At 39.1% G+C, this 71,603-nt stretch overlaps 4 protein-coding genes and 1 long non-coding RNA gene across 14 annotated transcripts in view; 1 reads left to right on the top strand and 4 right to left on the bottom strand.

Moving 5' to 3' along the window:
* The window catches only part of LOC143853111 (S-adenosyl-L-methionine-dependent methyltransferases superfamily protein), a 23,671-nt gene extending 14,956 nt beyond the window's left edge, over positions 1 to 8,715 (bottom strand). The window contains exons 1-5 of one of the 2 annotated variants that reach the window (XM_077362846.1): positions 8,529 to 8,715; positions 8,349 to 8,405; positions 8,138 to 8,235; positions 7,919 to 7,988; positions 7,615 to 7,663 (exon numbers count right to left, since the gene is read on the bottom strand). In XM_077362846.1, the coding sequence (XP_077218961.1) occupies positions 7,615 to 7,663; positions 7,919 to 7,988; positions 8,138 to 8,235; positions 8,349 to 8,405; positions 8,529 to 8,588 (334 nt within the window). In that variant the 5' untranslated portion in view covers positions 8,589 to 8,715. The remainder of the gene's footprint in view (positions 1 to 7,614; positions 7,664 to 7,918; positions 7,989 to 8,137; positions 8,236 to 8,348; positions 8,406 to 8,528) is intronic. The other variant, XM_077362837.1, reaches the window with a different exon arrangement.
* Positions 8,716 to 11,942: 3,227 nt separating this feature from the next.
* LOC143853128 (uncharacterized) lies at positions 11,943 to 19,578 on the top strand. Its single transcript, XM_077362858.1, has 4 exons — positions 11,943 to 12,265; positions 13,102 to 13,546; positions 17,270 to 17,385; positions 19,110 to 19,578. Exons 1-4 carry the CDS (start codon positions 11,968 to 11,970, stop codon positions 19,529 to 19,531), a joined length of 1,281 nt encoding a protein of 426 aa, XP_077218973.1. The 5' UTR covers positions 11,943 to 11,967; the 3' UTR covers positions 19,532 to 19,578.
* A 1,932-nt stretch (positions 19,579 to 21,510) lies between these two features.
* Positions 21,511 to 28,543, bottom strand: GULLO3 (D-arabinono-1,4-lactone oxidase family protein). Its single transcript, XM_077362870.1, has 3 exons — positions 27,691 to 28,543; positions 22,620 to 22,875; positions 21,511 to 22,526 (listed from the first exon to the last, which is right to left on the bottom strand). The coding sequence occupies exons 1-3, from the start codon at positions 28,342 to 28,344 to the stop codon at positions 21,703 to 21,705; spliced, it is 1,734 nt and encodes a 577-aa protein (XP_077218985.1). The 5' UTR covers positions 28,345 to 28,543; the 3' UTR covers positions 21,511 to 21,702.
* Positions 28,544 to 38,447: 9,904 nt separating this feature from the next.
* LOC143853142 (auxin-responsive protein IAA27-like) lies at positions 38,448 to 43,572 on the bottom strand. Its single transcript, XM_077362880.1, has 5 exons — positions 42,883 to 43,572; positions 41,333 to 41,637; positions 40,320 to 40,461; positions 39,369 to 39,430; positions 38,448 to 38,741 (listed from the first exon to the last, which is right to left on the bottom strand). The coding sequence occupies exons 1-5, from the start codon at positions 43,329 to 43,331 to the stop codon at positions 38,704 to 38,706; spliced, it is 996 nt and encodes a 331-aa protein (XP_077218995.1). The 5' UTR covers positions 43,332 to 43,572; the 3' UTR covers positions 38,448 to 38,703.
* Positions 43,573 to 56,011: 12,439 nt separating this feature from the next.
* On the bottom strand, positions 56,012 to 63,448 carry LOC143853150 (uncharacterized). 9 transcript variants are annotated; one of them, XR_013237040.1, is made up of 3 exons: positions 63,166 to 63,448; positions 61,604 to 62,345; positions 56,012 to 56,326 (listed from the first exon to the last, which is right to left on the bottom strand). It is a non-coding gene; the product is annotated as an uncharacterized LOC143853150 (long non-coding RNA). The 9 variants fall into 9 exon arrangements; XR_013237033.1 differs by having other exon boundaries at positions 61,604 to 62,797; XR_013237035.1 differs by lacking the exon at positions 63,166 to 63,448 and having other exon boundaries at positions 61,604 to 61,708; positions 61,865 to 63,158.
* Between the last annotated feature and the right edge of the window lie 8,155 nt (positions 63,449 to 71,603).

A 71,603-nucleotide genomic window follows, 5' to 3' on the forward strand; every position in this document is an offset into this window, starting at 1 on the left:
AAACTTTAGAAATGGGGACACGGCTAAAATAGAAAGTAAATGTAATCATGATTTGTGGATATGGATTCGTGTGTCCAATTTCGACATGGATACGAGTTGCCCAAATGAGGTAAACACAATATTCAATAAAAAATAGAATGTCACACTTGACAAGGAACAAAAACATGTTCACACACCCACATTAAATCTAACACTTCCAGCAATACAAGTAAAAGTGTCCAAAGGAGTGTCGACATGTGTGGACACGCGTGTCGTGTAGGACACGGCAGGACACATGAGTCGGCAATATATTCGAAGTGTCAGCCAAATCGTAGCCAAGGATATTGTGTTTCTGCAAACTTTCTATTTTTCGAACTGCCATTTCTCCTTTTTTTCTTTTTTTTTTATTGGTGTTCGAACTGCCATTTGTCAATGAAGCTTTAGTCATTACATGTACAAGATTCAGATTTTTTCCCCTCTTTGCTGGTTCTTTACCAAAATTGGTAAAGTTCTCATTTAAGGGTAACCCAGTTTTTTTTTTCATAATTGTGGGAACTTCATCCAGAAATTTTAATTCTCCGAATCATTCACCATTTTAATCCATTGGTTTTCCTAAGATCGGAAACACTAACCCAGAATTTTCTGTGATTTCTTATCAAACTCAAGTGTCTTGCCAGAGCAAACTTGGGCACTGATCTGTAGAAATCAACGACTGTATAAGCTACTAATACGACTCCATAGGATTATCTACATATTCCTTGATGCCTCAACATACAAAATAACTGGCACCAAGCATCATTCTTCTTTCCTTTTGGGGATAAACAGTAAGCAGCTCCTAGAGGCATTGCAAACGCAAAAGCTTAATGTTATCACTTGTAAGCGTGCAGATATGGGTTCATACAGGTTACAAGTTACAACTAATATGGTTAGCTATTTTCTCTTGCAAAAGTTAAAAAAACATAACCGAATATAGTCAACAGATTCCCCTAACAAGTTAATTAAGCTCCATTATCATCATCATCATCATCATTATTATTATTATTACTACTACTACTACAGATTAGGGGACAGGAATTAAATAATAATAACAACTAAAAAATGCATAAATTGGAGCATCCAGAAGTAAGCATGCCCCATGTCGCTAGACAATACACATTCAATGCAGAGAAACAAATCCAGTCAATGTAACTAACCATAACACGTCAACACCAACATTCAGTGTTAGACTTTGAATCCCAACGAGAAAAATGGATAACACATTCAGTGTTGGGTCCAGCTGAAGTGGTGATCATCAAAAAGCTTTGATATGTGAAAAACAAGATCAAGGAATGGAACAAGGGCAATCCGGTGGAAGTGGCTGAAAGAAAGCCTTGGTTGCTATCTCGGATCCAGCAAATCAGTCGAGCGGAAAAGGAGGGAGTAGCTGGAGCAGATTAGGCAGGGGAGATGGGTGCTTTCAAGGAAGAGTACTGGAAGATATTTAATAGAGGCAAAGGTCCACAGCTAAATGGCTGAAAGATGGAGACAAGAATACGACTTATTTCACGGGATTGCTAGCACTAGAAGAAGAGGGAATTGTATTAGTGCCATTCATATTGATGGAATCAGGAGTGAGGACAAGGAAACCATTGACAAGGAGATTGTGAATTTTCACCATGATCTTTATTAATCTGACTGAAAGGGTTGATTTCAGTTCGATCGATAAGGCAAATAGTGCTGCTTTAGAAAAGACTTTTAATGAAAAAGAAATTCAAGCCGGCCTATTTTCACTGAGTAGAGACCGTGCCCCTAGGTCGGATGGATTCTGCTTAGCCTTCTTCTAGTGTTGTTGTGGTATCGTCAAAGGTCACATATGCACTTTCTTTAAGAAGTTCTATGAGGGATTGGCGTTTGACAAGAGCACGCGAGCGACATTTATTGTGTTGATTCCCAAAATCAAGGGGGCTGACAAAATTAGGGACTTCAGCCGATTAGCTTGGTCGGGAGCTTATATAAAGTCCTAGCGAAAATGTTGTTGATAAATTGAAGGTTCTTATTAAGGTCACCTCAAATAATTAATCAGCTTTTATTCTCGGGCACCAGGTTCAGCTTTTATTCACGGGCGCCAGGTTCTCGACAGTGCTATGGTAGCAAATAAGGTGCTGCTCCTCCAAGTCAGCGAGGAAAGGTGATATTTGAAAATTGGATATGGAGAAGGCTTACAATCGAATGTCTAGACTGTCTATTGGGGAGAATGGGGTTTGGCATTTGATAGTGTGCTTGGATAATGAGACATGATTCTTTAGCTCGGTTTTCTGTTCTAGCAAACGGTTCTCTGAAGGGTTTTTTCAAATCCGCTCGAGATTTCAGGCCGAGGGACCCTCTTTCCCTCTTTCTTTTTGTGATTGTAGCAGAAATTTCCGATAGAATATTGGATTAAGGAACACGATGTGGTCTAATTGATGGGTTCAATATTGGGGATGTCGGACTAGAAGTATCCAACCTTCAGTTCGCAAATCACACTCTGGTCGTCAGTAAGGCTGACAATGACAAGATTTTGAAATTAAAAGTTGTGCTCCAATGCAATGAGGCAGTGACTGGACAAAGGTCTAATTTCCGAAAATCTAAGGCTAAGCTCCTTGGCATCCATTTAGCAGATGAAGAAAAAGACAGGTTGGCTGGAGTTCTAGGGTGTTCTGTGGAAGAGTTTCCTACCACTTATTTAGGCCTGCCTCTTTATGAAGGCCTTTCTTAAAACAAGGCCTGGGAGCCTGCGATCCGATTGCAGAAAGGGTGAAAAGGAGACTGTTAATGTGGAAGCAGAACCTAACCTCGTAGAGGGAAAAATCACTCTAAATAAGGCGATGCTTGCTAATATCTCTATTCATCAACTATCTCTTTTCAAATGCCCAATTGGAGAAATCAAGCGTATCAAGTAGATCTAAAGGAACTTCTTGTGGGGTAGCTCGAAGGATAAGAAGAAGATGCACCTCATTTGTTGGGAGAAGGTGTGCAAATCCATCAAAGCTGGTGATCTTGGGATTCATAGATTGAGAAGCATTAATAAAGCCTTTTTGGATAAGTGATTGTAGAGGTTTGGAGAGAAAAAGGGCCAGGTCTGGACCAAGATAATTGAAACTAAATATTGTACTTGTACTGGAAATTTGATTTTAGATGGTGAGTATAGAAGTCTGATAGAGAGTACACACAAGGGACAAAGTTAAGTTTTGGCTTGACAAGTCATGCTCGAGGGAGGCACTTAAGGACTCTTTCCCTAATCTATTTAGAGGGGCCTCAAACCAAGAAGCTTCCGTTCACGATTGCTTTCAGGCCACAGTTATAAATTTCATTTCGTTTTGTCCGAAATGGACGAAACATTTCGGTTTCGGCCGAAAACCGGAACGAAATGACGAAAATTTCGTTTCGTTCCGGATTTCAGCCGAAATCGACCGGAATTGACTGAAATTTAAAGAAATTTGACGAAATTTACCGAAAAGTTTCGAACGAAATTGTCCGAAATTTTCCGAAATTTCGTTTCGGTGGCCAAAACGAAATGGCCACCGAAACTAAATTTACAACTATGTTTCAGGCAGAAGGCAATTCGGTCTCTTGGAAGATAAACATCAGGTAAAGGTTTTTTGATTGGGAAGTAGATAGGACTACTTAGCTTTTTTTTGAAATGACTGCTTAGCATATTGCCATCACATCACAGAAGCTTACTATATTGGGAGTTTTGGCAGAGATAAAAGGGTTTGGATCTAGAACTCCTCTAGGTCGTTCAGCATAAAGTTCTTCTATAACCTCTTGCTCCCAAACCTCACAGCTATCCAGGGTTCGGAGTATTCCGGCTTCACCATGAGTTTGCGTGTTTGGATGGGTCACTTTCTAGAGTAAGATTCAGATGATTGATCATCTACAAAGTTACCAACTTCTCATTATTGACCATTGCATTCTTTGCTCGAAAGCAGGTAAGATAGTAGATCATTTGCCCATTCACCATTGGTTCTCTAGAGATGCATGGACTTGAATCCTTAAGAGGTTCGGGATTTAGTGGATCTCCCCCTCTCAGTTCTCTGATCTCCTCAACAATTAGTCTTTTGCCCCTTGGCTCAAAAGAAGGATGATTATTTTGTAGTTAACATTACTAGCTACTAGGGGTGTTCATTATTCGGTTTTAAGTTTTAACCGAATAACCGAACCGAACAGAATTGATTCGGTCGGTTCGGTCGGTTCGGTTCGGTTTTGGTTTTTTTTTTTTTGGTTAATTTGGTTCGGTTATATCGGGAAAAAAATTCGGTTAACCGAATAACCTAAATTAACCAAAACTAAACATTATTTTTTCAAAATATGGTGTATGGGCACTCCGTAGGATGATCCAAACCGTCCATTTGATTGATCACAACTTCAATAGGTTGTGCCTAAAAAACCGTTTCGATAGATTGATCGTAGCCCTCCGATCAAACCGTCCAAATAGATTTTTTTTTGTCTTTTTTATCACTATTCGGTTATTCGGTTATAACCAAATAACCGAATTTTTAATTCGGTTCGGTTTCGGTATGGTTTTCCTAAAATTTGGTTCGGTTTCGGTTTCCGAAATTTGATAACCGAAATTATTTCGATTATCAAATTTCGGTTATTTCGGTTCAGTTATAACCGATTGAACACCCCTACTAGCTACCTTGGGTCCTAAAGAAAGAAAGAAAGGCCCTCATTTTTAAAAGTACTACCAAAGGATTTATATTCACCTACTCGTGGATAATATCGCTCATTGTATATTGTGCCAAGATTCTACCTGGCTTTAGGATACTCTACCATGGATATAAGCCAGGGTTGGAGAGAGAGAGAGAGAGAGAGAGAGAGAGAGAGAGAGAGTTCCTATTCTAAAAACAGACAAGAGATTTTAGCCCCCAAACATACTCTCCCTGATCATGGATGGCCAAAGCTAAATTTTGACGGCTCAAGCATCGGCAATATGGGTCCAGTTCAGATAAGAGGTCTTCTTAGAGATGAGACTAGAATGATCAGATAGACTTACTCGAGTCCTATTATGATCAAAGAGTCTAATAGGGCGGACGTGAGGGTCGTTTTTAAAGGTATCAGAATCACAAATAGCATCGAGTTTGATACTCTCATTATGGAGGGGGCTCCTTCAATATCATTAGATGGATGGATGATCCTCACCCTTGAAAATTCTCTATACTAATTGACAAGATTTTGGATCGTGTGGAGAGTCAAGCAGTTTGCTTCCATCATGTCTGGAGGTCGGCTAACGAAGAGGCGGACCACCTTGCTAGAGCTAGGATTGATAGGCCTTCTCTAGAGATCTCTGATTTTTTGCATCCTTGATCATTTCACCTTTTGTTGTATTCTTCTTCAGTATCTGGCTTTGTAGCCAATACCATCTCAGTTGCGGTCCTTTTTTCTTTTGCTTTAATAAAATATCTATCATTTTAAAAAATAAATGATAGAATTTTTAAATAGAAGAAAAGAGGGCCGGTGACAAAGGTGGTTGAGGCTACAAGAACAAAACTAAAAGAAAACAAAGAACTACAACAGGGATAATCAAGTAGTAAGTAGTCAGAAATCTCCAAAGTCGACCTATCAACACTAGCTCGAGCGAGACGAACTACCTCTCCGTTAGCCAACCTCTGAACATGCTGGAAGCGGAACGGGTGACCCTCCACAGGTCCATAATCTTATCAATCATCTATGTAAATCCCCATGGACAAGAGCGGCTCCTATCCATCCATCTAATAACATTGAGAGAATCTCCCTCTACTATAAGGCTATCAAAATCTCTGCCATCTATGATCCTTATAGTTGTGTAGATGTTTTGTATTCTAACAGTGATCGATCACCATGTCTTGCATTCCAATTTTTAGTTTTGCGCTAAATGTAATCAACAGTTTCTTGGTGTGGTGACATTAATATCTAAAGCACTTATTAGGTTTACAAGAAGCAAGGGTTTTGTGAGTTTTCTTGGAGAGGAAATAAGGAGAGTTAGGACTTGAAAAAGCACATCTGATCGATCCAGTTTCGCCTCCAAGGAGACCTACAATACCAGAAGGCCCAGGATAGCCCATGCTAGAGCCATCGAGATTTAACTTCAGCCGGCCGGGGCGGGAGGGGTCCATCTAAGGGCAATAATCTCCGCCTTGTCCCTACTAGCGTAAATCTCCCTCCAGTAGTGTCCGACAGAATAGATCTTGAAGCAAGGTAGAATCCTAGCCCAAAATAAAGTCATCGATATAATCCTCGTGTAAGTAAATAAAGCACCTTTGATGGCATTTATAAAAATGCGAGTGTTTCTCTCTATAGCACCCAGATAGTAGCCAACAACACTAACTTCTAGATAATCATCCCTTTCTTAGACCAAGACACATAGAGCCAGCTATCAAGAAGATCAGACAACAGGGAAAGAAAGACCCATGACATCTCAAACCTCTTGAGGATCTGAGTTCGCACATCTCTAAAGAACCTGTAGTGAAGGAAGTTGTGGTCGAAAAATTCTTTTGCTTCCACACAAAGAGCATAGTGATCAATAATGAGAAAATAATGAGAATCTGATGATGCCGAAGGTGATCGACTGTCTGAATCTTATACTAAAATGTTGTCCACCCAAATCCGCAAACTCTAGGTGGAGCTAGAACACTCCAACTCTAGGCAATTGAGAGGAAAGAGAGCAAAAATAATATAGTGATAGAATGACTTTATGCTGAAAGACCAAGAGGAGATCAAGATCCAAACCCTTTTGCCTCTACAAAACTTTCAAATATAATGAGCTTCAAATATCAATGAGATGGGCAATCATATCTACTTCCCAACAATGAAGTTTCATCTTAACTTTATCTTTCAAGAGACCCGATCTTTCCCTCAAAGCAATCTTGCACAAAGACTTCTTTGTTCGAGGCCACACCAAACAAATCAGGGAATAAGTCCATAAGCACCACACACCATTTGTCTGGTCATTTCGTCTCCAGATTTTTTATACCATCTAGGAACTGCTACTTTTGTCTCATGATATCCCTCCACAATATCAAAGCTCTATATCTGGAATTATCATCAAAAATCCAATTACCAAGGCAAACCTCATACTTCTATTATCCTAGTCCAAAGTTGGGTCATTTCCTCTCCAAATTTCCAGAGTCACTTGACGATTCTCAATATGTGAATCTCAAGCCCACCTACTTTGGTAGCTTTGCACACCTCCCCCCAACTAGCTAAGTGCATCTTCTTCTTGTCCTCTGAGCCACTCTGTAGGAAATTCCTCTGAATCAGTTAACTCAGTTAACTGACCACAACTTCTCACTTGGCAAGTAGACAAATTCAACTGAATACTGACCAGGAGGACCAAGTTGTGTGCATAGCCCAAGTTGACTGATTTGAGAAGAGATCAAAGAGGGAGGAAGCGGACTTTGCATTTTGTAACGGAAGTTTTGTGGCCTGCCAAGGAGAAACTTGCTTGAACTACAATAAAAATAATCTATTAGAGCGAATTAATGCAAGTTGTAAGCAACTTAATAGAGACAAGTTCATGGACACGGCATCAGTAGATGTGGAAACAAATCAGCTCATTGAAGAAATAAGAGGGGCTCAACATATGGCAGAAAAATAATCCCCAAGCTCATCAAAAATGAAAAATAGATAAAATATTACCTCTCAATTTTAAATTCTTGATGTCGCACCAAATAAGATTCATGTCCAACTGCCCATATGAATTTTTAACCAAGAAGCAATACATCAGTAAAATATTTCTATTGTCCATAATGCCCTTTACACAAATCTATAATCGCTAAGCAATTAGATGCCTTCAATACGGGAAGCGTAAAACACAAACAAAATCTTCATGTGCCATTCTTGTAACAGCTCAGTAATCAAAGCTATAATCTAATACATGATCAAAGCTAATCAAAATTATGAATTTATAACAAAACTGAAAGATGTAGCAAAATCCAAATACCTCCAGATCCTCGGCATTTAATGAAGCAATTTCAAGTGATTGAGAATCAATGTCGATGCCAATCACATTACTGTTCCATCATATAAGGATGTCATATAAGGTTCGAAAGGTGGATCAAAACGAAACTTCATCAAGAATTGCATACTAAATCATGATTTAGTTCAGAACTCAGACAAATTAAGTTAAAATTCGCAGAAATACAAAAGCGAATCTACTCACTCAGCACCCAAAAGAGCACCTGCTAAACCTAATGTACCACAACCACAACCAAAGTCTGCCACTACCTTGCCATTTACATCTCCAAATGTATTCTCAGCCTGGAAATGTTACACACAATGAAAATTAAACAAAATGGAATTTAAATAGAGAGAGAGAGAGAGAGAGAGAGACAGAGACAGAGACAGAGACAGAGACAGACAGAGAGAGAGACCGTAAATAACAAGCGAGATGCGATGTGAGGTCCTGTTGGATACTGTTCAAGATCCACCTACACCACCAAAAGCATCGATTCGAATCATTTTCTTGATTATTTTTTTCTTGGAATCCTTTTCAGAAAGCTCGGAAAATCCATGAAATTTCACTGAGAGATAGAGAAGAAGAAAAAAGTTACCTTAGGATTGGAAAATTGCTGAAGATTTCCGAGTAGGCTTTCTAATTGTTTCAGTTTCATCTTCGTATCCAGATGAAAAAGGAGGCAAGATACGGATTCGAATCCAAAAATGGATCCCAAGAACCCTAAATTCTTTTATTACTTTGTTTTTGGGCATGACACATACGGTCCTATCAAGGGGTGCGAATTATCCTATTGAGGGCGTTAAATTATCATTGCCCATAATAAAGCTAGAAAGTAATCGGTGCAAAAATCTCCACAAATAAAGGATTTATTATGCACCGTTCATTGGTGAATTTGAGATTTAAGGGCTGAGATGACTTTTGAAATACGGCCTATCCAATGCTAACATTAAATATTGTGTTTTGAGGAATGATAGATTGAAGGGCGCCCTTGCAAAAAATGAGTTTCAAGGGCACCCACGTTGGTCCATCTCGAGAAAGTGAGCACAGAGAAAAACTAGAAATTGGGTTTACAGCTATTAAATTAAAGGACCAATAGGATTGCCCTTGTAACTCATTGTTTGCAATGGCGCCCTTCAGTCTACCATTCCTCATTTTTTTAGGGAAATGATATCAACACAACCATATTTTGATATTTTAACTAACCCATCTTGTCTTTTAGTATTTAAAACACTGTTAAAAGGTTATTATTACATTTCCCAAAAGGTGTGAAACCACTGGTTACTCCAAAAGCTTAAGCTGTTAGAAAAAGCGTATTACCCTTACGTCTGGCCGGCCCCTCTTTCTTTGGGCTGGCCTGCACTTGGCACATGTGGCTTCACTTTTGGATTTACTATTGCATGTGGATTTTTGTCATCAAGGAGGTTTGAACTAAGGACCTTTGCCCCTGATGCCATGTGAAACCACCGTTACTAAGCTGTTGGAAAAGGCGTTATTTATTCTTTTATACTTCAACAAAAAGCGCTCACAAGTCACGAGCCAATAAAAGACAGCTGATGTTTGTACAGATATCAAAATAAGGTTGTGCTAATAACATTCACTTTTTTATTGTTAAACTTTTGGGGAATCATCAGCCTTTCACATTTTTGTAGCTGGGACATTTTTAGTGAGAAAAATCTCAGCCCTCTAGACGTGAAAGGCTGATTTTAGGCCGCGGCAGAGGAGAAAAATCCCTCAAAAATTATATACAGCCAACTGTTTTGCATTTACCAAGGTACAAGGTGTTGGGACTTAGGATTTATGGCCAATACTTCCAAGCAAGAAAATTCTAAAGGAAATAAAATTCCAATGTCTAGTGGGTTTTGTAGTTTTCCTGAATAATAAGGAAATCTGTTTGATTTTCAATAGAAAATGAGTTTTGCAAAATACCAAAAAATTATTTTCCATTGAAAAAAATTCTGAAAAAATAATATCCCGGCATTCAAACAGCGGCTTTGGGCATTCTAGGCAGCCATAAAAAAATTTTATGGAATATTGAATATTGTTTGCCTAGTTGTGAGAGCAGTAGTAAGATCATGGATTTTACAAGCTAAGACCTGGATTTTATAATCTAAAAACCGAATTTTCGTTTGTAATCCTAGATTATAAAATTCGGGTTTTAGCTTTTAAAATCTAAGTCTTAGCTTGTAAAATGCAAGATTTTACAGTTAGATTATAAAATCCACGTATCCAAAATGGCCTCTTAGTTTATCAAGTGGTTCATGAGGGGGATAGGAGTGTGGGAGAGGGAGAGAGTTGAGAGGGCATCAATGAAAAGAGTATAAGAAGTAGTTGAAAAGCAGGAAAAGGATAAACTCCACTCAAAATTGAGTTTTTGTCTTCCTTGCTTTTCAGCAACTCTGCATGACCTCATTCATTCCTTTGCATGACCTCATTCATTCTCGATCAATTCTTTCCCCTCTCTGAGTCTCTAGTGAACTAATATTCTGTGAAAAATAATGACATTGTTTCCAAAAATTCCCCCAACCAAAATAAAAAGGAAGATGATATTTTCACTCCCCCTACATTACGCGCACTCCACTTATAACGTGATTTGACGTGAAAAAGTGGGCAAATTTAAAGCTTTTTGACGTCAAATCAAGTTATAATGGGGCGCATGCATTTCATGAAAATATCATTGCCCAAATAAATATTTTATTGTTTTAGATTAACTTTCATTATGACCCATTTGATGGCAAAGAGGGCTGCTCATGGTTCCACTCAGCATTATTTAGCCAATCCACTATATAAATTCCTCCAACGAATATGATATAAGGCTCTGTTCACTTGTGTTCTTGGGAAAGCAAATCTCTGAAAAACAGCCTCTTTTTTCCTTGACAAGACAGAATTCTGGTGTTCACTTACTTTCCTGAGAAAGTAACAACCCTAGGTGGAAAATGTCAAATAATGACATGGAAATTGCCAAAAATGATGTGGAAATGTCTCTTTTCTCACAAGTGTGGGAAACCAAATCCCACTATTTTGGTCGGATTTGCTTTCCCGAGAAAACTAGTGAAAAAAGGTGGGCAAGCAGTTTCTCGGGAAGCCTTTTCCTGCACAGTTCCTGCGTACGTGAACAGGCGCAGGAAACTTTTTTCTACACAGTTTACCTGGATTTCTTTTCCTAATGCCACGTCAGATTCCCAGAAAACCTTTTTCTTTTCATTTCCTGGGAAAACAAGTGAACAGAGCCTAAAGGAAGGGAAAACGATATCAGCATTCCATTCTTTGATAATTGCACTAACTCATCTTGCATTTTATTATTTAAAGAGCGGCTGAAAGTTATTACAGTTCCCAAAAAGCTCTCACAGTAGTAGGAGTGCAACTTGGGTCGAGCTCAACCCGGGCCCGACGGGTTCAACCTGATCTTGGCTCACATTGGGTTGGCATTTCGTCGGGTTGGGTTGGGAAAAGCCAACCCGATTTAATTTTAGGTTGGGTTAGGGTTGAGGCCTTGGCAACCCGACCTCCGCCCTTTAATTTTATCTTGATTTTCTATTAGTTATTGCATTTTTCTATTTGGCCCAAGGTGAACCTGAACCAACACGAACTCAACCTGACCTGATTTTGGTTAGATGGGTTGGGTTAGGATTGAGAAATTTAGAGGCAGGTTGAGTTATGTTTGACCATCCTTGACCAGAGGCCCAGAGGCTCAGGCTGGGTTGGGTTAGAGTTGAGGGAATGCTATCTCGGGTTGGGTTAGGGTTGGCCACAAAAATCCAACCCGACCCGAGTTGCATCCCTACTCACAAGCAAATTAAAACTGAAAAACAACCTGACTTTGTGCAAGTATTAAAACATGCTAGTGCCAATATCAGTACCCAAAATCCTTCTTTTAAATAATAACAAACTCTAAAAGACAACCCGACTTTGTGCAAGTATTAAAACATGGTAGTGCCAATATCAGGACCCAAAAATCCCTCCTTTAAATAACAGCAAAGTCATTCTCAATACCTACCAAAAAAAATCTCAATGCCACTCTAAACTGATTTTTGAAGATGCAAGAGAACGTACTTTCTGCTCGCAGAGTCCCTCCAAATCCAGAAGAAGAAGACGAAGACGATGAATCTAAGACCAGAAAATCCACATCCTTCGCTTTCAAACTCACCAATCAAATTACAAAGATAGGTTTACTACCCCAATTCCTCCTTCTCTTCCTCTTCCTTCTCATCGCCTCTCTCTTATTCCGTTCTCGCAATCTCGTCTGTATTTCTCCCTCCAAACCCTATTCTCCGATCAACTTCTTCCCCGTCGAAGGTCTCGATTCTGATTTCGGATCCCTCGGCGTGCCTTCCTGTAAGTTTTTCTTCTCTTATCCCGAAATTCTAGGGTTGAAATTCGATCATCTTTCTGTTCTGATAGATGAATTCTAGGGTTGGATTTCGTATATTTTAGGGAATTTGGTACATCTGATAGAATTTCGATCATTTTTATTCCTAATATGCTTATCTTTTCACCCACCGATGAGATTTGTTGGAGTTTTTTGTATTTTTTGCTTCTTTGGAAATATATATATTTTTTGGAAAAATTTCTGTGATTTGAGATTTCACATTCTTTTCTTTTTGTTATTATACCATTTTGTCATGGCTTTAATAATTAGGTAATGAAGAAAGCTTTGTTTCTTGGGTTTTTTTTTCCCATTCAGGGGGGTTTTATAAGGTCTTTTTGGGGATTTTTCCTTTTTCTTCAACTTCACTCAATGAATTGTCCTATTGGTTCTCAGTCTATTTAACTAGGTCCTGTGGATATTTCTATTTCTTTCTTCTTCTTCTTCTTTTTTTAATAATATCGACACTTTGGAACTTTCTAATGAGATTTATGGTCGACGGAAATGGATTTGTGTGCCATTTCATTCCTATTTTATGCTACTTGGATAATTTAATTTTGCAACTGGATTTTCCATCCCTCAGTTTTATAGTTCTTAAACTCATTTTGTTGGTTTCTGACTGAGGCAAGGTCTGCAAACAACATTGTCCTGACTAGAGCTTAATGAGCTTGATCTCTATAATGATCAGAGATAACAAAAAAAAAAAAAAAGTTATTCAACTTGTAGCTCAGCTTAGCTTTGAGATCATTGAGTGAGCACTGGGTTCTTACACTCTACTCCCCTTAATTCTTGTTCTTGGCAAAAGGCAGATCGAAACAAGGACAAACAGTAGAGTGGACATCAAAGGATCTACTCAAGGGTTTGGAAGAGTTTGTCCCGATCTATGAAACTCGTCCGATAAAGAACAACATGTACGGAATGGGTTTCGACCACAGCTTTGGTCTCTGGTTCATTGCTCGCTGGCTCAAACCAGTTTTGATGGTCGAGAGCGGTGCTTTCAAGGGGCACTCCACATGGGTTCTTCGTCAAGCGATGCCAGAGACACCGATTGTGTCGCTTTCTCCCCGGCATCCAGAGAAGTATCTGAAGAAAGGGCCTGCTTATGTGGATGGGAATTGCACATACTATGCTGGCAAAGATTTTGTAGATTTTGGAAGCCTTGATTGGGGGAGTGTGATGAAGAAACATGGGGTTTCAGATCTCAGTCGGGTTCTTGTCTTTTTTGATGATCATCAAAGCGAACTGAAGAGGTATAGATCTATGTGAATGGTCAATTTTCTTCCTTTCATGTTCTTATTATATAGCGTTCATAGATGGTTTAACAACACTAAACACACAAACAACACTACACACACACACACACTATATATATATATATATATATATATATATATATATATATATATATATATATATATATATATATATATATATATATATATGAGAAAACTGTTGGTGAGCTTAAGCGCACCATTTTTTTGGTGCGCTTTAAGTTGTTATAACGCCTCCCATTTGTGCACTTAAGCGGGACCCAGCGGGACCCAAACATTTAAACGAATGGGAGGCGTTATAACAACTTAAGCGCACCAAAAAAATGGTGAGCTTAAGTGCACCAACAGTTCTCTCTCTCTCTCTCTCTCTCTCTCTCTCTCTCTATATATATATATATATATATATATATATATATATATATATATATATATATATATATATATATGAGGAAACTGTTGGTGCGCTTAAGCTCACCAAACTTATGGTGAGCTTAAGCGCCCAATCACATGGGAGCCCACTTTGTTAGGATGATCCAAAGCATTCATTTGAAAGTCCCTTACATAGATGGGGGGTGTACCAAAAATCAGCTCCATAGGATCATCCTAACCCCTCCATTTGTGGAGGACAAAAATGGACAGACACAAATCTGCCCCATTTTTGTACTCCACAAATGGAGGGGTTAGGATGATCCTATGGAGCTGATTTTTGGTACACCCCCTATCTATGATAAGGCCTTGCAAATGAATGGTTTGGATCACTCCCCAAAATGTGGGACCCATGTGATTGGGGAGCTTAAGCGCACCATAAGTTTGGTGCGCTTAAGCTCACCAACAGTTTACTCTATATATATATATATATATATATATATATATATATATATATATATATATATATATATAGAGGAAAAGGATTGCACACTCGAGTGTACCAAGCTTATGGTACGCTCGAGTGCCCAATCACATGTGGGCCCACTTTGTTAGGATGATCCAAAGCATTCATTTGAAAGGCCCTTACATAGATGGGATGTGTACCAAAAATCAGCTCCATAGGATCATCCTAACCCATCCATTTGTGGAGGTCAAAATGGACCGACATTGTTTGTCCACAAATCTGCCCATTTTTGCCCTCCACTTTTGGAGGGGTTAGGATGATTCAATGGAGCTGATTTTTGGTACACACCCTATCTATGATAGGGCCTTGCAAATGAATGCTTTGGATCACCACAAAAATGTGGGACCCATGTGATTGGGCACTCGAGCGTACCATAAGCTTGGTACGCTCGAGCGTACAATCCTTTTCCTGATATATATATATATATATATATATATATATATATATATTGTGTCTAGCTGCTGTTAAATGACTTTATAGGGGCCTAACGGTAGTCTCAAAGATAACGGATTCAAGCCGTAGTAGTTTTGATTAGCTGTCCCAGGGAAACGAGTAAGGATTGGCTGTTGGCATGTCCGAGATAAGATCGGGTGAGGCGGGTAAACACGGGTGTTCCAATTGGGATTACTCGCCTGTTCGCATCGTTAAAGCCTATGAACGAGTGATTCGAATGTCTCACCATTTGGCCTGTTGTGAACTGGCCTTTGAACTATAGCTAATTGGTTGAGCTTTTCTCTATGCTGGTTGAACTGTTCCTATGCCTGTTAGAACAGGAAAGCCTAACGAGCAAATAAACCGTTAGCCCGATCCACTTGTTGCCCGCTTGCTTTCGCACCTCGCTTCGCATCTACTTAGTTAGCATCCCAAATCCGCGTTCCAGCGCTCCAATGAACAACAGTTCTCCTCGTTACTCTATTTAGAATAGTGGTCGATCCCTCGGGAATCGAGAACCTGCTGCTTGCTTATTACTCAGATCTCAATGTATGCCTTTAGGGACACGGAAAAGGTCGTTAGGCTTAGCGGCTGAATGTTGTTGAGAGAGAGAGAGAGAGAGAGAGAGAGAGAGAGAGAGAGAGAGAGAGAACGGTTTCTACACACTAGTGTAGATAAGTTATCTACGCACTAGCTTAAAATACAGTGGGGGCCCACATTGTTTGGGTGATCCGAAGCATTCATTTGATTGGCCCTCACATAGATAGGGTGTGCCCAAAAAATCAGCTTCATAGGATCATCCCAACCCTTCGAACCGGGGAGGCAAAAAATGGACAGATTTGTGAAGGTTTATACACGTCCATTTTACCTCCAGGAATCGTAGGGTTAGGATGATCCTATGGAGCTGATTTTTTGTGGACACCCTATCTATGTGAGGGCCAATCAAATGAATGGTTTGGATCACCCAAACAATATGCCCTCCACTCTATTTTAAGCTAGTTTGTAGATAACTTATCTACACGTGTGTGTAGAAACCGTTTTCTCAGATATATATATAGCAGAAGAGAAAAGGAGAGAATTATTTGAATTTCTCTCAAAATTCCAATAGAATTACACATCACCTTTTTTGACTATTTTTAACAAAGGCACCCATTCAACCGACATATTTTCAATCCTACCCCCTCCTTTATGCCTTTTAACAAAGGCACCCATTAAATCCACATAATTTCAATCCTACCCTCCTCCTTTATGCTTTTGTAATAAAAAAAAGTGAACAAAGTCAACATAGGGATGTTTTTTCTTTGCAAAATTACGGATTGGGTACATATGTTATATAATACTACGGATTTTTTTTAACATTTTACATAATACTACGGATTCAGGACGCCTTTCAAAATATTGACGAATTCTGGGTACCTTAAGAGGCACAGCATATTATGGAAACCTCTATAGATTGGAGGGCTAGGATCAGCCTATGGAAATAATTTTACGGGCACAACCTATTTTTGTTGTGTTCCATCACATGGACGGTTTGGATCAACCTATGATGTGGTCTGTATAATTCTTTGTCGGCCTGTGCATCGCACGGGGTTTTTTACTAGTATATATATATATATATGAGGAAAGTGTTGGTGAGCTTAAGCTCACCAAACTTATGGTGAGCTTAAGCGCCCAATCACATTGGGGCCTACTTTGTTAGGATGATCCAAAGCATTCATTTGAAAGGCCCTATCATAGATGGGGTGTGTACCAAAAATCAGCTCCATAGGATCATCCTAACCCATCCATTTGTGGAGGTCAAAATGGACAGACATTATTTGTCCACAAATCTGCCCATTTTTGTCCTCCACAAATGGAGGGGTTAGGATGATCCTATGGAGCTGATTTTTGGTACACACCGTATCTATGATAAGGCCTTGCAAATGAATGGTTTGGATCACCACAGAAAATGTGGGACCCATGTGATTGGGGCGCTTAAGCTCACCATAAGTTTGGTGAGCTTAAGCTCACCAACACTTTCCTCTCTCTCTCTCTCTCTCTCTCTCTCTCTATATATATATATATATATATATATATATATATATATATATATATAGAGAGAGAGAGAGAGAGAGAGAGAGAGAGAGAGAGAGAGAGAGAGAGAGAGAGAGAGAGGACTTGCACACGAGCATATGGCATGTAGAATATGCACACCTCTCTTGAATCTTGTAATTAGGGTGCTGCTTTTGCTTTGGACCTCCCATGATTCTTGGACACCGTGGATGATTTTCTACTTTTTTTGCCCCATCATCTCCTGCTTTGGGTAAACACCTTAGATTTTTTTTTTTTTTTTTTTTTTAACTTTTTGAATTTTCTGTTTTTGATACTTGAGTCGGCAGGTTGAAGCAGGCACTGAAAGCTGGCTTTCGGAATCTCATCTTTGAGGATAACTATGATACTGGAACTGGAGACCATTACTCCTTGAGGCAGATATGTGATCAGTTCTACATAAGAGGTGCACACCCTTTCCCCTTTTATATGAAGTTTCAATGTCATTTTTACATGATAAATCCATTGCTCAAGTAATATAATTGGAATTAAAAAGCATTGCCTCATGCCTTGGTGGAAACTTTATATTGGGTCTGGGATTGGCAGAAATACTAGCCAATATGACAAAGAAAGGTCCAATAAACATTCTACAAGTAAAACAATTAGTGATGCTACTTGGAAGGAGCTCTGTGGACTGTTATGGAATAATTTTAGCAGACTATCCAAATCCTTCTCTCTGGATTGAGGACCAAAAATTGTAAAATTTTATGGTTATTCATAAGTATCTTCGGGATCTAATAGTAGAAGTATAAAGAGTTGCATGTGCTTCAATTATCTGGGTCTGTACGTTCAAAATATCTCTTATTATCTAGGTTTTTTTTTTCCTGCTGTATCCATGTATTATACCATGTTATTGGACCGCTCTGAAGTCTGTATTTGTCATGTCTATGGAAAAAAAAAGATGTTGGTAATTGATTGAGTGCATTTTTTTTTGGAATGGTAGAAGATTTCATTGATATTAAAGGAGACCGAGATGGTCAAGTACAAATAGAAGGGAGGAAAGGGCATATAAATATAACTCAACAACAAAAGACACAAGCAAAAACAACAAGGGGGCAGAAAATCAAATGGCTCCAAGACCTCCCTTGACATACCATCCCTTGCTAACCTATTGGCTATACCATTTGCCGTCTGCCTAACATGAGGGAAAGACGGAGAAGCTTCCTCCATCAAATCTAGAATTTCTTCAAAGAAGGCGGAGTATCACCAAAGGAAAGGATGTGACCCCCTAAGCCATTTAATGACATTTAGTGAGTCCCCTTCTACCATAACTTTTTCCAAGTTCACATTAGTAATAAGCTTAATTCCTTGATAGTCTCCACACTCTTCTGGTTCACTTGAATCTACAGTCCCCACCGGACCCATGAAAGCCCAACTAATTGCCCTGTTCTCATCTCTAAGAACACCTCCTATCCCTGAGGGCCTCGGTTTCCAAAGCTAGAGCCATCAAGAATTTTTTTTTTTTTTGAATGGTGGAAAGATTCATTGATAAAAAGACCGAGATGGTCCAGAACAGTGAAAAGCGGAAGCTAACACAATAACCTCCAAAAGATAGAAACAGAAGAAGGAAAAAAAGATAACAAGATAAGCCGAGAAAGATCAAGACGGGAGGAAGTCATATTGTTCCAAGGATTCCAGGAGGACACCACACCTTGCAAGATTATCCGCTACCCCACTGGCGTTTTTTCTAACATGAACGAAGCAAATCGCCGAAGAGCCGATGATTGCATGCAGTTATTTTAAAGACTTGTTATTCTTGTTCATCTTAAATGTTCTTCTTGCTGCATACATGTATTAAACCATGTTTTTAGACCTCTGTAAAGTGGGTATTTCTCGTGTCAGAAAAAAGAAATGATGGTAGTTTATTGCATGCACTATCTTTAAAGAGTAATGCTAGGGAAACTGAGAGTAGGACCTAAAAGGGGACCGGACAAATTGTTTCACGCCACAACATCAATAGTGACGTGATCAATTCCTTAAGTTCAGGGAAATCACCAAAAAGTAAAATTTTCTTTAACTCGTCACATATTCTCATTGCAGGTCCCGTTTTAGGTGGTGCTCTAGGTCTCCATATCATTTTCCATCTTTAAAACTTTGTTATTCTAGTTCACTAGATGTTATTCTTTGCAGGTGGTGGGCATAGTTGCTTTAGAGATAGTGACGAAGCTAGGATAAGGATGAAAAGAAAGAAGTTCTGGGAAAAGGCTGTGGACATAGAGGAACTATGTGGGAAGGATGAAGCCTGGTGGGGTGTAAAAGGGGTGATGCGAGATGATTTCAACCACACCAACATGGGAATTTCTTATGAAGAACATTTTCAGAACAGCAGGTTTGTGGAGTCAGTGCTAGACCTGTATTGGGAGCTTCCACCAGTGGCGGGCCCTTCCCTTACTCATCAAACAAGATATGATCCTGCTCGTGCGCCCAATCCACTTGTTGAAGATGGCAGGTTTGGATTGTTTCAGAGACTCGGTTTAAGTAGACTTGAGACTTCTGTATTTAACGGATACACACAGATGGTACATCTTCAAATATCTCCTTCTGACTCTTAAATATGTAGAGAATAGATGATAAGTTATTTTGTTCAGTGCCCACTGCATACCGAGGTCTTTTGAGTCATTCTTTTGAGTCTTCTGTTTCATACCTGTTAAGCTTGAACCCCTGTACATGCATTTTAATGTTTATTACAGTTGGTGCACATTTTTAGAACCCTTGCTTAGTAATAGGCACCTGAATAGACATATCTGGAATTATTAACCACCCAAGTTGTATTGTATTTTCTATATCAGAGTGGCATTCATTGCATGGGTAGAGAGGAAACAAAGGTCAAGCTCTCCCGTTCCTAGGTGGTAAAAGCTGAAAACAGTTGCAATCTATGATTTGGCCGACACTTTGAATTTATTGCTGACACATGTGTCCACATGTGTCCGACATGACATGCGTGTCCACACTTGTCGACACTCCTTTGGACCAAGGAAGCAGGATTCTTCCCTGGGAGTCTTCGATTCCCGCTCTGGCAACCTTGAGCAGGATTCTTCCCTGGGAAACTTCGATTCCCGTTTCGATTCCCGCTCTGGCAACCTTGCTTTGGACACTTCTAAATGTACTGCTAGAAGTGTCAGACTTAATGTGGGCGTGTCGACACGTTTTTGCACTGCGTCAAGTGTGAAATTCGGGTCTGCGCTTCCTCTTAATCCAGTTTTAATAGGTCGCGTTGTTGATCTATTGCAGGAGGAGATGCGTCCCAAGGACTTGGTATTATGTCCTTCATAACTCTTCTCTAACGGGCCTGAAGAGGACTTCCTTGAATGGTCTTTGCTTAGAGCTTGTATGTGAAGTTGGTTTAAGTACTGTCATTGGTACTATAGCGTAGCTTTGGATCCAGAAGTGAAACTTGACAACTTATTTGATGCACCCATTTGTGTTCGACATTGGAGTATCAATTGTATCCTATTGGTCTCCCTTTCTCCTTGCATATTGAAGACCGAAGAGAGTAGATTAAATTGATGAACGTCTTGTTACTTGATTATCTTATTATATGTACTTTCTGTTTTAACCATGTCCCCATTTCTAAATTTTGGGATTTTGCCGTGTCCGACACTCCGTGTCTGTGTCGACACTCGACACTCTTGTCCGTGTCCGCAAATCATAGGTTGCAATGGAGCCAAACTCATGAATTGTGTTGAGTGCTTTTGGGTAATTAATGAATCACTGTACATGTCTAGGATAGAGTTAAACTTTAGAAATCTGTAATTTTTCAGTCCAGCTAGGGCTTGCTTGATGCTGAAAAGCTGAGATCTCCACTGAGCTTTGCAGCCAATGGTTGTCCAACAAAATCAGCCAGTTAGGGACATAATAGTCAGCTTAAACTTTCCAAAATTTTCCCTAGGGTTGAATTGGATTGGCTGGAAGGCCACTTCTAAGTTTCTTAGATGGTTACCTTGGGAGTACTGAACTATCTATTCCACAACAGCTCTCCAATGGTTTTCTGATTGTCTCCCTGGTGAGACTGCAATAACAGCAAGCTCATCTGTTTCACTTAGCCACCAAGCTGTTTTGGTGATAGACTTAGACATGAATTCTAGGTGTCAATCACAGCGGCATAGTTGACATTTTAACATGTCTGTAGTGTTTAAAAATGCGGATGTGGCGCGGAACACAGCCTAAGAAAATCCTAGTCAACCCGACACGACGGGGCTGACGTGGCTGAGTACTCGGTTGACGCGATTATTCGAGAGAGTTAACAGAGTTTTTATTGACTCTATAGGGAAAAACTTGGAACATGGTGGCAAAATGCAGAACGCGTCCAACGTAAAAGGGAGTCGACTCCGGGGAGTCTACAATGATGCGGGGGAGTTTTAAACTATACAATTAAAAGCATAATATATTGGTTGATAAAAAGCAGAAAATATATAGAAGTGAATCTTGAGGAGATAAAAATGCATTAAGCCTATAAAAATAATATATAAACAGTATCAACTAACACGGAAAATTATAAGTTAAGGTCTTTCCTAAGAGCCATCTCAATGTGTTCAGCAGAAATTCTCCGGTGTGAATGTTTGATATTTAATATCTTAAAATACGGTAATCCTTGCTCCATAGACTTTATTGTTGAAAATTATCAGGTTATGGAGGAAAAGGATGCATACAAACAATGTCAATTATCATATGTTGCATGTGGAGAGTACATGCGATGCAACATATGATTTATAGTTGGAACAAATCAAGCTATTGAGGAAGGGGAGGAAGGGGAGTATCTACAGACCCGAGCTTCTGTGTACACGAGGCCTGGTTTGCAAAGGTACCCATTGCTTGGATTGCAGTGCCTATCTTCTGAACAGATACACTGCCCTTCCATTGCACAACTATCACTTTTGGCTGTGCCCTTCCCTAAGAGTATCTCATCTGACCAATCACTAGAAAACATGCCTTGAGGGTCCAATTGCTTCTTTGCTGCAAGAAATTTACTATAGTTGGGGTACTTTTGTTGCACACCCAAGAATGCAAGGTTCCTATTCTTGGCCCAATGTGGCTTGGCCCCGTACTTGAAAAATGCCATCTGTTCCACCTCTTCCCAGACGTCTTGGTTGAGCCTTGGTGTCAAAGGCTCATCTGCGCGATAATAATTGAAATCCACGACAACAGAGTCCTCTGACTGACCTAGATATGCCCCAGAAGCCTTAATAAAACGTATCAAAAACCCGTTGTAGTTATCCACCCCACAGAAATTCTCTAGATTTAGATCTCTTAGTTTCTTAACATCAGTGATGAAACCCGCAGACTTTGACGCAGGAAATATAGCTGTTGTCTCGTAAAAGAAGAGTCCTTTGATTCTGGGGTCCCAAGCACACATGCTTAGAATGCTTGTTGAAGGTGAGTGCAGACAAGAACCAGAGGTTTGCATTCTACCCTGACGACCCACAACTGGGTAGCCTGTGAACATTAGATTGTTCCTCAAACCATTGGCAACTAATTTCTTGTATGCTAATTCTGTAGATGCCACTGTGCATTTTCCTTTGACATTCTTTGCAGACTCGAATCCCTTCTCTGTATGACCGTAATTTGAAAACAATTCAAAAAAAAAAAATGACAACAATCTCAAAAGAAACATTTAGGTTAGAGGGTAAAAAGAAAAGATACCTGTGGCTCTTACTGTGGCGGAGACCACGATTGAATTGGACTGAAACCCAAGGAAATCATTTATCCCATCTCCAGAGCTGTTTAAGGGAACTCGGTCATCTAATCTGTAGACAGTGTTATTCTGTGATGGATACCAGGTAATGTCGGCAAATTCATGTTTCGCTGCAAGATCCCTAAATTCGTATTCCAAATGAGTATCGTCTTGGTAGGAGTGGGTGATGCTTCTTTTGAATCCATGCTCCAATGATACTGTTACCTAATTCATTTGAATCTTATGTAAGCAACCCATTGAACTAATTGAAGTGTCTAAAGATTTCATTAGAAACTTACCAAGTCACTAATGTTCTGTTGCATTACTAAGGAAGCGTAGTAAAATTTTGATTTTTCTCATGAAAAAAACTCAATTGAGTGCTTGGGGAACTTGATTGAATGCTCAAATGATCAGGGTGCACATAAGCCTGTTGAACTGTAAAATTTGATTGCATATTTGACTGACACATACACTGCTAATTTCATTTCAAGTAGTGTTATTATATGGAGGCAGACCCTTAGGGGGACTTCCTTAAAACAAATCACTGGAAAAATTGTGTCCTTATTTTGACATAGTGACATTTTCCTGTTGAAAATTGAGCTGTGAACCCATGTACATGACATTCATCTTTCTGTTACAATGGTTTTCACTTTTTAGGAGGCTCTGCAAATACAATGGTTTATAGGCCATCTTCTCAGTTTAACATGTTTTGGTTTAATGGTTAACTGTTCGATGATCTGCTTATTCACATCCAAGAGCTGAAAGTTGTGAATGGCTGTATTCCTTTCAGATAAACGCACAAGTGTATATGGTTAAAAAGGGGAGTAGGAACTCTTGAGCCGTGATGAGCTCTCTGGTTGTTGTCCTCTGGGTCCGACTTATCGAATTCATTGCCTTCGTTTAACTCTCTTCTAGCTGCATCTTACTAATGAGTGAAATGCAAGAGGTTGTTAGCCAATCTTTATTTTCACCATAGCCTTAGGCTCTGTTTGGTGACACTTAGTTGCCTTGTAGAGTAGTGGTGAATTAGAACTGAAGTAATCAACAAGAGTAACAGCATAGTAGTCTCCCCATAAAGTAGTGGTAAGTAGTTCTTAAGTTTCTTGGTGTGGAGTGCCATTACCAAAATAAGGGGGCAGTAAGGGTTTCATTACCAATACAGAGAGAGAGAGAGAGAGAGAGAGAGAGAGAGAGAGAGAGAGAGAGAGAGAGACTCTACTAGCGAAAAACCTTACCCTTTTCAAGTAGTTTGGTGGGGGACAACACCGCACTCTTGGTAACACATCTTGGCCTTATTAACACACCATTTGATGCTTTCGATGACTTGATTTGGTGTGACATAGTACCCATGAAAATCGCCCACATACTATTGGGACGCCCATGGATGTACGACCTATACGTGCCACTTAGCGAGTGAACCAACACGTACTAGTTTATGCATTATTGGAAGCATATTATCTTGAAGCCCATGTCTGGGATATCAAGTCATTCTACGGTGAAACTGACAATTCTGGTGAAACATACATTAAATTTGATCATCGTGCTAGATGAGGAGTCACCTACCATGCATACCAATGATCCCGTGCTGATTTCTTTCATGGTGAATACCAAACAAGAATAATGGATCAAAGCCTCTATTGTCATACAATGCTTGTTCCGACGATACTTAGCTCGTGCATTATATATGAGGATAGTGATCACAACAATCCTTTTTCAACCAGCCTGGCGAAGATGAATCGCTTGACAGAGTTTGCGAGAACTTCACTTTGTACGGTAGAATGTGGACAATGTTGCAAGAATACATACGAAACCATTCATCTCACCAACTACCATAAAGCTCAAAGTTTATCTTGAAGTCGAGTTCAACATCCAGATTATTCTTATCAGTGGATACAAGCGACTGAGGTACCTACTGCGATGAAAGTACTTACTACGTTGGAAAGTCCATCCGTTATCTAGAAGTACATGGGCTATGAACGAGAAAGCTAAGCATCTCCATCCCAATCTCTGTGTGCAGTACAATTGTTTTAACTCACCAGAATCGAGTTATTTAGGCGACCGAGAGATGATAGGTATCAGAAGGCACCTAAAGACTTGTCAAATAAGGCATAAAGAATCGAGTTCCAAAGCTCTAATTTTGACCTGACATGAGGACAAGGGACATTCTACATGGGAAATCCCCTAAAGGATGTCATCGTTAAATTTAGGCCATATTTTCGTAAGGGTGTCATTATCAAGTGCTGCTACCAATTTCACTGTGGGGCATTATCATGGGAGTGTCATTATCAATAGTGGGCAGGTCACTTAAAATATTTATGACATAAGGTGATGCTACTTTAGTGAAGGATGACCCACAAGCAATTTCTATGATTGTACGGGAGTCCTAGGTAGCTAGATGAGTTGTAGTGCGATTACTTAAAAAGTCTAGGACTATTGTTTTAGATTTAGTAAGTTGAAAGAGTCCTTATACACCCGTCCTTGCCCTATTGTTTTAGATTTAGTAAGTTGAAAGAGTCCTTATGCACCCGTCCTTGCCCTATTGTTTTAGATTTAGTAAGTTGAAAGAGTCCTTATACACCCATCCTTGCCCTATTCAGGCGGATAGTCACCCATATTTTTTTTATTTTTTTTTGAATTTTAAAGTTTGGAGTTAGGAAAGTGGAAGTTGTCTTAAGCAACTAAAGTAAAATTAGTATGTTTGAATTTGAAAAGTTCCATATTGAAATTTTCATGGGAGTGGGGTGGACAACCTATTTATGTACATATATGTATATTTATATGGCCTATGACCTTTTCAACGTGAATGGGAATTATTATTGCTTTGATTTGGTGTGAAGCCTCTCCCCTAAGTTGCGATGACTTGGAACTGTAAGGTGTGATGCTTTATAATCCTTTTGAGATTTCAGGTTAGTTATCCTCTCCTTCTCTTTACTTTTTTAACGCAGGATCACTATTGAATGGAGTATCTTTCAAAGATTAGGCTCAAGTTTTTTTTTTTTTTTTTTTTGAAATGGAGATTAGGCTCAAGTTTTAGTTGAGTATGGTGTGCAATAAGGAATTTGAGAAGGAAATAGGCTATGCAGACTGTAGTGATCTAGTGATCTGAATTTATTGGCAAGGGTAGACTATTATAGTGGGAGATAGGGATGAAACAGATGGTGAAAATTAGGTTTTGGATCCTAAAATGTGTTATTAGATTGTAAAAATATTGATTTATCCTAGGTTTGGAGGGGGTGCAAACATATGTAAGAAAAGTGGATGCATGCCAGATTGGTGCAGGTAGAGGTTTTGGCAAGATTAAGATACATAAGGTTTATGGTGAGATGTGATGGGTAAAATGAAAAGAAAAATTAGGGTTTTGAGTTTTTAGACGAGGGGTAGGAATTTTTATGGTTCCCTGGGAGATTGTTTTTCTTGAAGAAACTAAGAAAAGAAGAGAGAAAATAAGAGAAATATAGATTGTGAGTAATGAAGAAATAAGATACGTTTCTCAAGGCATCTCGCCAAGAATTTTCCTTGGCATTTCACGAAAGAAGCTCTGACATCTCGCCAAAAATGAAGAGTATGCTAAAATCATACTGGCAATCCCTAGGCTTCACATCAAGGGAGCCCTGGGCATCATCACAAGGAGATCAAGACATTTCACCATAAAGAACAGACATCACATCCATACAGGAGAAAATAATTTCAAATCTTTATTTGTTCCATCATTGCATAGCATGAAAGAAAGGTACCTTGAGACTACTTATATATAAGAAAAGAAAGAGAACTAAAAAGTTCTATAACCCTAAAAAAGTTACACTTTTAGACTAAAATACCCTCTAATGACTTAAAGGTTCTCATCACATAACATTTTTGCAACACATGTGTGGACCTATTTAACACACTTATGACTCAAGAACTTCAATTATTTTGATGTGAAGACTCTACTAACACCCCACGCCCATCTCCACCCCAATGACTTAAAAAGACCTAAATAACACTCTAAAAACTAAATAAAACCTTTATAACATTAACGATGCGCCCCATCCTCTTAACTCCTTGATTATTCATGGCATCTTGGACGGTCCCCCACATTACTCTCCTACTTTAGAGGACATGGCTTTGTTGATTATAATTGCCAGCTTCATTGGTGGGAATTCATCAGTTTTGATCTTCGTGCATGTCGAATATGATTGTACTTTCCAGCGTACTAAGTATTTCCATCCAAGTTTGTAAAACGATTATATCATCTTATCATCACAATCTAGATGTCAAATTCAATTTCAATATATCTTTAAGCTTTAAGAGTGTTGGTGGAACAAATGACATCGTGTCTGCTTTTGCATTACCATTCACATCCTTTGTCACTAATTGAAGCTCTCGCAAACTCTGTCGAACGACTCTTCTTTTCCAAGCGTTTTGTAAAAAGATTGTCATCATCTTTATGATCGTGTCACACCTATGGGCCAAGTATTATTGGTATATTTATCCCATCCTTTTCAGATTCTCAACCTTGCTAGCTAAAACCACGCCCAAATCATTCCCTACCTATTTACAGTTATGGTGTGTAGATACGATCGGAATAAAAATCAAATTCAAACCAAGAGATTGGGATTGGATTGCTCGACCCTGTCAAAACATTGAACTACAGACTTTCCTATAGCCTTCAATGAAGTTTTGGACCTCCAGTCCACTTCTCTCCTTGAATTACCCACCCAGAAATTTCCCCTAGCCTATCCTAATGTCCCTTATACTCTTAAGATTATCCTACCTATACCTGAAACCTCTTACAGTTATCACAACTGTTTGTCACAGTTCCTGCACAAACTGTAACAACCCATATTTCCTGCACCTAAAGCCTAAATATTCTACCCCTACGTCTGTCCTAATAACCCAGAAATATACAGACCTGAAATAAACCCAATTTTCCTATCATTACATATCTGTCCAGATTTATGCAACCTTCCTGAACACTTAGCAATCAGCCTGACCCTGAATCTTGTTGTTTACCACAGAGACTTTGAAACAGAACAGGCACAGGAAATCAAATGAACTAACCTTTGAGATGACACCCAGAAGCCCAAGTGAGATTCTTGCTGCATTGAAAAGTGGATCTCGTCTGTCTATTCTGATGATCTTAGCAAACCCTTGTGATGCTCCAGCAGGAACCACTAGATTAAGGCCCACAACATGATCATGAACAGACCCTCCTTTACCCCACCAAGAGCTCCCGTGCGACCCCGTACTCACAATTCCACCCAAGCTCGCGCCCTCCCAATATGGAGCCGCAACCAAACTCAATCCAGCTTCTTCCACCTTATCAATCAGATCACGGAGCCCCACCCCAGAATCAACGGTGACTGTTAGATTCTCAACATCAACCTTGATGCCTGAATTGTACTTCGCTGTACTTATTAGGACAGCGTTTTCCGATGGGCATGTCAGTTTGGGGATAGTGTGTGCAAATCCTGTTGCCACTTTCACCTTTAGTTTCTTCTGATTGGCCATAGCCACGGCCAAACGGAGCTCCTCCTCTGTTGTTGGATAGATGACAGAAGGAATATGGCATTCTGCTCTGTCTCCCCAGACTCCGTAGGAGTTCGAAAGGATGCAACCCGTTTCGTTACAACGAACCGGGGGCTGGGGTGGCATAGCGAGAGTCGAGCCTATGGTTAGAAGCAGGCCATGGGAAATCCACACAAGCCAGTCCATTCTTCTGATCTAGCACCTTCTCTTGCTGGTAAGAATTGCTTTGGTTTTGGGTTTACTGCAAGTTATATGAACCTTTGAATGGAAATGAGAGAGGAAGAGTTTCTTGGTTTGGAATTCAAGTTATTTTTTGTATGTGAGTGATGCCTCATGTTGGATTAGAACGAATTGAATATGGATTGAGTAATATATTTGTGTGGCTATTTTATAATTTAGTTTCCATATAGGTTGCTTGAAAGGATTAAATATGGTTTTCTCAAGGATCCTGCCAACTAAGGCTGTTAATTTATTGTAAACAAGGAAAACGTTTGGACCTATGCTTTTTCCAAGGGATTGGCTGGACTTCAGACCTGCCTTGTTATGCCTGGCTGTCATAGAAATGTGTCCTTTCCTTTTACAGTTGGCAGGAAAGTGGTTGGAGGTTAAACTGTTTCCAACTTTTCACAACTTTCCTTTGTTTGATTGCACAAGGGAAGGTGTCCTAAGGAGAAAACACCTTTCCGTCTGGAAAAGAGAGAAGCTATTTTTCATCTTAAAGTTTTCCATCTTGAGACCCTAGCTTCCCTTTCCATCTTGAAAAGAGGGCAGCATCTTTTACATATGGGTTATATTGGTTGTTGATGTATAAATGAAATGATTAAATAACAACAACTCCAACAAGATTTTGGAGTAATTGGTTGTTTCACATGGTAATTGCTCAATTGTCCACACGTAATGACCAGAAAGAGACCTAAAATCTTATGTGAGCCTCACTAGTATATAATTCATTACTACTCCACGGAGTAGATAAGTTTTCTACTCCGTGGGCTTAAAATACAGTGGGGACTACATTGTTAGGGTGATCCAAAGCATTCATTTGATGTGCCCTCACATAGATATGGTGTGCCCAAAAAATCAGCTCCACAGGATCATCCCAACCCTTTGATCTGTGGAGTAATAGTAGTGATGGGCCTCACTACTACTACTACCACTACTACTACTATTCTTATTTTGCAGTGAGGGGCTGCTGCAATATTCCCTGATTCCCTCTATACAGGCCTCACTAATGGGAACAGATATATTCGTCCCCTTTTTTATTGGGCCAGCCCCTCTAGTTTATTTATAACTACCCTTTTACGAGAAATTATATGGTGCCCGACTGTGAAGTCTAGTGTAGGCTGTACGATTAAAGTACCATACTGCCCTTGATATTTGATCCAACAACAGGCCCCGTAAAATGTGGGCTGTTATTGGATCAAATTTCAAGGACGGTACCGTATGCACCGGACTTCACGCTCTGGGCACCATGTAAAATCTCCGCTCTTACACTAGAAGTAGGTGGCACAAGGTAGAAAAAGGGGCGAATGTATCATTTGCCCTCACTAATATATGACGCACTAGCATATATGAGGGGCCTATTGAACATACTATATCACCTTAAGTGTTAATTTTCTTTTCTAAATAGAAAGTTTTCAAACAGGGAATTTACATTTTAAGAAAAAAGTTATCATTTCATAATTTTTGAATCATATACAGTTAATTAATGCTCCATAAATTTATAATATCTTATATCCTTTTGCTAGACAAAGAACCCACATTGTTCCTGCATAGTAATTTACAATATCTTCTTCCTAACACTTAATAAAGAAAAAATTAAAAAAAAATCTAGTGATATAAGATATAAGAGAGTACCTTCTTAGAAAACATTGTTCAAAGTACATATAATTTACAAGAGAATTTATATGACTCTTTTCTTTAACTTCTGGTAGGGGTCTTGCCTAAACCCAGTTTGCTTATAAAAATAAAATAAAATAAAATTATGTGATGAAGGGCTGTATAAGTACTTACTCATCATCGATCCCATCCATGATATTTGATCCAACAGATATCAAGTATGGTCCTTCTATCGTACCACCTTCTCACTTTACTATATGTAGGTACACCATAGCCTAAGGAAGAAAAAAAATGAAAATAGAAAAGAAAACAGGTTTCAAAATTCACAAATCCTAATCTCATTTCACAACACTAGCATTCTGACATGATTGGAGGGTATGCATATAGTATGTTTCTAACCAAAAGAGCGTAAGATAGTCAACTCATCTCTCTCAAATGACAAGAAGTGTAAGACGGTTCATCTCTCTCTTCACGAGCGTGCACACTCTCACTCACTCACTCTCTCTCTCTCTCTCTCTCTCTCTCTCTCTCTCTCTCTCTCTCTCTCTCTCTCTCTCAGTATTAGGTGCTAAAAAGAAATTAAATCTAAGGGATGGTGACAAGGGGCGATAGATAGAAAGAAAAATCAGGTTATAGACTTATTTTCTAATACTTAATATGCTCTATTTTTTTTTTCAGTCAAAAAAAAAAAAATGCTCTATTATTTTATATAAAAAGATACCAAGAGCGCCAACTGTAGTTAAAACAGATTTTAGGAAAGTCATAATAAAGTAATGGAAAGTAGTGAGGAAAACTTTGGAAAGGGAAAATATTTAAAAGCTTTCTGATTTTTTAGACATGAGTTAAGATAACTTGAGCCAACCCTATTCAATTTTTATTTAGAGGGACCTTCAATTTTATGATATCCCTCTAAATTAAACATAATAATATTATCCCTCTAAATTGAGGAAAGAAAAAAAAAATCCCAAGAATAAATTTTCCCTTGGAAATAGTTTTCTTGCAATTCAAACAGGGCATTTTTTTGGTAGGTAAGCTGGGATTGAACCTCCAACCACATGTTCAGTCAAATTTGTAGGGAGAAGTATATCTTTTGAAGAATTAAGGTTTCTATCTATGGTCTGTGATTGATCAGTGTCTAGAGATGGCATTTGGATGATATTGGGGTGCCGTGAACCCTTGGATTACCGAATGTTTATGCTCACACCATTGTAATTCGTGCAAGTGGGCCCATGGAACCCTAATTCAGGTCCTAACAAGACTCCCATATCAGGTGATGTTCTTGTTAAATTGTCAATATACTTCCTAATGCCTGAATGAAAATACCTAAATGTGGCTCGTTCTTATTCGTAGACAAAAATAAAGGGAAATGATATTTACGCCCCCTTTTATCACCAGGGACACCATTGACAGTGTACGTTGCAATCAAAGTCTCTGGATTTTTCTGACATCAAGTACATTAGGCCCCTTTTTGTCATTGATACACTGACATTGGGTGTCCTGGTGATCAAAAGGGGCGTAAATATCACTTCCCAAAATAAATTCTAAAAAAAAATGATTTATCCTCCCGTTTTATACTTGGACAGCCCCCACTAGAGGGAGCTGTTCCTTTCTTACTAGAGCAAATATATCACTTCCCATATAAAATACACCGTGAATGGCAAGCTAATTGGTTCTCTATACAAACATCTCGAGCATTCACAAACATGGTTCTAAATTTCGACCAACCAAAATTTTGGATTCAACCCCGAAACCGAAATTGGGTATACCAGAAACGTTAGACGATTTGTCGATTTCGTCCCGAATTTTGAAATTTAGGTCAAAATTTCGTTTTCCCGTAATTCCGTCCTAAATTTCAGGAAAATCAACTAAATTTTTTGATTTTTTAATGTTTTCCCAAAATTTCGGTAATTTCGGGTACAAGATAAAATATTATATTTAATGGTTTCGTCAAATTTCGGCCGAAATTTCGATTTCAGAGAGGACCGAAACGCATTCTGAAACTGAAATGTGAAACCATGCTCACAAAAGCCAAGATGACCTAGGGGCTTTGCTTGACATTTGGATGCAGGTCAACAAAATCTCTTGTTTGGTTGTCAATATGACTTTGGAATACTTGGAGACTACCATGGATGTCTCCTAGTTAATCATTGCTTGTTTGCTATTGTGTCACCATTATGCCCTTCCTATAAAATCAGGGGCGGAACCAGGAATTTACACCCGGGGGGGCCGGACTAGTTGTAAAAAAATTTTTTTTGCAGGTAGGGTTTCGTCAAACTAAAAAGGAAGCTTTCTACAGGATTTTTTTTAACACAGGGAGATGGGGAATTGATATTTTCACCCCTTGGGATTTTTTTTAACATAGGGAGATGGGGAAAGTGGGAAATAATTGATTTTTTTAATGATTTTGCAAATCTTTGTTTTTTAACACAGGGAGATGGGGAATTGATATTTTCACCCCTTGGGATTTTTTTTAACATAGGGAGATGGGGAAAGTGGGAAACAATTGATTTTTTTAATGATTTTGCAAATCTTTGTTTTTTAACACAGGGAGATGGGGAATTGATATTTTCACCCCTTGGGATTTTTTTTAACATAGGGAGATGGGGAAAGTGGGAAACAATTGATTTTTTTAATGATTTTGCAAATCTTTGTTTTTTAACACAGGGAGATGGGGAATTGATATTTTCACCCCTTGGGATTTTTTTTAACATAGGGAGATGGGGAAAGTGGGAAACAATTGATTTTTTTAATGATTTTGCAAATCTTTGTTTTTTAACACAGGGAGATGGGGAATTGATATTTTCACCCTTGGGATTTTTTTTAACATAGGGAGATGGGGAAAGTGGGAAACAATTGATTTTTTTAATGATTTTGCAAATCTTTGGGGGGCCGTGGCCCCCCCAAAGCTATACGTAGTTCCGCCCCTGTATAAAATCAAAGCCAAAAATCACAAAAAGATGGTTTTTTTTTTGCTCGGATTTCTCTCTCTCTCTCTCTCTCTCTCTCTCTCTCTCTTCACTACTCTACCTCATCTAAATACTACTTACCACTATTCTACGAGGTAAGTTCCAAGTAAATCCAATACTTGTCTCGTCCCGTTGACTACTCACACCACTACTCTATGAAGAAAACACCTGCACAAAACCGAGCCTTAATGTTCCATTTGTAAGTAAATAAGGACTAATTTTGGTGGTATACAAAGAGGGCTGTCCTAAGTCTTCTATGACCTCAAAGGGCCCAAATATCTAGCCACTAGAGAGGGGAAGGGGGGAAAAGGACAAAAACAATGTAGGTGACAGAATTCTCGGGGTTCGAATCTTAAATGCGGCTTAATATTACTTCTTCTGGTACATGCACCCTCTATACATATTGAATCACAAAACATGTACTATAGAGCATGTTTTAGCCTAATGATCCTGTGATTGTCGGAGAGGTTACATGGGTTGAATTTGGATGTCCATCTCTCTATTAAATGTGTGTTTCTCCATCCCACAACATATCGATTGTCATGTCTCCTTTATTTTGTGACATGTACATATGTGTATGCATGCATCTTGTCTTTCTATAAATATATGAAGAAGCATAAATGTTTCCTACATGCATGTATATTATCTTGTGATGGATGTATTGTATTTTGTTTGGGTGGCCGAGCATCGGAGAATATGCTATATTTTTAGGGACCGTTTGAATACACGGATTTTAGAATCTTGGATTTCCTCAAAGTCCTGGATATATGGGAGACTAGAGAGAAGGAGACCGTCCGAAGTTTTCTGATTTTTCGCCCTTCTTTCCGTCAAGCAAGAGAGTAGTAGATCATCCCGTGTTTCTAGGTTTTAGAAATCTCAAGATTGGGGGAGGGATTTCTAAAACCTGGATTTCCTACTTAAAATCCAGGATGATAGACTGTAAAATCTAGAATTTGACACTGCTTTCAAACTAAAACCTGGATTCTAAAATCCATGTATCTAAACAGCCCCTTACGATTATATGAAATAGTTATTGTTTTTGGTATTAAGAGAAGTGAAGGAGAAAAAAAGAAGAAAATAACCTTAATTTTAGAGATATTATATAGATCTCCTCTGTGGACATAGGCACACTGTTAAACCACGTAAATATTGTGGTGTTCTGTGGCTTTACTAATATATGTTGAGTTGGGATCGGGTTCCTATTGGATTGCCCATGGTCTCAACCCTAACCCAACCCAGAATTAAATCAGGATGGCCTTTCTTAGTCCTAACCCAACCCAACCCAAAACCCAAGGGAGGGCTAATCTGACCCGAGCTGAAATCGGGTTTAATCCATAGGTTTGGGTTGGGCTTGTCCCAAGTTACACCCCTAGTATTTATGTGGAAATACATGTGCAGAGTAAATATAGTCGGGACACTGTGGAGAGAAGATTTGTGGTGCTTGACCTATGTATAGTAATGCCCAATAGATGAATTGCTTAGATTATCACCTACTGAGAGCTTTTTAGGAATTGAAATCGCTTTTGACAGGTGATTAAACAATAGAAGACAAGGTGAGTTCCTCTCGTTGCCAAAACATGGTAGTTGGAATATCAGCACCTATATATATATTGTAGTGAAAATTTGGGAAAAAATAAGAAGATAAGACCCGGTTTGTTTTGGATTTTGAGAACCGATTCTGAGTCCATGTTACATGACTAGATGGGTCCCGCTTTGGGTGAAATAAATTAGTTTAGATATTTGTTATTTTTAGATTTTGCTCCTTAGCTATTTAGTGTGTGTTTGGCGTACTGTTTAAAACACCGTTTGGCGTTTGAAACACCGTTTTGGGGCCAAACGGCCGTTTGGGAGTGTTTGGGTGCGCAGCCACCGTTTGAAACGCCGTTTGAAACACCGTTTTGAACCCTCAAAACGGCATTTTGCAAACGGAGGGGGAGAGGTCCATTTGCAAAATGCCGTTTTGAACGGAGTTTTTTGGCTATGGGTTTTTACATGTTTGCCCTCACCAAAACCCATTTTTACGTATATGCGTGCGATTTTATGCGTTACGTCAAATATAAAAAAAAGTGGGGGTGTTAATATCATTTTTGAGGACACAAATTTGTTAAATTGTTAATATTTAAGGGAGCTGATATTTCCGCTCCACTTTCAGACCAATCCACTCCAAGTTGGAGTGGATTGGTCTGAAAGTGGAGCGGAAATATCAATTCCCATATTCAATTCAAAACAAGGGGATGCTGATATCATTATATGATCTCTTAATTTTAATTTTTTAAAGACAAAAGAATTAAAAGAAAGCCTAGTTTCTTACTTTCTTCATCTACTTTGCAAAGTTGCAAACCCTCTCAAGCCTCACTGCCTCCACTCGTCCGTCAAATCCGGCAAATCCGGCCGTTGAGAAGAAGGAGAAGAACCCCAAAGGTATAGCCATTTTTTTTTTGGCAATGATGTTAAATTTTAATAGTGTTGGAATGAGATCCTAATGACCTTTTAATATTGGGCCTAATGAGAGAGTAGTGGAGTTACATTGAAGCCAACCAAACAATGCCCTTTTTGGTCATTTTACCACTAAAACTCCGTTTTGGGGCATTTGCAACCAAACACACAATACCTTCGTTTGCCGTTTAAAACGCCGTTTTGATTTGGCCAACCAAACATGAAAATGCCGTTTGGCAAAACACCGTTTTGAACCAAAACGGCGTTTTAAACGCTATTTCAAACGGTACGCCAAACACACCCTTAGTATTGGTGGGAATCTTAGAGATAAGGATTATCTAGATTAGCGGTTTTCTATAAATAACATTTATGTAGCCTTTCTTAAAGGGAAGTGATATATCCGCCCCTTTTAATCACCAGGAACACCCCCTGTCAGTGTTTGTGGCAATCAGGGGCATTGAATTCTTCTGACATAAGTACAACGTACAACCCCTCTTTAGTCATTGATACACTGACAGGGGGTGTTCCTTGTGATCAAAAGGGGTGGATATATCATTTCCCTTCTTAAATTATTGAAGAATTTTATTCCAGAAATTGTATTTTGAGCACAAAGGAGGATCGACCCTTCCCTCAAAGTGGGTCAAGAGGCTGATCTTCCCTCAATCGGGTTCGTACCCGTCCAAAACATATAATTTTGAGTCCAATAATCAGTTTTGGACTGACAATCCGTTCTCAAAACCTAAAACACGCGGGGCCTTTGGATTTTAGAACTGATTGTGAGTCCAATTTTGATTACTGGACTAAAAATTAACATAATTTTGTGTCCAATAATCAGTTTTGGATTGACAATTGGTTCTCAAAATCCAAAATAAGGGATTTGCTAGGGCCATCACAGAAGGTCTTTTGCACCTGGGCTGTTGCATGTGAGAGCAGCTACACAGGCTCAGATTTTGTCTTATTCATTTAATTCATCTGAGTTGGATGCAACAGCCCAGGCAAGAAATGCCTTCTGTGATTGATGGACCCTAGCAAATGCCGCAAAACAAATAGGACCTAAAAAGATGGATACATTTTAGAATGGGTAAGAAAGAGCAATAGAAATGGAATTGGTTGAGTGATCCAAAGGGGAATATTCTTTGCATCTCTTGGAAAATGTGACAATAAACATAAGAAAATGATATCTGCGCCAAGGTGTTTTGATAAACAAGCGCTCCACTTGTTTGTTGTTGTCGTGTAGTATTTAAAGGGATTTCATAGGATATTACGGTTCTCAGAAAGCTCTTTGTTTATTGAAACACTCGGCGCAGATATCATTTCCTTAAACATATTTGTTTGCATTGTTTACGGATACAGTGTTCTGATTTGCTTAAAATAATAGATAAATCTTGTATTTTAACATATAGAATGGGACTTTCACATGCCCAACAACTTTCAAGACAGAGAAAATATTTAAAGGGTATAGCATCATTGTAATTTAGAGAAAAGTATACCCTTCATTTTAAAGAGGGGACCCCAAACAAATAACACCCACTTCCTCTTTTTCAGATGGATATGTTGGGAAGCCATTGCTTTAGGAATTCTCATTACAATTGAATTCTGTTTCTATTACTCTTTTAATTCTGTTTTTTTAATGATTTTCTTCTGTATTGTCCTCCCCCATGTTTTAATATTGGCACTCTTTCATTTGTTTTTAGTATAAAGTCTCTGTCTGGCCTTTGATAGCATTTTTGGTAGCCAATGAGAACAGTGTACTGTAAAATAATGAGAGGATTGCCAGTATTAAAACGAGGGAGCAGTGCGAATATCACCTCCATCTTAGAATAGAATAGAATATTTACCAATACAAGCAGGAGACACAAATAATTTCCAGTGACTTGATGTTGTCGGCTAGGAAACTACCCACAATTTAAAGGCTGAAAATACAGATGTTTAATCGCCACTGCAATGAAAATGATATCTGCACTCCCTTGATTTGATAATGAAAATATAGAATTCATGAAGCACTTTTCTCCTCGATTTTGAGAGCATCTTTGGAAATTCTAACGGCCTCTAAAGACTAATTAGAAAAGTGGAATGCCACTTTTGAAACAAGGGTAACATTTTACTTTTACAAAACCTTTTAACATAAAAAAAAAGGAAATAATATCAGCACAACTATGTTTTAATAATTGCACTAACTCAGCCTGTCTTTTCTTCCCTAATTGGCTTGTGAGAGTTTTTTGGGAACTGTAACAATCCTTGACAAGTCTTTAAAAATAAAAGACAAGAAGGGTTAGTACAATTATTAAAACATGGGTTTACTGATATGATTTCCCTAAAAAAGTAGTAACTCAAAAAATGGCTTCAACAAAGCTGAGGTATCGGCACTCCTGTTTGGACTTCAACGGTATGCGAACTGACCCTGTCATTGTTGAAGGTGATTCCTCCAATACTATAGCATGGGCTACCAACAATTCCACTGGTCCGTGACTTTTAACGGACAAAATCGATGAGATCAGGGACCTGATTTCCCTCATTCGTCCGACTTTACTGCACAGGCATCGCTCAGGATGAGATCGGGGACCTGATTTCCCTCATTCATCCGACTTTACTGCACAGGCATCGCCGGGCTGACATTCTTGTGCCGGGGGGAGTGGACCGGGAATCAGTCATTGTTACTGTCTATCTTAATCTGGACCAGTAATGTAATTGACCTTATGCAAGGTCCTTGATGTATTCTGGACTAGTAATGTAAGTGACCTTATGCAAAGGTCCTTGTTGTATTTGGGGAACGTCTTGTCCCATTGTACTGTTTGTCAATTTTTGGCGTTATTAATAAATTGTCACCTTTTATAAAAAAAAAAATTAATATTGAGCAAATCATTATTTTTTAATCTCCAGATTATATAAAGGAAGCTGATATTCACACCCCAAGATTTTGATATTCACACTAATATTTGATTCAATCATTTTCTTGGCTGTTACAATTCCAAACAAGCCCTCCGGATTGTTTTAATGTAAGCTTTAAAGCTCCATATGAAACAAATAAATGCACAGAAGAAAGAGCCCATATGCAAACAGCAAACCAACCAGTTTTACATAAATAGAGATCTGGGAAGATAAACAAAATACAGTGTGACATTGAAGAAAGACAAATATCTAACAAACCTGTCTCTAAACCTAATACAAGTTCCAGTACATGCAAGACAGCAAACCTTAAAACTGTAAGAATACAGAGGGAGAGGAAAGACGTCTCTACATAAATCCTTTTCAGTTGAGAAATGGCCCTTAGAACCTTCTGACTTCAAACAAGCACTTGGTATGATCACTAGGTCCTGTTTTTGCACTTCTCCATCGCCCTTGGTGCTGTAAGCAAGCAAATCAATAGAGTCCTTAGAGATTTGCTTATATGAGTGTTCAAACATGATGGATTAAGGATGTGTTGCAAATTGTTTTAGGCTGATGTTTCAAACTAAAGCTTAGCATTTTTATGATCATTCTGATGTATGAACGAAAGCAGCAAACCAGAGCCGTGTTATATGGGTGAGGGTACAAGTTTCGGAATCCGAAATGAATACTGAGTGTCGGATTCGGCTAACCTCAGAAAAAAGAACCCATGGATGGATCCACTAATATATTCTAATCAATTCTAATTTTTATTCATTTACGCAAAAAAAGTGATTATAACAGGTAAATTGGAAATTTTGGTAGATTACGGAAATATATTGTCTTATTTCTATACAAAACTTACTCTATTAAAAGAGCTAGAGCAACATCATCAAATTGTGGCATGGTAAATAAAACAGGGTACCTTTTTTTACCATTCTAAACTAAAGGGGGGACAAAAAATAATGTGGTACTAGATCAACCCAAAAATGGATTGGTTCTTTGTTGGGTTTTGGATGGTTCATGAATGAAGGGTATTTGTGAAAATTTAGAAAGTAGGCTACCGACACCATCACATGAAACGCTATCTCGTCTAGTCTTAAATACCTAGTCCAATCGCCTCCGATCCCTTCATGATCCTCAGCCTCTTACAAGAGTCGGTGAACATCCTGCATTTACAAACAAAATCAGAAGAGAACATCTTTAAAGCTGAAGATAACATCAACATAGGAAGAAGAGATCAGATCAGAGCAACTTGGCAAAAATAAAAAGAACACTACTGATTTTTGCACTATCATGTTCTGACAATGGGACGAACTCACCTTGTCTTGTCTTTTTTAATAGGCTACTGAGAGCATTTTGGGAATTGTAAAAGACAAAATGTGTTTGCCCAATTATCAAAACATGGTAGTACGTGGTAGTACGAATATCAGTAGCCAAAAAAACCATAAAATTGTAATCCCAAGTCGCTAAAGTGATTCTAACCAAAAAACAAAGAAAGGAAATGTTTTTTCTCTAAAATGTCAAAGCTGCACATGTTATTTGTTTTACCTTGTACTAAAAAAGTCAGAAGTCAGACACCAATTTGATGAACGAAGCAAAAAGACAAAGTTGCAAATTCATTTAAACAAGAATTACAAAAACTTCCATCTTCTACCATTCAAAAAACAAAATTCCATATTCTTTAGTTTTTCTTCCCTTCCTATTTAACATGAAAGTTACCTCAGTAATCTAATAGAATTATCTGACCCTTGAACAGTGATAATAAATCAGAGGTCTAACTTCAAAATCCAGATCAAAATATAACTTTAGCCTAAATTACATCAAAGTTGCCCCAGTAAAAAAACTCTCAGCTACTGGATTTTTTTTAATGGCACTCTTAACTACTTGATTAATGCCTTGATATTTGCTGCATAATGGTGTAGTGCATCATAGCGGGTAACAGAAGCTAGGAAAATATGCGTATTGCAGATAATACCCATTTGGTTCCTTTCCTAGTAAAAGACCCCTTAACAGATGGTAGAATTATGAATCAAGTGATCTAAGTGGTGCACTTACGCCCATGGAACATCACCAACAAGCATCCAATCTCCATCCTTGTCTTCATAAGTGAGCACATACTCAGACCCATGAATAAGATCCATCAATCGACTCTCACTCAAGCCATCTCTGCCTGGTACTCCATGTGAACCGCATTGCCCTGATACATAGTCATTTTATCAAATGTAAGTACACCATACCTCATGCATAATTACCTCAAGAGTAATCAAAATCTTAGTGAGAAAAAACTGCCACTGGCAAGTTTATTGTATATTGGTAGACAGCAAGAAAGTGAGAAATAGTATTTAAAAAGGAAACTGAACGTTTTTGCAGAATCATCATAAATAATACTACATCCTAAAGATCTGCAGGAAAATAGAGAAAGATTGAATCAAACAACACACAACTCCTTGTTAAATCTCCCTAAGAGAACCGGAATCTTGAAAATGAATAGAGCGAAGATAGAAACAAAGATGGTGGTATGGAGAAAGTAGAAAATCCTCGCTGATGTTTAGAACTTTAGAAAACAATCAATATGCTCCAAAAGTCCTATAGGGACAAGGTAAAAGAAAATTGGACAAATAATTGTGCTTGATCTCCATATGTGGCCTAATGCAAACCCTTTTGAGGACCTCCTTACAAAGTACAGCCAATGTTTCAGAATACACCATCAGTTGGTAGCAAAATTAAAAAGAAAAAGAAAAAACTATGGTACCCCTCTTCAATAGTGTACGAAAATACAAAACAAAGAGAAGAAAAAAAAAATCATAGAATGAATCAAACGGAGATTATTCTAGAAGTTTTGGGCCTTGCTTAAAGATCATAAGAAGTACAGTGTACAAAGAAGGGATGACAAGCATATTGAGGCTGTTTCTCATGAAGTCAATATTATCCCCGTAATCCCCAATATGTAGTAAAAACACAGGCAGATCTGATGTAAAAAAGAAGAGCCGATTTCCTGATAAATCAGGAAAAATAGCTGATGAAAACAAAAGGTCTAAAAACAGGAAGCTGATATAGAAAGAACTCACCGATGGTAAAACAGCTGAACATCTTCTCAAGTGCCGATGAGAGCTCCATATAGTTGGAATAGGTTTTGAGGTCAACTTTCCTTAGGTATGGAGCACCATCCATGCTAACCTTAACATACAGACAGCTGATTCCAGCCTTACCTTCAGCATCGTCACTGTTCTTTGTTGGGTTTGGAGCCATGGTGTTCTTCCGGAAAGATCGAATTGGTGGCCAACCTTCAGCATCGTCACTGTTCTTTGTTGGGTTTGGAGCCATGGTGTTCTTCCGGAAAGATCGAATTGGTGGCCAACCTACAACCTGTGCCCTGTTCCAAAATTCAAACTTAGTCTTTTTTCTTTATGAAAAACACACAAATTAATACCCTACAGAAAGAAGAATAACAAATTTGAGAAGAAATGAAGAAAGAGCCTTCCAAGTTGAGAGGACCAAGCTAGCAGGGCACAAACATGAACAATCTACCATATCACAAACTCTACAAATTTCATACAAATTCTAAATCATGCGTTTAAGAACGACAATCTCATGTAGAAAATAGAATTCTCCGTCAAACAATTAACAGCATTATTCCACGCAGGAAAACAGAGGAGAACTGAGATCAAACCATAATACAAGCTAGAAGCTGAAAACCCTAATCAGCAAATGGAAGCAGAATATATTGAAAGGTAAAACATGCCAAGCCCATGACAAAAGATGCAATGCTCAGGCAACACAAATTGCAGAGGAAGCATGTAAGAATAAAACCACTTATCCCAGTCAATTAAAGCGAAAAGGGTACAAAAAATTACGAACAGCGAAACAAAAGTAACTAAAAGCAATGAAGGATAAAAAAGCACCAAGACAAATTGGTTCAATAGAGCAATTACATCAATTTCTCTCTTGCTTTAGTGAGGGTTTCATCATTTTCAGCCTTGAAACTGTGGAATCTCATGCAGAAAATAGAGTTCCCTCTCAAATCATCAATAACATGAATGCCAAGGCATAAAACAAAATAAAAATTGGAATCTAGAACCGCTAATCATCAAAACTGAAATCTGAAAAACAAGAAAAAACAGGGATAAAAACACCATCATACCAACTAATAGGCACAACAAATGGTACGTGAAATCTATACCGCATATACACTTTAGTTTGAGAAACCAAGCAAAAAAATCAATAATAAAACGGCAAAATCAGTAAATAGAAGGTAAAAAAAGAAAGCACTAAAACACACAATCAAAACCCACCAAGACAATAAAAAAATAACCATAAGACCTACCATTAAAATGACAAATTACAGAACCATCTTTTTTTTCCTTTTGGGCAGCCCCAGTGACAACAAATCTTACTCAGAAGAAGACCAAACAAAAACAGAGAACACCTAATTATTTTCTTCCTGTTTTGTGCGTTCAGTAAATTAGAGAAGGAAAAAAAAAAAACGAAAACATAGAATCAAAACCCCCCAACTGAGAACATAACTTGGAGAAGAAACAAAAACAGAAACAAAAACAGAGAACATCTAAATCATTTTCTTCCTTTTTTTTTTGTGGGTTTTGCAAATTAGAGAACTCACTTTGCAGCAGGAGCAGTCCCATCATTTTCAGCTGAAACCTGAGACTTCCTCTCTAGAACAGGCTTTGGTGATGGAATAACCTCTTTGTTCTCCACCCCACATGGAGATTTCCCCACATTCCCAGATTTTGTAGAGAACAAAACACCTCCTTTCCCCAAATCAACCTCAGATCCATTACCTCCCCCAAAAACCCAATTCTCAGACCCATCAATAGCATCAGAAAACCCCCTCTTTGCCCCAGACCCAAAACTCTTCAACCCTTGAAACCCACTTTTTTCTTCCTTTCTCTCAGGAGATTCTGAACCAGGCAGGCCAAGCCTCAGTTCAGTCTCCTTAAGAAGATTGCTTTTTTCAACCTCCTCAGAAAGAGTAGAAGAAGAGGAAGAGATCTTCTCAGAGCTATCCATCTCTGATAAGCCTATGTAATCATGTTCTAAACGCATAGACATTAAACTTCAAAACAAGGGACAAACAGAAATATCAGCAAGCATGTAAAAGAAAAGAAGAGATGAATATATGATTTGAAAACAGAGGAGAGCGTAACAAAGAAGAAGATCCCTGCTCTAATAAAAGACCCAGTTTTTTTTATACAGAAGAAGCTTCCTCAGCCTTTCTGTAGCCTTCTTTATTTCTAAGCTTCTTCTCAGTAAGAAAAAGGAGAATGAGATAAAATTACAGACTTTCAAAAATAAAAAAAAAGCAGAGAGAGAGAGAGAGAGAGAGTTTCAATTTTTATGCAATACCATTTTTTGATAACTACACTAACTCACGTTGTCTTTTATTATTTAAACATGTCAAAGGTTATTGTAGATTTGTAGAGCCTAAAAAGCCTGAGAAACCAATTAATAAAGAAAGAACAAGCTGATTTCGTGCAAATATCAAAATTTGGTAGTGCCAATATCAGCTATGTTTATTTTTATTCGCGTCTTTCTTTATTGGGCAACACTACCGACAGCCTACTAAAAGTTGCCGGCAATGTTTCAGATAATGTTTACCCTTTTTTTTTGTTCTTTTTACGAGGAAACAAAACAAAGGAAAAGAGGGGAATAATCTAACATGCGCCACTAAAGCTAGCGTGAGCCTAAGATTCACAGATAAACGAAATAGAGCTCTAATTACAAGCAGCGCATGTTAGTAAAACCCTAAAAAAAGGAAAAACTGAAACCGAATCGCACGGATTTAAAAGACAGAGAAAAGAGAGAGAGAGAGAAAAGCAAAGGCCAAAGGGAGATACGCTTAGAAAGGGATTGGACGAAGGTAAGGTTTTACCTTACGATTCTTCAGATTTTCAGGTAGACAAAATTATAGATACGAAAGATTATCTTCGAGATCTGAAGGATACGATTAGAGATTCGCCAAAAAAAAAAGTTTATATTTGGAAGAAAAATAATTATTTTACCTTACGATTCTTTAGATTTTCAAGTAGACAAATTGCAGATCTGCAACGATAGCTTCGAGATCTGAGGGATAAGATTAGAGATTCAGATTTTCAGGGAGACAAATTGCAGATCTGCAAGGATAGCTTCTAGATCTGAGGGATACGATTAGAGATTCTGCACAAAAAAAAAAGAAAAAAAAAAAGGTGATTTTTGGAAGAAAAAGAAGAGAATTATTTTACCTTATGATTCTTCAGATTTTCAGGTAGACAAATTGCAGATCTGCAACGATAGCTTCGAGATCTGAGGGATACGATTAGAAATTCTGCACAAAAAAAAAAACAAAAAGTTGATATTTGGAAGAAAAAGAAGAGATATTTTACCTTATGATTCTTCAGATTTTCAGATAGACAAATTGCAGATCTGCAAGGATAGCTTCTAGATCTGAGGGATATGATTAGAAATTCTGCAAAAAAAAAAAAAAAAGTTGATATTTGGAAGAAAAAGAATTATATCTTAGTTGAAAATGAATTGTAAAAAATGCAAAATTTCAGCAGATTAAAAGAAAAGGAGTGGTGGAGATTGTAAGTAGAGAGATTGAAATTTTACTTGATGAATCGGGAATTTTGTTGAGAAAAATGAGAGGTTTTAAGGGAAGAAAAATAACGTCAAGAACAGAGATCTGCTTGAAAATGAAAGTTAAGGAAAAAAAAAACAAACAATCAAAGCTGAAAATTCGAAGAAAAAAAGGAGATGGAGATTCAAAAACCTAGAAAGAGATTTTAAGATGAGAGAAAAAAAAAAAGAGATGTTAAAAAGAAATTAAACTGAAGATTTGGAAATCTGAAGTCGAATTCAAGTATTCCGATCTAAAATTTCACAGAGTATTTCACTCGAAAATTAAGCAAAAGATTATGATAATTCAGCTTAACGTTCAAAGTGGTGCGAATTATCCTACAGGGGGGTGCGATTTATTTTATTCTTGCACTTTTCTTTATTTTAGAGTTACTGACTATTCTTCTGTTTTGTTTTACACTTTTTGGTACAAAAAGGAAGAAGCATTTTTTTTTTTTTTGGGCAATGATATTTTCACCCCCCCCCCCCCCCCCGCCCTCCCCCCTGCAGTAGGCAGTCGCCCCCTTTTAACGTAATTTGACGTCAAAAAGCGTTAAAGTTGTTATAAGGGGGGCGAATGCGTGCTGCAGAGGGGGTGGAAAGTAATTGAGGTGGCAATCGGACGGTCCGTACCTGATTAGGTATTTAGGCTGATAATGGACGGTTTGGATCATCAAAATATGGTAGTGCTGATAACATTTCCCTTAATTTATTAAACTTTTACCAATAACTTCAGGGCAATGATAAATTCGCACCCCCTGCTGTACGCAAACGCACCCCTTATACCATGATTTGACGTGAACAGTGCTCAACTGTAGCGCTTTTTGACGTCCAATCACATTATAAGTAGTGGTCCGTATGTGTACTCCAGGGGGTGCGAATTCATCATTGCTCTTCTGTGATGTTTTCATTCGTCAGGAAAAAACATTCACTTTACACGAGTGTTAGGATGTACGAAATGGGTCCCAGTGGTGGGGCCCACTGCCCATTGCCGTTCATTTTGCCAGCTGGCAAGGTCAAGGTGTAAGTACTGGCAGAGACCCAACAACAAAGCTCTCTGTTTTTGTTTTTTGTTTTCCCAAAGCCGAAAACTTTGCGGATTTTATTTTCCATAATTTCGATTTGGAATTTGGATATTCCTATTTGAGAAAAGGAGACAGAAATGCTTAGTGGTAGTTCGGTAAAACTTTGAAAAGTGAGGGGAAAATTCTTGAAGAGGCCAAGAGTGGAAGATTTCCATCACTTGTCAGCCTCCCACCTATTCCTACACCGTAGGGAAAATATTCTTTGTTTCCCCATTTTACCCTTGTGTTAAAATTATGGAAATTACTAATGCTGCTAGCCTTTTTTTATGATATACTGGAGATTGGTAAGAATTATGACTAATGAAGAAATTGTAAAAAAAATTAATTAAAAAAAAAAAACAGAATAAGTGGAAGGTACCAAAAATGAAGCGGCAATAACAACTCCCAAGTCCCAAATATTAGGGTGATGATATTTTCACTCCCCCAGCTATGGCTCTGTTTGGTTGCAAAAAGTAGGGAAGACGGCTTAGCATTTCTAGGAATATGAAATACCAAATGTTGTTTGATTGTCATTTTTTAGCTCAAATCCCATTGGACTTCTAGACATGGAAGAGACATAATTATTAGCTTTTGGCTTAGGTGGCGCTTATGTGGCGGGATTGTCCCCTCCTCTACTTTTCCAATGCCAAACCTTGTTTTTGGTAAAATTTAGAGGGGAGAAGAGTAGAATATGAAATGCCATGTGTAATCATTACTTTTTTCTCTCTTTCTCTCTCTTCTACTATTTATTTTGTTAATGACACCCCTCCATTCTCCCACATGCTTTGACATCTAACCAAACACACTACCAAAATTCCCTCTAATCTTCTCAGACAAGTCTACACATATCCCACCCTTGTCACCTCTTTGTTGACTACTACTTCCATTAAAACGTTATAAGGGGAGCGTGCGCGTAATGCGGGGGGAGTGAAAATATCATCTCCCAAATCTACCTCTAAGTTTTACACCCCTTGTTTGGAGAAATACACCCTTTCTTTTTCATGATAGTAAAGAACCAAGTTGAATGATGAAAATCATGTTTTGCAGCATTACATACATCAACATTAACTGCATGTTTGGCAACCCGCATAAAAACGTTTTTGTGTCAATTTTTTCCTTAAAAAGTTTGGAAATGAATTTTTTTTTAGGAAAATGAATTGGTAACCAGGCACACGACCGACCTCGGTACCCGCCAATTAGGGCTGCAACTCGGGTCGGGCGGGTCGGGTTTTGGAGAACCCAACCCTACCTGAGAAATATCTCGGGTCGGGTTTTTTTTTTCGGAAAACCCACGATTCCCAAACCCGCCCCTACCCATGATAAATCTCGGGTCGGGTCGGGTTTTTTCACGTTGACGCAATTTTTTAAGGAAAATTCTTGTTTGGCAAGGCAACTCAACTCATAGAAGCAGAAATTACACTCACATTACACTTGAATCAAACAATGATGTAATTACACTCACACTACACTTGAATCAAACAATGTTGTAATCAAACAATGTTGTAATTACAATCAAACAATGCTGAATCAAACACTTGAATCAACTCAACTCATAGAAGCAGAAATTACACTCACATACAGTAACAGTGGGTGCGTGGGTTTTTACTTTTAACTTTTAACTAACAATAGAAAAAAATGTATATACTATAACTTATATAACTCGGGTCGGGTCGGGCCCCTTCAAACCCGGCTCGACCCAAGATTCATGCGGGCTTTTGAATGCTAAACCCGGCTCGACCCGAAACCCATGAAACCTGAACCCAACCCAGGGTATTTTCGGGTCGGGTCGATGCGGGTTGGGTAAAACCCGGCTCGAGTTGCAGCCCTACCGCCAATCAACATTTGCCATGTGTACTAAAAAATTACTTTTTCATTTTTTTCCATTTAGCTTAAATTGAGGGAGGCGGTCATTGTTGATGTCGAGGCAAAAATTGATTTGCTCTGTTTCTTGGTCGTCTTAAAACCGGTTTCGCTAACATTACTCTTTTTTTTTTCTTTCTTTTTTTAAATTTCTTACATTTTTTACACATGAAAAAACATAACTTTTTTTTATCGGAAAAAAAAAAAAAAACATAACTTGTTTCAACCCTATTCAATTTTTATTTAGAGGGACTTTCAATTTATGATGATATCCCTAAATTAATTATAATCATATTATTTCCCTTTAAATTGAGGTAAGAAAAAGTATTCGGAGATTTTTTTTTAAGAGAAATGTTTTTCTTCCACTCCAAATATGTCCTTAGGAATTTTTTTTCTTACAGGATTGAGGATGCCATTTTTAGGTAAAAATTGTTTGTTCTTAAGAATTAAAAGTTTGGGCTGAAATAATTTTTACATAGAAAATGTGTCTGAACAAAATTCTGAAATTTTTGGGATTAAGTTTCATTTCCCACTAGAGATCTTACATGAAGTAAATGTTGGGATTAAGTTTCATTTCCCACTAGAGACCAGCGGGGTCATCCTGATTTGACTGGTGGTTTCTTTTCTCTTGGTAGTTTCCTTACTTGAGTACTCAACAAAAAAAAAAAAAAGTTTCCTTACTTGAATAGAAAACAAAGAGAGAAGAAGTTATATGGTTTGGTAAATCTTGTGAGTGGGTTGGATGATTGACCTTAGATAAACAAAGTATTGTTGTACCTAACGCAAAAGAGAGGTCAAAATTGGAGAGAGCTTTTAATGTGTGGAAAAGAAACAACTAGGGTTTTCTCTTGAATGTGAGGTCAGCCTTGGTTTGATCTTTTGGGTTATTGATTGTCGACCGTGTAATGATGGGATTATGAGAATAGAGGTTATCTCCTTAATTATAACCCGATTATGATTATTGCTCACAGTAGAAGATGATTCTTTCATAGTTTCATGAATGCATGCAATCTTGTTGAATCATGTAAACTCATGTTTATATTATGGGAGATGATATTTTCATCCCCTCTGCAGTACGCATTCGCCCCCCTTATTACATGAACAGTGGGCAACTTTAACGCTTTTTGACGTCAAATCACGTTAAAATGGAGGTGAAAGCGTACTCCAGGGGGGTGAAAATATCATCGCCCTTATATTATTTGGCTGGTAATTTATTTAATATTTTTATCACACACCTTGAAAATCGTGTTAGGCCCCGCGGTTAATTTCAACAGAGTAGTATTAGAGTCATGGTTGGAGCGAAAATCAGCAAAGATGTTCAAGAAAAACAAAGTTTTGAAAGCTTAATGAAGATTCTAGCAAGAGGTGGAGCTTTATAATGAATTAACCTTCATTTTAGAACTATGTGCAGTTTGGTTTTGATTTTGAAAGTGAATGGAACAGTCAAAGGAGTTTCAGATCAATTTGGGCAGAAAATGAGCAAAACCTGCTCAAAATTCTAATACTTTTTTGTTGCAGCATTCTCCATGGAGTCAATCATAGCGTCTCCCAACCAATTGCCCGGGGTCAAGGGATGATAAATCAAATGTTTTTATGAATGGATGATCAAAGCCAAAGTACCAATTGGCCATGGTAGGGCCAATCGATGAAATGTTGCCTTGATCGGATGATCAAAACCAAAGCTAACCTATTTGCTTTCATAATTGACAAATTAACTCAAGAGTTGATTTGAAATGATGACAAAATGAACAAGCTCAAAAATCAAGATTGAAATTTTTTAATGTAAAATATAATTTCACTCTACAACAAAGTAGAGTGAATGACATCACAATTCAGCAAGGCCTCGCTGAGGCATTGAAGAGAAAGAATAACAAGGCAGAAAAGATGGATCCAAGTGAGTAGAAAAACTTTGAATTGAGAGATGTCAGACTAACATTGTGTAGAAAGTTATTGAGGAACAATATACTCTGAAATTGCGCGAGAAGTTGGAGAAGTTTGTATGTTGCTGTAGTGACAACTATATGAGATAAAGATGCAGGAAGGAGAAACTCTTTTGGAATGATAGTATTCAATGGACTTGTGGATCAGCTCCTCAAGATTGATGAAGAGATAAAGTAGGCAAGGCACTGTTACTTCTCACTTCTCTTTTTGATTCTTACGATAATCTAGTAACTTGTTTGAGAGAGAGATAGTGAAGTTGAAATAAGTTATGATGTTGATATCAAATTAGATTAGGAAGATGCCTAACTCAGATTATAGTCAAGAGCATATCTTAGTTATTTGTAGTAAGAGTCGGAAAATATAGTCACCTATCATGGGATCCAGAAATGCCAAGTCAAGATCTAAAGTTAGAGAAAATGCACGCATTTTTATCATTATAATGGTTGCGGTAACTTCATGCAAGATTGTCTAAAGTGAGCTAACAAGTCAAATAATAGTGCTATAAGTATGGTGGTGACAGTAACATGAGCAGAGAGATGGTAGATGTCCTCATAAAATACAAAAACAGATAAAGGTTTCTGAGCGATACCTCAAATAGCTTATCTGAGCAAGCTCATATAAATAGGGTAGCTAGCTATGTTGTTTGGGTTATGTTACATATTGATTCTATAGGACCTAACATAGATAGGGTATCCCTAAGAAATTATCTCCATAGGATTATGGTAAGCGTTGATTTGTAGAGGTTTAAAATGGACATATAGAAAATGGGTCCATTTTGTGCTTCTACACATCAAATGGTTAGGATGATTGTATGGAGATGGTTTGTTAGGAACACCCTATCTATGTGAGGTTCTATGGAATGAATTGGTTGGTTGAGTCAAACAACATGGGAGATGGTGTATTTATAGTGGCGTGCTCAAATAAGCTATCTGAGCTATAGCTCAGAAATCTCGCCCCCATACAAAAATATATTCACTTTTCAAGATGATTGAATTTTAGACTCTAGTTGATATGTTCATGCAATGCTCTTTATGGGAATATTTTGATATGTTACAAGTAAGAAGCATAAGGATTGCGTTCTTAGTCGATGAGTCAACTTCGGACGTCACAGGATTTGGGACAGTAAAGATCAGAATATTCAAGAGAAAGAAGTGTACATTGGGTGGTGTGGTGCATATCCCAAAGTTGGAAAGTAATCTAGTGTTGGAGATCAATTGAACTTCAAGGGTTTTAGGCATTCAGCTGCAGCTAGAGCCATAAAAATCATTTGTGATCGTATGGTCTCCATGAAAAGAGAGATGTGTGACAGTTCATATCTTCAATATGGAATAGGGTGACAGATGGTAGTTCTGGTACCTCAATTAGTGAGATGTGTGCAGACCATATCTCTTTTATAGTTGGTGCAGAGACAGGTTTTCAAGCTACAGACGATGGTGAGAAAGAGACAAATATTATTGGCAGAGAGGGAGGTCAAGGTCCCTCTTCAGTTTTGACTAGCTGAGAGATCTCTGGGGCAAGCTACCCATATGGCCGTATTAATTGAGTCAGATGAAGTTAGGGCCAAGATGATTTAACAATGTGTAGCTAGTCATTGTAGTATTTGCAGTGACAACAAATAGGTAGAGATACCGATGGAAAATCTGTAGGGCGTTTGGAAAACAAGGTGGATACTGTTGGGATTATATCTTATTTCCCACTAGGCTCTGTTCACCTGTGTTCCCAGGAAAGTAAATCCCTGGGAAATAGTCTCTTTTTTCCTTGACAAGACCTTGACAAGACAGAATTCTAGTGTTCACTTGCTTTCCCGGGAAAATAGAATTACACATGTGGAATTTCTACAATAAGTCAAAAAATGACATGGAAAAGCCCATTCCCCCCCCCCCCCCCTTAGAGATTTCATTTCCGACCAAAAACACTCGGATTTCGTTTCTCGGGAAAACTAGTGCAAAAGAAGGGCAAGCAATTTCCCTGGAAACCTTTTCTTGCGCAAGTGAACAGTCCAGAAATAGTCCAGGGAAACCTTTTCCTGCACAGATTCCCTGGATTTCTTTTCCTAATGCCACATCAGATTCCCGAGAAACATTTTCTTTTCCTTTCCCGGGAAAACAAGTGAACAGAGCCCTAGAGAAAAGCACGACTTACCCTAGTTGTACTAAGAGTTTCCTTTTTTCACGATGGTCTTCTCAACTCTCTCTGCTTATCTCTCACAAGTCACAGCTAGTCCCACCAATATTCCATGGAAATTTTTTTCATGGTTGCTAAACATGCCCTTATGATAGGTATGGCCAACCCAAAAAATTGTGATGCCCTTTTTAAACTCGTTAATTCTCTTCAAAAATAATATCATATCCCCCCTTACCAGTTTTGATTTATTGGATGGACAGTATAGTTTTGGTCACACATCACACCGTTCAAATAGGTGGGCCCTACTTGGATGGCCCACAATTCAAACTCCATAGAAGAATTTTGGAATTTAAAAGGGTAGATCTATTGCCTTGATTTTTATTTAAAAAGGTATCTATTACCTTGATTTTATTAATTTTTATCAAAAGTTTAATCATCAAAGCCTGAAAAGAAAATAGTTTTAAATATGTGGGGTCCATCAAACGCACTCGCAGACCCCTCGTGCTCAATCTTTTCTTTTCTCTTTATTTGTTTGAGGAAAATGTGGGAAGGCATCTCTTATTTAACTTGTGTGGGCCCACCTTGCCGGACACCATGCCAACAGTTGAGCTCCATGGAGGGCCCACTCTTTTCCCAACGAGGAAAAGAGGAGGAGCTTTTGATAGAGGCACCCCTAAATAAGAGGGCACATCCAAGAGACTTTTCTTGTAGAGACACCACCAGATGATGCCATGGGAATTCTTGGATAAGCTGTTCCGGAAATTTGGCTAATCCTGCTTGGATAAGATTTAAAAGAAAGCCACTTTTACACCCATTCCCAAAAGACATTTATTGGACCCAGTTATGCCGATCAGATCAGTTGATTGAAACAGTAACCACAAGTTCAGCCAAATGCCGTGGATTTGAGACGATCTAAGCCATTGATCTGTCTAGGCTTGTTCAGGGTTCCGCCAAGCAAAGATAGACCATTGATTTTTTTTTTGTACTCCTTTATCTTACCCATGAGTAACCTCATGATGTTCTACAAGATCAACTGTCAAAGGTGGGAAGATGAGCTGCATTTCAAACACCGCTGATCTTCCCGAAATCTAACCTGAAGCATGTTTGGTTGCCCAAACTTCCTTTGACCACCAAACAATTTCCAGACAGGTGGAATTTGGGGAAAAGATTAGGAGAAGATTCTTGTCTTATTATCTTTTCTCTTTCTTCTCTTTCTCTCTCTCTCTCTCTTCAAACCTCTATTTTGATAATGACAACCCTATATCTTCCGCTTGTCTAATTCCCTTTGACTTCTTCTCCTAATCTCCCAGCCAACTTCAAGCAACCAAACAGTATAGGATTCAAAAGTTGCCTTTTGCATTTGGCATTCGATAGAAGAGTTTTTATCTGATGAACTTGTATAATGTGAGCTTAGAAAAGAAACAATACTCTAGTGGGGCTCACATTATTAGCTAATTTAAACCAAAATCTTCTCCACAGGTTGACCCTAACCCTCTGGTTTGTGAAGGTTTAAAAATAGACGCACGACATGGAAAGGGACTTGAGATTATCCTATGGAGAAGATTTTTCGGTGCGGCCTATTACATCAAGGCCCAACTTTTGAACAGCTTCGATCACCCAATAATGTGGGCTCCACTACTTTTTTTACTACACTCCGACAGTATAAAATCATATCGTAAAAGTGGTTTTTATGCATAATCATTCATTATTATCGGTTATAACCATCTAGAGATGCAACTTGGGTTGATTTTTGGGAATTCGGGTTGAGCTTTTTTCATAATATCAGGTCAGGTTAGGGTTGATTCCAATTCATTTTTTTTAGCAAAATTTCTAGACTCCCCAAATTGCTCCCCTACATTATCAAGGCGGCCTGTATACACACCCCTTTTTTGGTAAATACACACCCATCCCTCTCTTCATTTTGAACTTTTCAATTGGCTCCTAAAGCTTTTTAGCTCATTAAAAACCACAACCACTTGGAAAGGGCACCCCTCTAACAAGGGTTGACCTTACTGCCATCAGATACAAACAACTTTCTTGCAATAGAGATACTAGGGGCCAACCCTAACCCCAACTTACCCAAAAAAGGAACAAAAACTCAAACAATTAAGGTACCTGCATCACAAGGGCATTTTGGTCACTTGTAAATGACTAAGGGATCATCATCATTAAGGGGAGAAAACTAACCACATATCCTTCAATGAGATAAGGTAGGTGGAAACATGAATGAAGGGGATGGTGATACTGGTTTGGAGAATCAAATCACCCCAAATTGGGCTGTTGTTTGTGCTCTAAAATCTGAATTAAAATAACATTCCAATAGTAAATGGGGGGACAAATGAGTGGGAGGAGACTTTCTGTTTGATGTAACAGCTGAATGTTCAAATTAGGGTCCCACCTCCACTAGGGGATCTAAAAGCTACCTAGATACTTTCTGGTAACTAAGCATACAGGGAGTCTGGACTACATAGTTGAATAACTTTTCTACTCTGGATGACAATTTCACTCTCAAGCCTTAGATGTCACAACTATGGACACCTAGGGTCATCCAAGTTGCTTTGTTATGCTATTTTGGGATCAACTCTGGTGGAATCTTTTAATCAGAGAATGTCTGTCTAAATCTGAAATTAGGACACTAAACCTAAACAATGAATGCTCTCTCCTACGGAAGACACCTGTTTGGTTGAAACTTGTTAAAGTCTAAAAGAAAAATTAACGCCTTCTCCAACAGCTTAAGCTATTAGAGTATTTGGTAGTTTCACATGGTATCAAAGCAAAGGTCCTGAGATCAAACATCCTTGATGTCAAAAATCCACATGCAATGGTCAAGCCAAAAGTGGGGCAACATGTGCTACGTGTAGGCAAACCCAAAAAAAGAGGAGCCACACGTGAGGGGGAGTGTTAAAGTGTAAAAGAAAAAATAACAATACCTTCTCCAACAGCTTAAGCTATTAGAGTAATTGGTAGTTTCACAAAACTAAACCTAAGCCAGAGGTCATCTCACTCCACATTTATCTTATTTCAGATGATCAGCTGATCTAGTTTACTCTGAGGCTGGAGAAAATATATATACAACTGGCTCGTCGTCTCATGGTCAGGATTTTTTTTAGCTATGTGGGGTGCCATCCGATACAGAAAAAATGATGGATACAGAAAAAAATGGCTGCCGCTGTTCAAAAAAGAAAAGAAAAGAAAAGAAATGGTGGTCCTGGACAATAATGTCAGCTCCGAATTCAATTGTCAGACTGCCTGAAACTGGATGTAAGAAGTCTCAATAACTGATAAAATAAAAACCCGTTTGCAATTTGGATGATCGGGTGCAACCAATGCATATTTAGTGAAGAAAATTGAGTTGCAGAGGCAGAGATGAGCTTTAAGCATCTAGAATGACATTGATGAGTTATTAATATTTTGATAGCTGATTTGGGATATCTTTGAGGTAATTAGAATATTGAGTTGCAGAGGCAGAGATGAGATTTAATCATCTAGAATGCAATTATGGGGCATTTTGATAGCTGATTTGGGAGATCTTTTGACGTATTTCTTTTCCACCTCCAGAGATTTTGTCTTGCCTATACTATTCAATCATTTAATATTACAGTTATCAGAGACAGTGTCCACATCTGACATCAAGAGCCTCTGCCCAATGATTAATTCCCACAGAGCCAATCAGTAGGTTGAAACTAAATGTGATGGGGACTATAAGAGGAAGTCTAGATCTGAGACCTTGTGGTGGCATTGTCAGGAAGCCTAGCTTTTCTAGTAGCATGAGGTGAAAAAGTGACCACGTTTTTGATAGATGTCGTTATTGGAATTTCGTGAGGGATTGGGAAATGGTTTAATTCTGGTCCCCCAGCAAGGAACTAGAGAACTTTGATTGATAGAATATCAGTCCAATTCTAGAGAACTTTGATTGATAGAATATCAGTCCAATTCTCTGATAGATTGAAAGCAACTCAAGCATTTACCAAAGGGGATTTTTTACAGACCATATGGCAACTATTGGATTTCAAAATCAATGCCAGAGAATGGCAGTGGAGAGGACTGATAGGCAGTGAGACTTGGACCTCTATGGTCAGTCTACTTACTTGGAAGGTGTTGTGAGCTCATTTTTTACCATCTTCAATGCTTTCCTTGGTTGGTACAATACACCAATCACCACACATGTGGAGACTTTACAGAGGCACAATATTGCCAAGCATCACCATGAGAAAACATAGCTTGTTGCAGAATAAGGGCATGAATAATAGTTGGGAGAAACCTATCAAAACTAAAAAAATGTGATACATGGGAGAAAAGACAAAACTTCAGTGAGAAAATGAAGAACGAGAGACAAGTCGAGATGACTCACCTCCATTTCTCTCGAAATTCCTTTTTCTCTGACAATACCCATGTTACAAAGATTGCAGGGATAGTTACTTAACCTCGCAGCCCTCCCACTTGAAGAGAGTGTGTGGCATAGGACTGCAAACAAAATTGTCATAACAGTATAAACTAAAGTACTATTAAGCAAAAACTATACTATAAAGATAATGCACTCAAATAACACTTGTCTTACTTTTTAGTTGTTCTCTTTTTCATGCAGATAAGTTGGGATCAAATAAGCATATCTAACCATGAAACGCATATGTACTAGACCCCAAATTCAGTTTGCTTTCAGCTATAGTTATAAAATGAACCCATTCTGTGGTGCATCCAACATAGTCCTCAATGTTGTAATCATTGACATGCTAGTAGTAGCGAGCTTGAGTATAGTAAGCACATGGTTTACAGTATGATTTACTCTGTACGTATTACACCCTTCAAAATCCAAAACTTATCGAGCATAAAGTCTTTTTCAAACATTGTATCTAACAATACAATGCACTTTTCTGGATAAGTAGAGTTGTACCGAACAATACAAACTGTTTTATTCCCTCTACATATCAAGCAACATGCCTCTGTCTTCACTGATAATTTAATCCATGGACAAAAAGAACCAAGAAAGCCAAACAACGTAAATTTATTTGGTCACTCTCAACTACACTATCTGGCTATTTAAAACGCCCCAGTAGGAAATAGATGCTAGATAGCAGTTGGGTTGGATATTGCTCTTCAAAAGTGATAGGGACATTTATGCACCACATTAAAATAATGACAGGGCACCACAGATGCTGATAATCACCTATACCCAGAAATAATATTGACAACATTACAAAAGGACAATGAGAAACCAATGCCAATAACTTGCATAAAATTTGGCCTACCATTTCTTTGGGTGGGAAAGCTCTGGTTGAAGAAGTAAACAATGCCATATTAAATGATAAACGTGAAACTAGACAGCAATGCTTGATACTTGAAAAAGACCCAATTATTGATATATGACAACCGAAAGCTTAGTTCATAGCAGGAAGAAATTTGCAATGTAATTAAAATGGATAGTTCCACTTCCATAGTCTTTTCTGTGAAACAGGGTAATTCATTGAAATTTTAAAATCATGTATTGAAATAATCCAGTTATATCACAGGGTAATTTTTTTTTTGAAAATTGACATTGTACTGAATAGTGGCTTAGGACAAGTTGTCCCCTCCATATTACAAAAGTGGATCCAAGTCCAAATACAATCCTTAAAAGGATTACAAAGATGTAAGAACTATAGTTTCCTCCCTTAAGACTCCTGCTTTAGCTAACACGTCCGCCTCCTCATTTACTGATCTTCTCTGGTGCTAAATTATGGGTTCAACAACCTTATAAGGTCAAGAACTTCCGCTATCTCTCATCCTGAAGACGCCAGGGCCCTTTTGAAGTACCTGAAGCCCAACCCACTGCATTTGTCAAGTCCCCTTCTACTATTAAGGAACCCAGATTGTTCTCATATGCCCATCGTAGACCAAAAAGAAGGGCCTTGACTTCCGCCTCATTCTCATCACAAATCCTTGCTGGACCCGAGAAAGACATAATGGTAGATTGTTTATCATCTCTTATTAGACCGCCAATTCCTACCCTTCCTGGATTTCTTACCGAGCTTCCATCAAAATTAAGTTTGAGCCACCCACTTGGTGGAGCCATCCATTTAGGTTTGGGTTTAATTTGTATCCCTCTATCTCAGATGATGGCCCACCAATTCCTTATCAAGTCCCCCACACCATAGAGTAATTTCTTTTTGTTCTTAGCCCATGTAATAAGTTCTACTTTGATATCCGTCACCAAACTCCCCAAGGTTCTGCTACGATCTTCAAAGATAAGCCTATTTCACTCCTTCCATATGTTCCAGACAATAGCATAGGGAAAAGTGGTCCACAAAAGGTTACCTATTTCTCCAAATGGTCCTCCTCGCAGTAGATGAGGAGCGAGCTAATTGAACTTGGGCAAACCCAGCACATTCCAAAGGCGCCAATTGCTCTCATCCATAATTGATAGGAGAAAGGGCAGTGCAACATCAGGTTAGTTTCTTCATGTTGACGGCAGAGGACACAAATGGTTGCAAGGCTGATGCGCTTTTGTCAGGCGGTCGCAAGTGTTTATCTTCCTATGTACCAGTGTCCACCCGAAAGTCACCACTCTTGGTGGATCCTGCGATTTCCAAATACGCCTCTTATCCGACTTTTAACCTGCATTCAGTTCCGCAAAAAAGATCTGGCCATAAACATACCGTTCGACTCCGATGCCCATAGTAGCTCATCATCTGTTGATTTAGAGCAGTACATCGTTTGTAGTTGTAAAAGAAGATGCTCGAGGTCCCGTATTTCCTCATCTTTGAGATTCCTTCGTAAAAGAATGTCCCAAAAGCCTTTTCCAAATTCTCCTTCTCGTTTGAAGTATTCCGCCACCATAGCCTCTTGGTTAGCCGATATAGCCTTGGGTAGTCAATATAGAGCTGCAATTTACCACGCCAAAGGTCCTTTCAGAATCTTACCTCAGTACCCTTTCCCACTTTGTATCTAGTTCTCTAATCAAAACCATCCTTCACCGAGCATATAGACTTACAAGAACCCGATCCCTTCCCAGTAGTCGGTTTTTTAATAGTCCAGTCCCCCTTTTTCATCTCATATTTTGAGTCAACCACGTTATGCCATAGAGCCATCTTTCCATTACCATATCGCCAGAGCCATTTTCCTAGCAGTGATTTGTTGCAGTCTTAATTTCCCAATTCCCAAACCACTGTCTTGCTTGGATTTGGTTACTGTATCCCAATTCATTAGGTACCTTAATTCTTGGATTCCCCATTGCCATCCCAAAGGAAGTCCCTTTGTAATTTTTCTATTCGTGAGGCCACCTTCACCGGGATTTTGAAGAGCGACATGAAGTACACCGGCATATTGGCTAGGGCTGCTTTTATCATCGTTATTCTTGCCCCTAATGATAATTATTTTTTCTTCTAGGTGGCAAGTTTCCATTCCACCCTTTCAACCACCTGGTCCCATTGCGATGCCGATGGGAAACCAAAGCCCAGTGGCAGGCCTAAGTAAGACACCGGGAAAACCCCAGCAATACAGCCAACTGATGCAGCCAGATTTTGAACCTTCTGCTGCTCCATATTAATTCCCAAGAGAATACTTTTGGCAAAGTTAATTTTGAGACCCGAAATAGCCTCAAACCACTTGAATATTCTTCTAACATTAGGGATAGCCTGAGGGGTATTTTGCAGGAACACGAGTGTATCATTTGCAAACTGTAGGTGTGTAATCCTGTTAGCTCTTGGTCCCACAGACAAACCCTGGATCAACCCAGATTCCCTGGCTTTGGTCAGCATTAGGCTAAGTGCCTCCACCACCATGATGAGAAGATAAGGAGCTAGAGGGTCACCCTGATGAAGCCCTCTGGAACTCTTAAAGTAACCTCCTGCCGAGCCATTAATAAGTACTAAGAAGCTATTGTTCGATATTACCGATTTCGTCCTCATTCGCCATTTACTCCCAAAGCCCATATGATCTTGAATGGAATCGACAACTTCCCAATCAATATGATCATAGGCCTTTTCAATATCAATCTTGAAAATCAGACCTGAGCTGCCGCTTCTCTTGATCGAGTCTATAATATCATTAGCTATTAAAACCCCATCAAGAATTTGCCTAGAGTCCACGAAGGCTCCCTAAAAGTGGGAAATTATGTTCCCCATACACCTTTTCACTCTACGAGCAAGCAATTTGGAGATGATCTTTGGAACGCTATGGATTAGGCTGATTGGTATGGAATCTTTTATCCCTATCACCCCATCTTTTTATGGTATCAAAGCTATGAAGGTTGCTCTGACCGCTTCACTAATTATGCCTTTCTCTTGAAACTCTAGAAAGAACGCCATAATATCTTTCTTCATGATACCCCAAAACCTTTGGAAGAAAGCTATTGGGAAACCATCCAGGCCCGGAGCTTTGTCTTTTGCCATGGAGAAAATAGCCTGTTCCACTTCTTCCTCTATAAAGTCTCGATCCAAGGAAATTCGTTGTCCAAGACTGATAGATCTGAATTGAATCCCCTCCAATTTCGGCAACCATTCCACCGATTTTGTATATAAAGAACAGTAGAATTCAATAATCCTCTGTTTGATTAAGCCCAAATCTTCAATTAGCGAGCCCCCCTCCTCCAGACTCGAAATAGTATTGGTGCGCCGCCTTGAATTCGCCATTTTGTGGAAGGATTTTGTGTTCCAGTCACCTTCTTTAAGCCAAGTGACCCTCGATTTTTTACGCCACCTAATCTCTTCTCTACGCAGAATTTCCTTATACTGTTCCAGAAGTTCCAATCTTTTCACTTTCTCAGCATTCAAAAGGGAACTAGCTCCTTCTCTTTCTTCCAAAAACTCCAGAGCACTCAGAATCTCCACCTTGTTGAAATTGCTTTCCTCATCCATAGATTTTTGCCATTCTTTTATCTTCAACTTTATCCCAATGCATTTTGAGTATCGAAACAATCTAGTTATATCCCAGGGAAATGTCTACAATTTCTTCTTCTTTTTCCATTTTTTTCTGAATGGTAGGCGAGTTTACAATTTCAAAAAGGGGAGGGTATTATTTTTCTTCAAGACAAATTAAGAATATTACTTCACTTTTTACCCTTTTCAAAACATCCTTGTATCCAGGTAATTGTTGGTAGTTTACCAAAAGAGTAAGGTTCTTAAGACTCACATTCAGATCATAGTGATGTTTATGTTCATACAAATGATGAAAAAGGAAACTGAAGGACATAGTATCTCTGTCCCGTGCTTATTAAAGCAGATAACCATCTTAGGCTATGTTTAGTTGCGTTCCTCGGGTCACAAAACCCAATGGATATTTTTTGGCGAAAAGAGGGTCGCCATGTTAGCGGACAAAGACCGACAAGGATTCCACATCAGATTCCGAGGGACACCAAGATGGCAACTGAACACCTAGTCAACTGCATTTGACGGGAAAAAAAGGCTGTTTCCATTTCCTTTCCACAGCAAAGAACGCAATTGGATAGACCCTTAAGCAGCAAGGGAAGAAAGTAAGAAGAAGGCAAAGGCATCTGAGAAATGACGGGCAATGAATCTGTCAACAGCATAATCCCCTCCTCATTCTGCTCGTGTGCAATTTGCAGATCGATGAGGATCTAGATAATGTTTATCTAGTGCCAGTACCTGTAAAATTTTTCTTTCCAATCAATTAGTGCATGCACACGAGCAAAGATACATGAAAAAAATGAGCAGCTTATAAAATTGCTGAGTTAGATGAAGAAACTATAGTAGAGCTAAACCCAATGATCACTCTGAAAACTAGAGTGGAGTTTAAACTTTAACGGACCTGGTCACCTATGGTTCTGATCAGAAGCTTCTTAGAAGTAATACCCTTGCCCACAGCCATTGTTTTAACGATATTGTGACTTCAATATCACCTCTGATTGAGAATCTGAAGAAATGGGTGAAGATTCTGAAGTAGTGATAAACAACCCAGTTCTCACTAAGAACCTTTGAAGAGATAATTGATAATTCCGAATGCAAAATCAATTCGTATAAGTGTAACATTAGCAGTTGTGACACAAATGGAAATGAAGATAATACTTACAGCGTGGATAAGGCCGTGTGCACCAAGATGGGTCATGCGGTAGATTATGTGACCAGTTACAGTATCAATCAGATACAAAACAAACCAAGCTTCCTCTGGGGTAGCTGATCCAATTTCGGCGGCAGCTTTAGGTGCAACAGTAGCTACAAAACGTGTGTGAATCTGATTGATAAGGGTAGCCGACCCAATTTCGGAACAAGAGTTTTGAATATCAGTTGTGAGAAAGGCAAGAAAGTCAAGCCCAAGAAGCAAAGGACTAATGGAAATATAGGCCAGTTGACATGTGTAATGAAATGTGGTGGTTTTTCAGTTACAGCCAAGGTTACTTGGAACGCGGTTCGTTCCGGTACATGGAACAGGAATGGGAACGGGGTACGATGGTAGCCCGGTACACGGTACGATCGGGGTAGGTTAAGTCGGTTCGCTATTTCGGGTCGCAGGTCAATTTGGAGTGCAAATCTGGGTCGCTCTGGTACTCTCTCTATATAATTTCATATATTTTAACAAGAATATCATTCTATAGTCCATACTATTGTGTAAATTAATAAATAAAACCAAAAGTCTCGTGTATGCCACTCATATATATTCAAAATTCCAATTCCAATTCCAATCCAATCCATAATATATAAAATATGATTAAGTACCAACATATCAGAAAATAACTACCCAGTTCTGAAATAAAAACATAAACAAACTAATAAACTATTGCGTAGCTCTCTGTTCCTAGTCCACCGAAGTGTTCCCTCTCTCTATGCATCTCTACCTTTCCCGCGGATCGTCATCGCCCGGGTCGCCATTTTTTGCGATCCGGGTCGCAAAAGACCCATGTTTCGGGTCGACGACCCTGGATCGCGGGTCGGAGGGCGACCCCAATAACATTGGTTACATCAGCTTGAAGAATGAGGAAGGTTGGTGATCTTATTCATAGCTTTCCTGAAGAAAGGCATGTACTTGTTTTTCACAATCAAGAACCCGGAGAATTTCCAACATCACTTCCTTAAACTTTCTTCATAATTTGAAGAAAGAAAAACGAAGATTATAAAAATTCCTTGAATATTTTGAAGTAGAAACCAAAGGAAGCTTGGTTTGAAGACAATAGAAAAATCAATGAAATAGGTAGTTCACAGAAGATTAAAAAAAGAGCAAGATCTATCAAAACCTTGTTCTAAATAATCAAGATTACCGTCAATAAAAGAATCAAGGTCAGCATTACCAACATATAAGTAGAACCCTAATCCAGCAGAAACAAAAATCTACAGAAATTCAAACAAATTAATACTAGAAAGTGAGAGCACGCGCACCATGAGTCCTACTTGATCTTCGTACAGGGCGATACTAGGGTTCGAGAACGAGTAGAGAAAGAGAAGCCATAAAAAAAAGGGAGATAATAAATTCGCACCCCCAGTAAGGATATTTCGCACCACTTAAATGTGAAAAAAAGCTTTACAGTCTGCCAGACAGCCATATTAGTTCACGTTACAGTGGTGCGAAATATCCTACAGGGGGTGTGAATTTATCATCGTCCCATAAACAACCCAAATTTACAAAGGGAGCGGGGGAGTTCTAAGTTCTAACTAGAGAAAAGTACAGAATGCGGCCGATGCTTAGTGAAATTATGGATTACGAACCAAAAAAGGGCTAAGCTTCGAGGTGGGAAAAAGACCCAAATACCCTTCTGACACCATCAGGACCAAATTGGACTCATTGGAAGTTGGTCCTTATGAAATGATGTCAATCATCCTCGTTTGTTGGTCCATTCTGTATGCAGATTCCTTCTTCTTGCATTTGCATTGTGTCGGTGGCGTATCTACATTATACCGGTGGCGTATACTATTCATTTTCGGTGGCACACAGTTTATGTACCGTTGGCGTACCTATGTTGTAACTATTTGTATTGTCCATCGTAGGGTACAGGTGGTGTTCATATTTTGTACTGGTGGCGTACCTATTGGAAAGGGCGCCATCATTATGAGGCGTTGTTCCAGGGCCGTCAAACCGAACCGTCACCTTAAGTTTATTTATTTTGTGCCTTGGGTTCTTCTCTCCCATCCCATTCGAACCGTCCCAAACTCTCTTCTCAACAATGGCGAAAGACCTCGATCTTTCTACACCAGGGCTCTTTGAGGCTTTAATAGTAGACGTGGACTCCTTGTCGGAGGCTAAACTCCCAGCCCCCCCTTCGGTGACTGGGAAGAAGCCGGAGGAAGGTTCCTCGAAATCTCGTGCTCCATCCCCGGACACGTGCGAGATGTACTGCAAGAAACGAATCTGAGCCTTTGCTGGAGAATTCCGACGATCGGTGAGATGCGCCAAGACTCGGGGTCTGGAATTCGCCACCGAGTTCCTCCAACTGGGGGATGAGGTGTGTGACCTCCAGATGAAGGTCGCGCTCCTGGAGGAAGAGAACGCGGTTCTGAAGGCCCTGCTCGAAGGCTCATCCATGGGTGCTGGTCCTTCACAATCGGAGGTTTCTCCCGAGGCACACCTTGCCGAGTGATTTCCTTCACCCTGTTCTCGTAATCGAGGAGGGGAGAAGTCCTTCTCTATAACTCTTTCCTAAGGATCCGGAAACACCTTTTTGCCAGTTGTATAGAAATCTCAGTCGCTACACTATCAACCAACTGTTTTCTGTTTACTTTTTTTTGTTTCATAGAGTTTGGCCTTGAAGCCCAACTATGTAATTAAGCACAACTATATATGATTGAGATTAATACAACTGTTAAATTGTTATGTTCATGTGGTCTAGGTCCAATCCATTCGATATGAACTTGTGGTTACATCACAAATGAAGCATCCCATACAAAATGTCCATGATTATTCACCGAGTAATTACTGGGTAAAATTATTATCTGGATTCAATACCTGGATTACAGGTGGATAAATATCAGAAGATATTCATAAACTGGGTAAATTTAGTAAATGGTACGCCACCGGCTCTTTCGTACTCCACCGGAATATACGGTAGAGATGATATGAAAGAGTTCGAATGAATAAAATGGTGGATAACACTAAAAGATGCCACCGTTCCAATTCGATGTCCAAGTGTCGTGTATCCGACCAGAAATGTATACTGGGTTGAAAGGGAAATTTGAAATGCAAACCAAACCAGCTGTTAAAAAGGCACCGCCGTTCTATCGATTCAATTGACAATCAAACGAACCAAAAGAATCCTCGTGCAGTGCGCCAACGGATGTTATTTATGGCGGCCACATAGCGTAGCGCTGTATATCGTACCGGTGGCGTACCTATCTAGAATTAATGACTTGATTGGAAAGGGCATATCATTATGATGCGTTGTTCTAGGAGGCGGTAAGCCCGAACCGTCACTAACTTATTATAAAATAAATGTAAGTTGGGTTCTTCTCTCCCATCCCACTCGAACCGTCTGCAACTACTGCAACTCCCTTCTCTGAACAATGGTTGGAGAACCATTCGAAAGAAATTACGACCTCTCCTTCCCGCCAGGATTCCCTTTAGTTGATGTGGAGGCTTTACCAGACAGTAAATACCTCTGGCAGTACATTGGACCGCCGGTGGCGAAGAGGACACGCTCGTTGAGACCTATCATCGAGGAACCCAGTGGAAATCCCCCTACTCCCCCTAGCCGTCGTCCCCCTCCCCTCACCGTCGTCCCCATCCCCCTCCTCCGATGACCAGGGTCGCCATCCTTGAGGATGGCTCCCAGGTTTGTCCCAAGGTGGAGGAGTTTTAGATAGGGCTGCACATTTAATCGTCTAAACTGATAAACCAAACCGAACCGGGCATTTCGGTTTGGTTTGGTTCGGTTTTTAGTGCCATTGGTCAGTCGCGGTTTCCGTTATTCATAAACCGATTGGATCGGTTCGGTCACGGTTTAGAAAAATTTGAACCGAAAAAACCAAACCGAACCGATGGCATTTTTGCCATTTTTGTTTTATTTATTTAATCATATAAATCAGCCCCTTTTCTTTACTTGGCACACCCAAATCTAGTGTATCTATGACTGGAAAGAGGACCAAATGGGTGTCCAAGTAAGTAAAGGGGCGAAAAATATAACTCACATATATCAGCCCCTTTTCTTTACTTGGCACACCCAAATCTAGTGTATCTATGACTGGAAAGAGGACCAGATGGGTGTCCCAACTAACTAAAGGGGCGAAAAATATAAAACATCATGAATTTCACGCTGAAAACCCTAGCCGATGCGATTTGTCTCAAGTCTGAAATATCTACTCTTTCTCCACTCTCCACTCTCTCTCTCTCTCTCTCTCTCTCTCTCTCTCTCAACCAAAAGTTCAAAACCCTAGTAGCCTAGCAGACGACGACTTCTCTACTCTCTCCCGCTGTACAAAATCTGATTGGGATAGGGGTATAGGGCTGCACAAAATCTCGAATTTTTTCTCCTACAAAAAACCTTAGCTGAAGAAGAAGAAGAAGATTGGGTACATTTTCTTCATTTTGTTTGTTCTTTTCTTTCTATTTCTATTTCATTTGATTTTGATTAGGGTTCTTCCATTATCTCACTAGGTTTTGGGTTTGGTTTATTAGGGTTTCATTCAAGGGGGATCAAAAGCCTCTTCTTCTTCAAACCTTGGGTAATAAGGTATGCAACTATGCATTGCAGCCCTTTACATTTACACTATTAAGAAATCGTTTGGTTTCCAAGAAGATTTTGATTTGGATTTGTCACATTTGCAGCCCTTTTTGCCTTGTGTTTTGGATTCGGATAAACCGTGAATCGAACCGAACCGATCCGGTCAAAACCGGTTTGGTTCGGTTCGGTTCTACCCCCCAAACGTTTCGGTTACGGTTTGGAATTCTTCCAAACCGATGGCATCGGTTCGGTTCCAGAAATCCCCCTAAACCGAACCGGACCGAACCTAGTTTTAGATTGTATATGAACTTTTTATAAATATGAACTTTGTTTGTTTGAATTTTGAATCTATATAAATATTAACTTTTTGGGTACATGACTGTTATTCCATGTGTGTTGGTATGACGATAGAGATGTCTGTGTAGAAAATATTTGGGTAAATTTCATGAGTGTTAGTATTGTAGTCGGTGAATTAAATCAGAATATGTGTGGGTAAATTCCTGCGGTGACCATGGTCTTAACCCTACTCTTGCATGTTTAAATGACGGTAATAATGCCGACATTTTTAAATAGCGCCGGCTTTATTACAATAGCGCCGGCGTCATTTGGGCCGCCACGTTAGAAACGGGTAAGAATTGGCACCAGTTAGTGAACTCACTTTCATGTAATAGCAAAATATTGACTACGAATGACAATGTACGATGAATGATCAATGGTAGAAATAGGCATGTACATTAACAATGTTGGATGATTTGTTTCTCTTAATTGCAATAGGGGGCAGGAAAATTGCTGCCGGAAGTTGAATACATACAGATAAATCATCCTTCTTTCATCATCCTATACCCTATATTTTTCGTACGCCCCGGACAAAAATTGATTGCATATGGTGCGTCTTATAAGGGGTATGTCGTCGGCCGTGAATGAAAAGTCACGGTTCATCAGTAGGCACTTCATATACTTCATCACAAATACCCCACAATCATATCTGCATGCAAAGATGTGGTACGCATGTTTAAGATTCAGTAGGAGAGATCATATCATAGAGAGAATCGTTTTAAATACACTCACTGGTTGCTCTGCAATGGTTGCTTTCTTGCAATCATAATTGGCCACTCTGCGGGATTTTTTCAACGGTTTGTTTAGTATATCTTAAAACATTCACCTGTGCCGGCATTGATTATATATAATGTTAGTATGGTTTTTTCCAATGTTCGATGGGAAGCAATATATGATTAATAATAGGGAACACTTACAACACTCTCCACAGGTTGGGTGCCTTCTAAGCCCAACGACTCGAACTTTACGAATGCATTGCATTCCATATCTACCAGAAGAAGAACCCAATGTACTATGACGCCTATCGGAAGAAGTATTCGTTTGATGTCATTAATGGGAACCCGGTCTATACCCCTGAGGTTTGGTGTTAGAGATGGCATGGTGGGGGGTTGGCTTGATTTAGCTTTGTCTGCATTTACAAGGTAGTCATTATAATAACCATGGAATGGATATTTATAAAAATGGTTAGAAGGCAACCAATGGTGGCTTTCACCTACCTCAAGGCGGCACTGAAGGGTAATGCACCGACCCTTACCCGGTGCTCCGCTTTCATCCATTCGATTAAGGTGCTCACCATAAACATCAATGACCTACAGGAAATCGGTCGGCATTAATGCTCACGGAATCTATAACAAGCCTGTTTAAATTATAGAGGGTCATAAGATGGCACTTCATTAGAAAATCGTTTTCTCCATCTACTATTGTTTCCCTATAAAAGACAAGAAGATAGCTCAATCGATGTACATACATTACCAATATCTCGTTCAAATCTTAACAGCATTAAAACAGAAAAAGACATGGGGTTTTTAGTTCATCCTTACCCTTCTCCTACTGCCAAAAGGCGTCCAACATCTCATCTTGACTGGACTCATGGATCTGCAGCCCCTCAAACACTACTGTTCTATCTGACCGATCAATAGTGTGTGCTTCCCTTTCTACTCTTTCGACACGATTAAGTTGGGCTTGCCCCTCCTTAAGCACATTTACTTCTCTGACTAGCTCACTTAGCTTCCGATTGTATTCCTCATATTGTGATTTGATTGCCTGTAGCTCTCCCTTCATTGCCAAAGTCTTCGCTTCCGCAGCTTTCCTTAGCAACCTCTCTTGTAACAACTCTGGATGAAGGTCATACACACTGTCAGCCGTTGTTTCCTGTTGGACGAGACTGTCATTAGGTTCATCTGTAGTATCGCTGCCTTCATACGCAACGGAAGCAAGGGTCATAAGATTGTCAGCATTTGTTATAGGGTTCGACTAATCCGCTTCCCCTCGGTGACGATGATACATTACCGAAGGATGAAATGTATGTAATATCAGTGACGATGTTGCAAATCTCGCCTTCATGCGCAATGGAGGCATAAACCTAACCTCATGTGGAGTCGGTGGTAGAACCTTGATGACCTAGTCATTGATTGCAAGCAAATGCTAAGACAAAATAAAACATGCACATTAGATTAACTAAGTACTGTGATGCCTCACCTGGGAGTCACCCAACTGCATCTCCTTCACCAACGTAAACATTTGTTTATGCTCAGACCTCCTATTGTGTACAATACCTTTCCATTTAAATATTCGTGGGTCGCTCCAGCGTGATTGCAACTCCACAGATTAGTATGCTCAAACAACCATACCTGAAGTAATGCGCATATACGTTTTAAGATTTTCATGTAAGATCTTACAATTGCACTGTTCGATTCGCCATAATGTAGTGGCTTACCTGAAGGACAATCGAGCATTCGGCGAGATGACCTTTGCCGGTTGCACTTTTGTTTATAGATTGAAGAAGGTACTCGTAGACAGCGTATGCCCATGCAAAATTTGATATGTTTTGAAAATTGTCTATATAAGGGAAAAATGACGCATCCACCTTGTGGTCAGTCTGATTAAAGAGAAATGTACTGAACAGGAGCAACAACAGAATTTTAACAGCCAAATCAATATTGTCCTCCTTATCGCTGCGTACTAAACTTTTGATTTTCTCACATATTTCGTCCGCTTTTACAGATGGTTTGGTAAACATCCACCTAGGCATATTTGCACTGCGGCTCCGTCTCATCGGTACTCTTTCGCCACTGATATGTAGGCCTAATACTAATGCAACGTCGTATACATGAAATGGAACTAGCTGACCACCTAATCTAATCGAATTAGTCTCACAATCCCACAAACCTGCATTGTCAGTATAGATTTATGTAATACAAGGCCTTCGAGATGAAATAGATGTCCGAATGGAGTTCTATACAGTGCATCACAGTGAACATCCCTAAGCTCTAATTGTAGACCCTTAAGATGCGAGAGGAAATTTCTTGGAGAGCATCTAGACATCACGTACTTAACTTTTTCTCTTCCCTGTATTATCAAAGTGGTACAAGAAACTGTGGATAAGTATGCTTTTTTCCATAGGATATATATTCCATATACAAAGAGGCAGCAAATCACCTGTACTTCTGCCCAGGTGGCTGCATCGTCTGTCTGTTTCCGTTTCATAGCTTCAATCGGTTTTACAAGCAAGATGGTCCTCAGCTCACCCCACCAACAAAGAAAGATCAGGGGATGGTATCTGACAGCTTGAAAAATGCAATATTGGCTGTAAGAATCCCACACTTCATATGGTTAGGAAGATAGAACCCATGAACCTTTAAAACCCTAAAGTGGGTTCGTCTCTTAAAGAACGACAGTTTACAATAGGTACGCCATCGTTGTCCGTTCAAACCCTAATGACAACAATTTCAAATTTACGGAACGGGCACCACCGATTCAACTGGTACGCCACCGTTACAATAGGTAGGCCTGCGTTTGCAAACCAGGTGAAAATTCCCCTACTAATTGAATAGGTATTCCCCCGGTTAAAATTACGCCGCCGAAAATTGCCATTTAAAATTTTTACATTAGGTACGCCACCGGATAATCATAATGCCACCGTATATCATTTAATGCTGCCGATTATCAGAGGTACGCCAGTGGAACTGTAAATTCGTAGATGAGAAATTCATGATACCGGCGCTGTTACTAAATACTCGAACCGTCGATAAAGGGTTTAGAACCCAACTTGTACATATTCAAACCCTAATACTCCACAGACCGCGAGAAGCCAGAAACCCTAGGACGCAGACGCTGTTAGAGATCTCTGTGTAAAGACAGAGGGAACTCTCTCCTCAGGTGCTCCAACATTGTTTACCAATTTGTAAGGCTATCCTTTTCCTGCTTTCCGTTCTTTCTTTGGTCTGCGGGTTAATGTGAACATGGATGGTCTCTTTCAGGTGTTCCAGACAAAGGAAAGAAGAATGTCTTCTGCTGAGGGAAGGAGGAAAAGGTTAGCTAAGGTCGATGCACTGATAAATCTTCCGCCCATAAAGTCACGATGCTCCACCAATAAATTGCAAGATGGGGTAGTGGAGGCGAACCTAGGAGCACCGGCCCAGGTTGTACTTAACAAAATTTCTTTTGCACACATGTTTACATTTCTTGATATTACTCTTCATAGGGGAGTAATGGCTGCTATGTTTTCCCTGTGGAACAAAGAGACTAAGGCCTTTACATTAGGGGAGAGATATATTCCCTAGGACGCAGACGCTGTTAGAGATCTCTGTGTAAAGATGGAGAGAACTCTCTCTTCAGGTGCTCCAACATTGTTTACCAATTTGTAAGGCTATCCTCTTCCTGCTTTTCATTCTTTCTTTGGTCTGCGGGTTAATGTGAACATGGATGGTCTCTTTCAGGTGTTCCAGACAAAGAAAAGAAGAATGTCTTCTGCTGAGGGAAGAAGGAAAATGTTAGCTAAGGTCGATGCACTGGTAAATCTTCCGCCCGTAAAGTCACGATACTCCACCAGTAAATTGCAAGATGGGGTAGTGGAGGCGAACCTTGGAGCACCGGCCTAGGTTGTACTTAATAAAACCCCCTTCGCACACATGGTTACATTTCCTGATATTACTCTTCATAGGGGAGTAATGGCTGCTACGCTTTTCCTATGGAACAAAGAGACTAAGGCCTTTAAACTAGGGGAGAGATATATTCCATTCAACGCAGAAGATATTAGCGTAATATCAGGGTTCAGCAGCGTCGGAGAAGAAGTTTCTTTGGAGACCCAGCCCGTGCAATCTCCACTAC

This window comes from Tasmannia lanceolata, unplaced genomic scaffold (genome assembly GCF_043159265.1).
Source record: "Tasmannia lanceolata isolate RefF3 unplaced genomic scaffold, GAP_Taslan_0.1 ptg000003l, whole genome shotgun sequence".
Classification (NCBI taxonomy): Eukaryota; Viridiplantae; Streptophyta; class Magnoliopsida; order Canellales; family Winteraceae; genus Tasmannia; species Tasmannia lanceolata.

What these genes read in the sequence shown, in the direction of transcription:
- LOC143853128 (XM_077362858.1), top strand. Translation starts at nt 11,968, where the DNA reads ATGCAAGAGAACGTACTTTCTGCTCGCAGAGTCCCTCCAAATCCAGAA. An exon ending in ATCCCTCGGCGTGCCTTCCT is followed by an intron (nt 12,266 to 13,101) that starts GTAAGTTTTTCT and finishes TCTTGGCAAAAG; the next exon opens with GCAGATCGAAACAAGGACAA. An exon ending in CATCAAAGCGAACTGAAGAG is followed by an intron (nt 13,547 to 17,269) that starts GTATAGATCTAT and finishes TTGAGTCGGCAG; the next exon opens with GTTGAAGCAGGCACTGAAAG.
- GULLO3 (XM_077362870.1), bottom strand. Translation starts at nt 28,344, where the DNA reads ATGGACTGGCTTGTGTGGATTTCCCATGGCCTGCTTCTAACCATAGGC. An exon ending in TTCTGGGTGTCATCTCAAAG is followed by an intron (nt 22,876 to 27,690) that starts GTTAGTTCATTT and finishes CAAATGAATTAG; the next exon opens with GTAACAGTATCATTGGAGCA. An exon ending in CGCCACAGTAAGAGCCACAG is followed by an intron (nt 22,527 to 22,619) that starts GTATCTTTTCTT and finishes ACGGTCATACAG; the next exon opens with AGAAGGGATTCGAGTCTGCA.
- LOC143853142 (XM_077362880.1), bottom strand. Translation starts at nt 43,331, where the DNA reads ATGTCTATGCGTTTAGAACATGATTACATAGGCTTATCAGAGATGGAT. An exon ending in GTTCAGCTGTTTTACCATCG is followed by an intron (nt 40,462 to 41,332) that starts GTGAGTTCTTTC and finishes ACTATGTATCAG; the next exon opens with GGCAATGCGGTTCACATGGA. An exon ending in ATCGGAGGCGATTGGACTAG is followed by an intron (nt 38,742 to 39,368) that starts GTATTTAAGACT and finishes GCTTGCTTACAG; the next exon opens with CACCAAGGGCGATGGAGAAG.